Raw genomic sequence first — 72,089 nt, forward strand, 5'->3', positions numbered from 1 at the left:
GGATTCAGGTTGGGACATGGACAGAAGGAAAGACTGAAAAGAGGACACAATAAAGCAGGTTTTTCAGACACACCACACACACACTCTAGATGTGTTGTCCTACTATGCAATAATTAAAAAATACAATGTAAAACAATATAAATCAAATTAATTCTGAAGTATGGACAGTAAGTACAGATAATAAATATATTTTGCAGAGCTTTACTTGATATCAGCAACTCTGATACACATCTAAAAAACACTTGTGAGAGGCTATACAACAGCAAGGCTGTCTGGCTTGAAATAGGAGCCAAGTTAAGAGCATCCATTTGAACATTTTGGCACACTCCTTAACTTTGTTTAGAAACCCTCTTGTCAGAGCATCTGAAGACGCACTCTGCATGGTAGAGGAGGATAGAAGGAGCACAGTCTGTTTTTCCCCCATGTACATTTATTTATGTGCAGGAAAATTAATTACAAAATATTCTGGAGGGACATTCAAGGCTTTCTGCTTCGGGCAAAAGTTGTGCCCTGAAAAGAAAACAAATTGAATTATTAAATGTGTTTCAAGAAGTTGTTTACTGAAAAACACATGTGGCGCTAATTAGATGAAACGATGCGGGAACTTCTATTTTTAGTCACCGTCCTCTCGGGTCATCCCAATATTTGAAATGCCCCTTTGGTCTTTGCAGAATGATTTAATGATTATTTTTCTTCTTCTCTCCAAACCCCTTTTCAACACTCTGTCGTCTAAGTTAACATTTTGATCGCCATTGTTCTGGACTTTTTTTAAATTAACTAAAGAAAAAAATGAACTGTGGCATTTAGAAAAACTATCTGAAACAGCATGTACAGGATGTTTCATTACCTGCCACTGCAGAGTAGCCATCTTGCGAAGGAATAATGAGGTATGATTTTCTGAATTACACTGGCCATTACCATGGTAACCACCAGCTGCACACCAATCACACCCTGTGGAAAAAGGATGGGGGTTTAAAAATCACATAGAAATAATAATTATACATGCCATAAAGCAGTTAGACATATGAAGTACTTGTTTAATTAGACTTAGAGGCTGAAGCATATTTTCCAATAGTACCATAGAAGTGTCTCAAATGCCATTTGAAGTCATACACATAATACACACATACATACATACATACATACATACATACATACATACATACATACATACATACGCAATATCACTGCCTCTAGTATTTCTGAGCCCGATTTGTTGGCAGTACAATGAGTGAATTTCATCTTCATTTGGCATTTGATTGTCCCCGGAAAAGAATATAGTAATATTTGTAGTAACCATGACACTTGACCTTTCCTATAGCTCGACCATCAGATCAAAACAACTTTTTGGACTATGCATGCGTTTAGCACATTTCATGTCAATGCACAAAGATGATACAAGCTTTTTATTGGCATCACTGCATGGCTCTTTCCGCTATGTTTGGTGCTTGATTAACAATGCAGTCAATAACAAAGACTACACTAGATTGTTCTACATGAAAGACCACAGTACGTTTCTTTAAAAATACTGTAGGAGGGAAAGTTGTTGAAAGATTAGGCTCCACAACCTTGATAAAAAGCCAGAGCTCAAACACAGAACGACCTTTAACACCTAGATAGAGTGCATTCTGTAGTAGCTAGGAGTTACACACTTTAATGTTGTTCAGTCAAACCAAACACATGAATTAAGCTTTGTTCCTCATATCACTTCTTTTCATATTTTACTTGAAACAGTTGTGTGTATTACATGGTCATTTCTAACTTAACCAAGAGTTATAGAAACAAAATGCTGACACTGTGGCAATCTTAAAGCCAATTCATACTTTCTATGAGTCTTCAAAGATTTGCTTTGGTCCACGGCGTGCCTTATGCTGCGTTCACAGCAAAAGAGTTGTGAATTATTCGCGCGAGTAGATTACATGTAAAATCAATGCACAGACGCAAATGGTTGCGAAAAAGCGAATCTCCTGTTGGGCGGCGTGAATGAGGCGAAAAAGCGTTCAACTGGGGCGAAAAATTCGCCTGACGCTGAATTGCGAAACTCACTGCCATCTTGCCGTTGCTGATTCAAACTGCTGCTGGTCCGCCTGAAGTAGCGCTGGAAACGGCACTCATTCAGACACAGGTCAGAGCTGTGTGTGCCTACGGACAATATTATGAACCAAGACACGATGGCGTTTGATGTTCCTACGTTGGTGGGACTTCCACAACAAGTATAAAGCAGAACTAGTGCTTATTTCAAATGGTGGATGGTGGCAATGGTAACTGTTTTCACAGAGTAAAGCCACGGAGTAAAGACACGGAAAAGCCGCGCCCCAGTTCCTCCGCTGAAAAGTGAATTAACCACAAACTCGAGCAAGTAAACTCAGGCGAAAAAGCGTTGCGAAAAAGCGTTTTGGGTGTGAACGAAGCATTAGGCTTGAAATCAACATTAACAAAGTACATACAAAGAATATGAAGACAGCCAAATGACATTGAACTCCTGGCAAACAACGTTATGGTGCATTATTGCTTCCAATGTGTATTTGGAAATAGAAATGCGTCGTAGGCCAGACAGACTCTTAATTGTAGTATGAAGGGAAACACGCATGTGCAATCTGTAAAGTTCCAAGTTTCCATTGATGCAGAAAGTATGTCGAGGCTTTATAGGCTTCCAATGTACACCAAGTGCCTTAACATGACAACAGTTTTCCTTATAACTCATGTAACATCATGGTAAATAAATCCCCACCACTTTGAAAAACTTTGCATGATTAGTCAAACAGGTTTGAGATGATGATTGAGATTTGGCAATTGGAAAACATTTTATACACCGTTTCTTCCAAAGTAGTTCTGCCTTCTATCGTTGTATTCGGACATTATGGACAATGATGCAAGTCAATGAGTAAGACCGTTTCCTAGCACTACTGGATTTACAGTATTTTAGCAGGTATTTGATTAAGGCTACTATATTAGCCGAAAAAATACCTTCACATTTGGTTATTTTATTTATGAACTCTTCCACTAAATATCATGATAGGTATAATTTATCCAATTTTACTTTGAGAGAGAGATTGCACTTTAATATCTCCCACCCCAACTATAACCACAAAACTACAGTATACATATAAATATTTTTGCCACATATTGGGTAAAAAAATGTAATATAAAAATTTAAAAAACACACCAGTTTTTCTAATTTTCATTATAAGGGATTTAATCGTTAACTAACCATCTATTGTAATTTGAGTAAATGTAGTGGTGTAAATACAATGTTAACTAAATTCCACTCTGTCTGCAACATCTGTCCCAATGTCTCAATGTGCCCAGGAGAATGAACAGCCAGCACTCCTGTGGTAGGTACCCAACGATTTAGCAACATGAGGAGCTCAATATCAACCAAGCACACTTAGATCAATATTCACTTAAGCTTAAAAGGCCAGAATCATTTCTATCATGCAGCGCTTATATCCTTTCGCTGTAGGTAAGGTCTGCGAGTTGGTTTATCTTTTAAGAAATCATTGATATCTGTGCCTGCACACACTTGAGCAAAGAGAACCAATTAGCCAACTAATCCCCAATTAAATATTTTCCTTTTTTTCCAATAACAGTCTTAAGTCTGTATCTGCGAGCACATGGGCAAGTACAAGTGAATCTACTCTTGCAAACTCATCACCTACATACAAAAATAAAAAATCCTGCACCCTTTGTTTTCTCAACATGATGTTTCCACATAAATATATGTTAGGCTAAACAAAACCCCATGCCCCGAGTCTACTCAATAGAGCCTATTCACCCTAAAAGGGTCATTTAAAATGCAAATTTCACTTGGCAATTTGAGAATAGTTTAAACGTTTTTAATATAATGAGAAACTAAGTCAGGACTCAAAATTTCAAAAATACAGACTCTAAAAATGTGCCCTCTGGGTCAGACCCTCATCTAGCAGGTGCTTGGCCTTTCATGGGAAGCATTAAGGCTACCTTTTGCCTTTTAGTTCATGGTAATGTTTATAGTGTCTGAGTCTCACTTTTTTTCCCCCTCACTGAGCCAAACAATATTCTCTCCTTCCAGCAATTAACACCGATTAAAATAATGCCCCAGCTCACCATTCTCTGGTTTGGCTAAACTTCAAATTGATTTGTGCACCATCAAGTCCCCTTTTTTGTTACTAAAGCATTCAGCATCTTTACTTAAGCTTCCGGTTCATTCTTATATCAAATCTTCTTAAAAAAAAAAAGGACCAAACAAGTCCAAAGTTCTACAATAGCAATCCATTATTTAAATATTTCAAAAATAAATTTGGTTTGGGGCTTAACTGCAATTAACATGCTAACCTAATCTAACAAACATCCTGCTTTTAGCATACTGCAAACTTTCATCATAGTTAAGAACTCTGCGCATAATACTAGTGAATATATTTCTGAGAGATGGTTAAACCTATGTCAGACTTCTTTAGGTAGAGGAGGAAGTGAATGACACCTAGACAGGCCAGATGATGAGGGCAGACCTGTACACTAGACCTAGATTTTAGATTGGTCATGGGAGCCCCAGTGTCACCCTGCATGGGGTTAGCTCCAAAAGCTTAAATCCATACCTCTGCTGGTGTCCGAGGGGAGAGTGGGCAACATTAACTTGGCAATTATACTTGGTAAGATGTGATGCGTGACCAAACACAACCTCTGACTCAAGACATTCACCATGTGAGCAATGGTCATGATATATAGGCCAAACGCAAACCGTCTTAGTTTGGTGGATGTTGACCATTCTCTGTGGGAGGCCTGCAAGGATCTCAGGCCTGGGGGAAATTGTGTCAGCATGGACTCTCTTATCTTCCCCAGTCCGTTTGACCCCCTCCACACAACAACCAAATGAAATCTGTAGGGGGTAGAGAGTCGGCACTGGAGTGATAAACACCGTATTTAAGAGCTCAAACACCTCACTACTACTTTGCCCATGAAAGTAACTTTGAAGCAGTGAAACCCCTCATTGACCAATGCTTCCCCAGTGTCATACATCTTGACTTCTCTTGGTTGTATTTAATCCTATGAGACTGTTCAACTATGTATTGCTATTGCCTGGTGGAAATATAAGACAACACTTTCTAATAGAAATATTGCTGCTGTGGTTAGATATGGGACATAGTGTATATCAGAATGGCTCAGGGAACAACAGTAAGGGTTGTCATTGGCAAACATTTTGAGAAATTGGCAACCAATTCTTGGCCTTTGGTTGCCATCAGTGCAACCATTTTTTAACATGTGAAAAATAGGGACAGCAAACAGCAACATATGCACCCAAGTCTCTTCAGCTGCATATGGAAGGAGACAAGCTAATGTTGGTGTCATTTGAGGGACCCACAATCCCAGACTTAAATGCTGAAGGGCTAATGGATCTGTGGGGGAAATCAGCACTAAGGTCCAAAAACACAAAAAGGAGAGAATGGGTGAACAAGCAACCTGTGACTTGCTGGATTCCTCTTTGAGGGAGCTGTGAAGAACATGACAACAGCTGCACTACTGGTTTTTTGTATACCAGGAATGGACATTAACACTAAAGATAGAAAAGTATGTAAACAATCAGAAAAAACACAATTTGCTAAACATTTTGTTTGGCCACTGAAATTAAGTTTGTATTCCTTTGTGTATCTTTACATTATTAATCTGGTGTATAACTGCATAGTATCTTAACTATTCAAACAAAAGCAAAAAAAAAACACAGTTTCAGTTTCGGCAACCAAAAGCTGAGGCCTTGTATTGTCAGAGACTAGATGAAATCCTGGATGTTTGTCATATCTGCGATAAAGTGTAACTTAAGGTTGTTGTTATTTTGTCCCTTCCCCTAGTATTGTATACACAGGTGGTGCTACAATAAACTGGAAACGTCCACAACGTATTGGATTGTTAACTGCTAGTGTTAAAGATTACTTGCCTGACAACTATTGTGCTGTCCAAGCTGCTGTAACAGAAGATACAATACAGCAGAATGTGGACATTCTGATTGCATGAGAGGAAGAATAATACACATCAACTCCCATAGTAAATACTCATAACAGAATTCCAAACAAAAAAATAAATGGACCTCCCCAAATTGTTAACTTGCATCCCATCTTACTGTTGATATTGTCAGATTTAGCACGGGTTGTGTTGAGATTCAAGACACCAACTGTGTTTAAGGAAATTTAAAGATTATTGGGTGCTATAACAAATGCACACTGTCATGGATGCATACAATCATAACTGCCAATTATTTGACCAGCCTAAACGGTAAGGAGACAGACACAGTGTTGCAGTTAACAACTATCAATTGCCCTCAGTAAGTTCAAAATGCCAACATTTTCTAGACAGGTTTTATAAATCCCTTGAAATGAAGGTCAGCACACCTTGACTTCTCCCAAAGGTGTCCTGCTGCCAGCTAAATAGCTACGTTAAGCTAACTACTGGTTTGTACGATTCATACAGCTACATTGAACTCATCTTCAACCTCTAAAGTTACCCTGAAACACTAGCAAATGTGAGTAACGTTACTCCAAAACACTGTATGTGAATGAACACAGTGAGCACATATAAAACAGTAACATCACTAGACTGCAGTCTACGATGCCGTTTAACCAACACTAGCCAAAGAGCTAGCGTTACACTGGTTAGCCGGCTACATATACCTGCTCTGGCTAGCAAGCTAAGCTAGCGTCACACTGCAATCGCTATAACAAATTGGCTGAAACATCAATTGGTAAGCAACGTTGCAGTAATTTCGGCATGTAAACGGTTGTTATTGACTAATAGGAGAGCTTCAGCGTTGCATTCAGGTGCTCGCTGTCATACTCACCATGTTGATGCAGTGCAGCTGAAACGGACTTTACCCCAACAACACTGAGCACCCCGAGTCGGAAATCAAGCGGCGAGGAGCACATAAGCCCTTCTTGCGACGGTTATGCACAAAATGAAGGGGTTTCTTATTCAAAGTGTCACCGTTTTCATGCGGAGATGGGTTACATCGTCAAAAATCAATGGATTCAACCTCCGGTCCCAAGTATTTTCAACAGCAGTAGAGGTCACGCTAAAACTCCGGGTAAGAAGGTGTCTTCAGATATGCCTGTAAATAAATAGTAAAATATGAGGATTTAATGATTTTAATTCAAACAAGTTAAAATAAAAGTATGGTTATACATACATTAAATGTACGTGTGTGTGCTGTAATTCTTAATTTAACTTAACAATTACACTGATGTTGTAATTATGTACAGGATTAGACAAGACCACTATAAGAGACCGGGACCGCCGCAATAGGAAGAGAGAGAAGATACACCGCTACACATCACAGATCTGTACCTGCATCCGATGACTGGCAGTGGACAGTTGTCACTCTGACGAGTACGCAAATCACACAGTCTCCCCTCTTCTGCTTTTGTTGTTCTGCCTCTCTGGATGTGATTATTGACACCATACACGTTGCGGCTGTATCAGCTGGTTAATGAATCAAGCTGTGGGCTGTTTCTGTGACGGGAGGCTTGACCCTCTTTGCTACTCAAGTTGTTAAGTACTATACAGGCAATAACTTAACTGTAAGGCAAATAATTACAAAAAGGGCTACAGCAACGTAGTCCTAACTAAACAAATGAAACCTGTCAGAAGGACTCAAATGCATCTCATGTATCTTAAGACCAGTGGCCACAGAAAACCATTAGAAAAAACAACAAAGATGTTGCTTATAGTGATTGTATTTCGACAAGCACTACACCAATGCATGGCAGTTATTGTATGAGTTTCTGATGATAAAGAGATTTTTATTTTACTGACATTTAACATGAAATCCTCATAATGAACTAAAGTTACACTGTTCTAATAAACAATTACTGTTTCATGTATTGATAAAGAGCCCAAATAACATATCTTTTTTTTTTGATTGGGAGGTGAAAACTCAGTATACATTAGAATAAGCAGCTCCTAGGCACCTAAGCACCAAGTATAATTTCATGGTCTTCCTGCATCCGGTACAGACCATGACATTGTGTGATACAATTTGGTTTGTCATCACTATATCTGCAATTTATATTCTATTTTGGACTCCAATAGGAGTAACTAGATTGGTTTTACAAAAGTCTAATGCATTTGCATGAAAAGTGAAAGATAATAAGTTAAGTTGTAGGTAAAATTAGACATAGTGATAGCTGCATCACTTACAGCATTAAAACAACACTTACACAATTAATTAATTAAATTCCATTATAAATCAATAACATGTTGTACTTTTGATACTTCATTACATTGTAGGCCATTGTTCATACTTTATAAGCATATCATTGAGCTGTATTTAACATTCAGAGCATTAATATAGCTGCAAACAACTACTAGCTATGTAAAGATACAGTATAGGAATGTCAATCTGAGCAGAGAATGAAGCCAGCCGTCCTCTGTGTGTGTCCTCTGAGCTTCTCTTTGTTGACATAGCTGGGCCGGTCACACATGGTTTTTGTGCATGTTAGTGTATAAGAGTGTGTCCCACTGGTTACATCATGGCCACTGCTCTGCACTGCTTTCATACAGCTGATGACAGGTCCCCCACCACACACACACCAAAGAGTAAACACTGTTAAATCTATCAGCACTTTCGCCTTAGTTAGCACTGTTACTTAGCACCCAATAGCAATGAGCCGCCGGATCGATATCAACATTTTGAGAGACATTTAGAGGCAATCAAAATGCTCCTGATCTCGGATCTTGCACCTTTAATTTAAACTTGTTTCATCCAGTAGGCCATACTGCATACTGAGTACTTTCCATTAAGTCAACACTATGAGTATTTTTTCCACCACTTCAAATTAGATTTTGTTCGTTTCATCTTTTCATAATGCACTGAAGTCGTGAATGAGTGATGAACCCAATACAACAATATGTTTGTGAGGAATTATCTGTAAAGTTCGCAAACAATTAGGCAAGTGTCAAAATGTAATCAATACTATTCTGAATTCTGTTTACAGCATGGTTCAGATCCAAACAAATGCTAAACACATGCATTTGTTTTTGCAACTGCCGACACAGAGTGGTTACATTAACATGTGGGTATAAAAGGGCCAGGCTGTATTTGCACATGCGCATATGTTGGCTAAGCCCTCCTCTCTTATTGCAGGGAGACCTACCCCACCCCGTGATGCATCATATCAGCCCCTCATTGCATGCACACACACACACCCCACAGGAGTGTTTCCACGCTGTCTCAATCTACTCTCTCACACATTTCCCATGTCTGAATACATAAATTCTGCCCGTAAGCCTAGGAGGTATCTTTCTAAAGATTGCTGTTGACTAATGATGATGCAATTAAGTTAGAGGAATGCAAGAATTCACACTATTTTTTATTTTTTTTAACATCAAGACACATGCAATCTTAAAGATTTTCAAAAAAGGATGTTGTTTCACAAAAGTGGCTCCAGAGAGACACTGACAATGTTTTATTTCAGTATCTGGGTTATTCCATACGTTTCACACTGATTTCCTTTTCATTTATAATTGAAGGGAGTCTTGTACTGTACATTCTCTTCATTGTATTCTTTATCACACTCGGCACTATCACTGCTGCTGTTTGAACCGTAGTCTCGATGGAGCATGTGTTTTTTCTTTTCTTATTTCAGTGTTGTCTGTTCTTTTTAGTCAGGCTTGTTATTTTTAGATGAAACATAATAGCCAGGATCTTCAGTGTACTGTGAGAGTTTCACACCCTTTCCTTGTGTTTAATCCATATGACATCTCTTCCATGCCTACTGGTTCCTTTGAGGTTCAACTCTCAAGCCTTACAATAGAAATCAAGATGATGAGAATATTACAGTAAAAAATCTCTGCCAAGTCAATCAAATATACTCATTGTTCAATGTCACGATTCATTTTTAATAGCAGCGCTTTTTGTGTGTGAGTGCTGGTGAGCATTATACATCATTTCCTTCTTTTATTAATCAAACAACAGTTTGAAATGTGTGTCACTGATCTCAGCAGTATACCTCGAAGCAGAGGAGGAAAGTGGAACAAAAATGTATGTCAACTCGTCACCAGTAAGACTGAAAATGGTTCAGAATGTAATTCTCTTTGGTGCAGCGCCTCCTTCTCCATTCTCTGTAATCTACAAGAATGCAAATCACAATGCAAATGCAAATACTACTGAATAATTTATGTGCAGCATAGAGTTCCTTTACAGAAAACGGGAGCTTTTTGCTTAAATAGAGTAATGTGGCATTCAGAGCACACATTTGATTAACCGCAAAGATATACCTTAGAAATCCACTTTTCAGATGATTTCAGTTCAACAATTTAGTGACGGTTTTGAAGGTATCAGAATTAAATATCTAGTGTGCACAATCTTCATTTCAGAATGATATTTTCTCAAATGCAGTACTCTACTATGCTCTTTATTTAATGCTGGACTAAGTCAAGCTCTGCACACATCCAACAACAGACGTGTCTTTGTCTTACCTGTTAAACATATCATTTGATTTTACATTCTGTATTGCTGTTTGGTGTTGATGTGTAATTTGGCCCATGTAACGGCAGCTAGAAACTCAATTCTACTTGGTGATTGTAGGTTATGTCTAACAGTAATTTATTTTTCATTTATTTCCCATGTTTAGTGCAGCTGATAGCTGCTACTTCCAACGTACTGTATGTACATCTCAATCGAAACCACTGTTGACATTAGATCCCATTTTCAGATACCACAGCACCTTTGCATCCAACACAGTAGCAGGGCCTTTGATTGTTCTCGTTCAATAAATCAATCCAATTTCTGTAAATCAAATTGAAGCGCATGCAGATTGTCTTTGGATTTAGTTTGGAGGCTGGGAAAAGAATCACACATATTACAATTAATGACATCCATATACACTTGAACACATACATTTTGTCTTTTTTGAGGAAAAGAAAACTCTTCCGTCTTTATCCTAACCTGTGGCAATGTTAAGGCTTCTCCCTTGGTGGTTTTTCCATCAGGGATTGTAATTAAGAAACAACATTCATGAGTGGGCATGCTCATTTAGCCTGCGTCTGGGTTTAGACAGCTTTAGAGGGATGAAAGAACAAATCCTTGTGGAACATGGCAATGTATGCTACAGCTAAAGGGAAAATGTTGCAGACAGAATAACAATTAATCCAAAATGTATATGCATGTTTTGTTCAGTAACATTCCGCAATATTTTCTTTTATCATAGCAAGTGTGATGCCTGACATTGTCATACTACATATACTTACATAGGGATGAATATATTTGTGTAAACATGTTTTTAAAAAGCCCTATATTCTGAATTATTCTTATATTTTTGTTGAAGTATAAACAGAGTAGAAAAGCACCAATATCATTGTATTTCACAATTGTCTTTTATATGCCTAAAAGCTGGGGGCGGGGGGAAATGTAAATTTGGGTGCATTGTAGTTGGAGAGGTGGAACAATTGCTTTGGAGTAAATCAACGTAATAACAAAAATAATAATAATGACCACAATAAACAACATTGCTGAGCAATATTAAATCAGTTTTAAAAATACTGATCATAATAATATGTTACACTACAATTTTACATAATGATGTTGTCTTCTCATTTGAATACAAAATAGTCAGGAAAATGTAATTGATTAAGTGATGCTGGTTCTCAGTATAAAATCATATTATATATTGGGGCGTTCTCTTTGACTGAATAAGTATATCTCTTTTTAGGCCTCTCCTTAACTGTTCAAGGATTTTGATATTTCATATTCATAGTAACTGAAGCTACTAGGCCTTGTTAATATACAATAATGAATGAATTTGTAAATTCTACTTTTGTTAAGTGTGACATTGACAATTGTATGCTCTTTATTCTTACAAGTTCTCAACTTTACACCAACAGAAGTTATGATTTGAAGATGTTCCAAAATTTGCAATTTATCTTTTTATTTATTTATTGGATTAGGTTCTGTGGTTATCACAGAATAAACATTGTACACCAGAGTTCTGTTTTCATCTTCTATGTCTCACACATAGAAAGTCAACAAACTTACAATGCAAAATAAGGCACAGTGGCGTGCTTGACATCACATTAGCTTACCGGCAGTTGCCACCTCTCTGAAAATCCACAAAAATAAATGAATTGTAAAAGTGTTTGATCACCATGGCTCGTTTTACAGTATTTCGTTTTTTTTTTACTGTATATTTCCTGCTATAAACTCTGTTGTCTGTTAAAGTCGCAGGAAAACACTGCAGAGGGTTAGCAGATAATATGAATGCAGATTTTTTTCCCCCCCTATTCAATTGAAGACTGATTTATATCAGAATTAGGCTAGTGTGTTAATGTGTGTGTGTGTGTGTGTGCGCGCATCCAGCAACAGACACACAGAGGAATAAAGGCAGGAGGGAGAGAGAGGGAGAGAGAGAGAGAAGCTCATTATAATCAGACAATTATGCTGGCAGAATTAGAAGCGTCCTTATTTTCTCTTGTGGCAGCCTGAGTGTGGAGTCGTTTTTTAAAATGACTGCAGACTAATCCATGGATATGACTGTTCGGTGCTAATATGGAGCATCTGTACTCGGTGTATGACAACATGATTTGCAGGTAAAAAGCCTGTGATTTGGGCTTTTTTGGAAAACCGGTGACTCAAGCAAGGCTTCCCAGATTCTGGGCTCTAATTTGCATTGATGAGGATTTTTTTTTTTCTTTCTCTCCTACTCCTGAGGTTTTGGCTCAGCGGTAGTGAGAGACGAGGGCAGTTATACACGCCTACAACGCAGGACCATGGCTGTACACAATCAGTGCTTTCCAAGCAGTGGTATATAATTATATTGCATGTTTCTTTGAGACACGTTATTCAATTGCATGTGGTATAGTATGTGCGTTGCTACTGTTGTTGATGTTGTTAGTGTCAGTGACACAGTGTGTGTGTGGTGTGTGTGTGTGTGAGAGTGTGTGTGTGTGTGTGTGTGTGTGTGTGAGACAGATAGAGAGAGAGAGAGAGAAAGAGAGAGAGAGAGAGAGAGAGATGTGTGAGGGTGTTTGTGTGTGCATCATGTATGCTTGTTATAAATTCGAATGTTTTGAGAATCCAAAAATATTTTTGGAATAAATGGGCTATCAAAATATTATTGGGTTGAGACATATTGTAAATAATATTGTGATATGATTGTTGATAAAAAGTATAAAAAATACAATAAAAGTATGTTTGTGAAAACTCTTAAATCCAAATAAATTAACTGTTGTCATTATTAAGTCAAGATTTGACAAATATTTGATTGTGCACCAACGGCATGTTTAAGCTAAAGACTTTGACCTTAGGTCAAGGGTTTTTGACCAGCATTTGTCTTTTGACCTCTACTACATGTCTTATCAACTAGCCCGTTAATGTGTATTGATCCTGGCTCCCTTGAGACAGAAACGCTGAAATATATTTTTGTCAGTCTTTTTGGGATAGTATTTTTTTCTCAGTTCAAACAGGCACTTGTAAAGAAATTGAAATAAGATTTTCCTCCATTCCTTTATCATTAAAAAAGTCTTGACATCGCAACAAAACAAACAATGTCAGTTTGTTGCAACATTTTGCTTGAAATGACAACATATTACAGATATAAAGACATCATAAATGTCTGTATTAAGATCACAGACCAAACACCCCATTCTCATCCATTTTCCACTTTGAAAATGTTTTGAATTGTGCATGGAATTTGGAGATGGGGATTGTCTGCCTGTGTGTTGGGAGGGTGTGGGGGGTTAAGATGAAGTGGAATGACGACTCCCTGAAAGTTCTCAGGGAAGTGCTTGTGTCTGGCCATGGAGCAGGCAGCTGATTTGGGATAGTGTGTTAGCATAACAAAGGGCCTGAGCCTGTGAACTTGGGGCACCTTTCGACCCTGGCGCTGTGGGAATGAATAGTCACTGGGCCTCCCCATAGAGCACCCCCATGGCTAGCCTGATCGTGGCTAAATTGTTAATCAGGGTAATTTAATATAGTTTTCAATATGCCTCATCTCTCATCGGGAAAGCATTCACCGCCTTCTCGCCTTCCCGCCTTTCCACCCAAAAAAAGCCCTCCCTATTCAACCAGACGAGACAGGCAGCTGCAGGTCCTACGGCCTTCTCAATTGAAATGTTCAAACATCAAAAACTGAAAGGCCTCAGCCTTGTGTTTGTATGTGTGTCTATGTGTTTGTACGTGTCTGTATGTGTTTGTACGTGTGTGCATGTGTTTGTACGTGTGTATGTGTTTTTGTATGTGTGTGTGTATGTGTTTGTATGTGTGTATGTGTTTGTACATGTGTGTATGTGTACGTGTGTGTATGTGTTTGTATGTGTTTGTACGTGTCTGTATGTGTTTGTATGTGTGTGCATGTGTTTGTACATGTGTGTACGTGTACGTGTGTGTATGTGTTTGGATGTGTGTCTATGTGTTTGTACCTGTCGGTATGTGTTTGTACGTGTGTGTATGTGTTTGTACGTGTGTGTATGTGTTTGTATGTGTGTGTGTATGTGTTTGTACATGTGTATGTGTTTATACGTGTGTGTATATGTTTGTATGTGTGTATGTGTTTGTACGTGTGTATGTGTTTGTACGTGTGCATGTGTTTGTACGTGTGTATGTGTTTGTACGTGTGCGTATGTGTTTGTATGTGTGTATGTGTTTGTACATGTGCGTATGTGTTTGTACGTGTGTATGTGTTTGTACGTGTGTGTATGTGTTTGTACGTGTGTATGTGTTTTTGTATGTGTGTGTGTGTATGTGTTTGTATGTGTGTATGTGTTTGTACGTGTGTGTATGTGTTTGTACGTGTGTATGTGTTTGTACGTGTGCGTATGTGTTTGTAGGTGTGTGTATTTGTTGCTATGTGTGTGTAAGTACACTGTTCTGGTTTTTCCAAGAACCTTCCTCTTATGTTAGGGTCGGCACCGACCCGTTTTAGTTCTATTAGTCAAGTTCTATTGCTGAAAAAATTACTTTTTAGCCTTTTTCTTGAAGTAAATATATATGGGTTGAAATTGACTCGTGACACCATAGATGTTACTATAGTTAATAATATTAAAATGAAAAAATAAATAAAACAAATGTATTTAAGAGATGTGTTCTAATAGCTAACACAGCAACCTTTTATTCATTTATATGATTCTCTTGAGGTTCATTTGACCATTTCTTACATTGAAATCAAGGGGTATAATGACAAAGAAAAGGCAGAGGCCCACACCAAAACTATTAAAACATACAACAATATGTTCATGTATAAGGAAGCCTAACAAAGTAACCAAGAGATGAGAAACAAATTGGATGATGTATGTGTTTAGTGTATTTTACAGCTGATTTAAGATATGGGTCAAAACCGACCCGTTAACATAAGAGATGGTAACAGAAAGCTAACACAAGAGGAAGGTTAAGCATCACAGACAATTATTGCATGTGTAAATCTGGGCATACACATACAGAAATACACAGAGTTGGTGAATGACAGTGTAGGTGACGGAAAAGAAAAAGCCTTAAAAAACTCTTACTCTTTGACCTGTGCTCAGAAAATTAGGAAATGAGGCAGTGTCGTTAAGCTCCTAGATGACAGACAATCTCTGGCACTTTTTTTCTTTAACCTGAGAGAGAATGAGGTCACTGCGAGCAGTAACTCTCTGTCTCAGGACAGATGATGTCAGCTCTCCTGGTAGAAGCGTCCAGTATCTGAGGTGAGTCATCGGACTCTTGGCCCTAGTTTTAGGCGGTGCGAGTTCTAAAAACCCATCCACCCACACACACCCCCACACACACACACAGACACACACACTTAAACATGCACGCACACAGGGCCTGCTGGGTCCTGACTCTACCATCTAAATACATACTGTAATTGAGAATGACTCAGACACTTCATGGGTCTCCGTGGGGAGGCAGAAGATTGAGTTTGGAGGACAAGGAGTCTGTAGGAACAATGGAAGAAAGCTAGTGTGACCCTGTGTTAGTGTTATCTTTGTGTACACTTTAGCTCCAGGGCAAGCTCAGCAACGGCATGGTGGCAGTAAAATAGTGGACAAGGAACAAGAAGTAGGGTTTTGAAATACGGGATTACGCTTGTGATACTTATTGATGAAGAATGAAACTTCACTCGGGCTGAGGTGACTCGTCGAAGTAATCAATGTCATTGATTAAAGAAATACATTACTTTGCAGATTTTCAGTCAGTACGTTGCAAGAATGGCTGTACTTTTCATTATTTTAGGTGCATTTTACTCCAGAGATAAAGCAATCCATTTCATAATAATTAAAAATGTAAAAGTAAAGCACTTTGCAAAAAATACAGATGTTCCAATTCAGGGAAAGAGTTATGACATGCAGATAATAAATTAATATGTGTGTCACACCAATACTTTTGAATTTGAGGTCCAGTATTTTTCTGATCAAGCATCTGACAAAAAGGTTCTATTGTCTTGTTACATTTGTTTGATTTTGAGAGAACATAATTAGATAAATATATTAAAATATTGATCAGATAAGTTTTGTGATATTTATTTTGGGTAAAGTAATAAATAAATTGGTGCAGCCCTAAACATCACCCACACAGATATGAAATAAAATGTGTTTTTCTTTTAAAAGCACCCTAAAAATGTTGCATATGAAGCAAGTTAGTTTTGCCCATTTATTGCATTTATGCCGGCTTTGTGGTTAGAAACTGCTATATTATGCTTCTATGCCTTATTACATATTCAGCCTACTATTACGAGTGTCCTCGCCAATATGATATGGTTATTAACTACAGACGATTTTGAATGATGACATGCTGTGGCTGATGTATTTATGCACTGTAGACACCAAAATGTTTCCCCCTTTTGTTTTAAATGCTCTCAACTGTTTGGTTACTGAAACAAGTTTTTGTTCACATCATTGTCTTTGAAAAGTCTTTGTTCCTGTCCAGATAATAGGTGTTGGCATGTAGTTAATATAGCAACGTATAGATGCACACATGTAGTGCAAGCAACTAATTAGCATAGCACCTCGCCATGAGCAGACACTCCGAGGAGTCTCAGGCCAGCAGACCGTGTTCCCTTGTGGGCCATTGAATAGAAGTGGCCTGCTCTTGTGTACTCTAAGCCTGTATGTTAATTTACGCTGTGTGACTAGATGATAATTCATGCTTAAATCACCAGACTACACCCCACAAAACCCCAAAATCCAGACATGCGTCTATGGGAACCAAGGACCCGAAGTCAACAAAACACCAAACGTATTCGCATCACCCACATTCATACAAATTACTGAATTAAAACAAACTGATCAATTTAACTAAAGATTGCTTCATTCTTTATCACCACTTTTTTTTTTTTTTTTTACAAATGTCTCCAAACTGTTTGGACACTAAATATGCAGCATTTACTATGTGGTTTATTTATGTGTGTTAATAAGTAGTATAATTCTCAAAATATTGCCATCGTATAAAACACCGCCTCCAATTGTGTTTCTACTCCGAAAGTCACTTAGTCACTTACTGCTACGTACATGTCTGTAGTCCAAGTTTCAAAGTTTGGAAGTTACAGTTTCTGTTGTGCGGCTAGTACGACAGGAAATATAATTCATCAACATGGAAACAAAGGTATTACAGGCCCCTGGGGGCACAGGATCTAACTGAGGTCAGGACTATGGGGCCTTGTCTAGACTGCTTGCTTTTGTGGTTGCAGGGTTATAGCCTCTATCTCACCCTTTCAATAGGAGAACTTGACCCGTGTCTAGCTGCCGTGGGACCCAGCGACGAGGAGACAGGGAGAGATGGACTGATGAGACAGTGGGAAATCAGTGAAAGAAGTGTTGGCCAATTAAGTAGCAAGACTGACTTTTAAAACATTTTAGTGGGATCAAATTAGGAAATATATTTTGACTTTTGAACTTTCAAGTTACTTTGTTTCACAGACTGGGATTCACCCCAAAATGTTCCTGGCTGACTTCAGGTCTTCCTTCAAGGCTGAACTACTACATGTGTTCCTTGTATAAGTGTGCCACTCCAAACTAAACCGTAATACAGAAAATATCTTTTCATAAACGAGTTAGAACTAACGGCAATACCAATACGCAAAACTCCAATGCAAGACTCCCATTAACGCCAAATTCAAATCAATCCCTCCTATTCTCTTAGCTCCTGTCTTGGTGTGTGTGGAGGGTGCAGGGTGATGCTGCGGGGCATGGTATAATTGAAAGGCAGAAGAAGAATACTGCTTGTTTAAACCAACCAGCAGGCAGTGAGGGCATGATGGGAAAACAAAGGCAGAGCCCCAGGAGCACGTGACACGGCATCGCTAATGGCACAGCAGAGAGGAGCACTGCCTCTGTTTAGCTACCCGTAGTCCTTGTGACAAGCAGGTTGAAGATACTACACAATGTTCACAAAGTCAAATCTGTAATTTGCACAGTTATATTGAGTTGGTTCACAAGGATCTGATAGAGCTCTCATGCGTGCTGGTTCCAACGTTTTTTTCATTTTGTTTAGAAAATAAATTGTCAATCATCAGCGTAATTTAAAGAAATGAATATGGATTTTAAGTGTATGTGTTGATATGAATCAATCTTCATATTTTCACCTTTGATATAGTTTTCAGGCTGCCACAAATACATGATGTAGGGCAGAAGGAGCACTTATCTGAGCACATATTACTCCCTTCCATATACAGTACCTATACATTTTAAATACGCATAGCTGTGGACAGTAAGTGATAGGTGAGTGAACAAATTGTAGAGAGAGCAAAAAAGCTATTCTATTTAAACAATATGGGAAATCTGCAATGAGACCCTTCCATTCCACATTGCTGTTGTTGTTTTTTTCTTCCAATGGATGAGAGTTTGACATGTGCTGTATCTCAGCAGTATAAGCTACAGCAGCTGTGAATTCCCTCAAAACAAATCACCAGGCATGTCTGTCTCTTATTGACCCACATCAGGAATCCCCACCCACCACCTGCAAGACGGCGGCTCATTTTAGCCAGCAATAAATATCAATATTACATATCAATAAACCCATCTGAGAGGTGGGGAGAAATAGCAGGGAGGAAAAGGGGTTAGATTGAAAGGAGGGAGAATGGATGTTGGGAATGAGAGAGGGCAGAGGAGAACGGGGCGAGAGAGAAAAAAGTAAGAAGAAAGAGAGAAGAAGAAAGTGATGGCTGCTCGTATGTTTCGGCCCTGTGGTCTCGTGCCTCTTGGGATAGTCGAACACTCTGTCAAGATTCTACACTTCAAAATCAATCACTCTCGTCTGAGCACAAAGAGAAAGACACACACATGTCCACACACATGTCCACACACATGTCCACACTCACACACGCAAACACATGTTCATTCGCACAACATGTTACAGGCAATGTTTTCTGTTCAGCTTCAATTAGGCAGCTCGGCATGTCATTGCAGTGTGTGATAAAGAAAAAGTCAGATCACCGACTTTCTCTTGCAGAAATCATCTATGTGATTCCCAATCAGGGGTACGGGTACCTCAGGGGGGTATTTTTGCAGTTACTAGGCGGTGCGGGGAAAGATTGTGCTCTCAACGAATTAGAAGAAAATAATAACTACAACAAGGTTCACATATTGAGTCGGGTGTCACATTTGAACACTGTTACAATTGAGGGTGTGTGAAAACAATATCGATAACGATCAGAGAAGTCTAAACGTTTGGCTAAAAGTAATGAAAATAGTTGACATTTGTGTTATTATACATCCACTTTTATATAGTTATACAGTAACATTCAGTTTTAAATCAATTCACATGGCCACTCTTGGAACATGACGGATGGGGTTGATGAAGGGGTTCTTGAGTTCCTCTGCACATTAGTGCACATTAGTACATTAGTAAAATACATTGATAAGTTGAAGTCACTTTGTACAGCAGTTGCTGTACCGAGTGTTACAGCATTGGCAGCTCTGCTGCTAACTGACTAGCTCTGTTTACACTATCACTACACTAGCCGAGCACCATCAGTCTCACCTAAGGCCCTCGGCAGAGGCCTCCTCTTTTCCGATGGATCCGCTGGAATCAACCTGCTGCTCGGTCTGTCCCAGTAACGTTACTCTCCCTCTTCATTTGATGCCTGCATACTTCTACTGCAGCTAGCATGTTTTAGCGTGGCACTGACATTAACGACGGTAATGGCCTTATTTTTTAATAAGCAATTGGTTATCTTTAAATATTTTTGCATCTTCAGCCTCAAGTTATTCTATTTTTTTCTCTCTGACCATTTACGCTCCACCTGTTTCGGTCTTTTATTATCCAGTAAATGTGTCTTTTCATTTAACTCCACTCTTTCTGTCTTCATTTCATTTAATATTTCCCATGTGACTGACCTTTGTTTTCTACTGCCACTTACTGGACTGTAGTGTGGGGCGTGGGTCAGTGGATTGGCATACAAATTAATTAAATAAATATAATAAAATAATGTTGCTCATAAGAAATTAATCAGACGATTGTGTACTTTCCTTAATGTTATTAACCTCTGACATCACATGGATGGATCTACTTGGAGGAGTGAGGGGAGGTGACGATTGTGGGTACCACCTGACTTACAGTAGCTCATAGGTAGCTGGTTGACAAGCTTGTTACTGTACAACCCCTAATCATATGGGTACTATTCTTACATCTAGTGGGAGAAGGCAGGTCCATTTCTTCACATGTTGCAGGTGGTGGCCGAGCTGGCCAGCAGGCGCCTAGCTGTGGAAGTACATCAGACAGAAAAGATTGGAAACAGCTAATTGGCAGAATAAAATATTTAGGTTGATGCATCTGATATGTCATATACTGAAAAGTCAGTGAAACACAGTTCATTTTTGACAATGTTTTTATTTGAAAATGTCTGTTTTTTCAATAAAGCCCCTTTAACCCCCAACGACCTTAAATAATCCAATTTCCAAGACCAGATTTCAGTTGTGATCTGAAAAATCTGCACACATCCCTGTAATACATTTTATAGCGCTATTACTGGCTGATCACCAATAATCACAGCTGCTGGACTAGTGAAGAGAGCGCTGCGCTCCCCTCTCCTAGACAGACTGTGCCTGACCTATTGCCACTCGACCGGTTCCCCACTAGCTCAGTGGTCTCGCTGAAGCTTACTGGAGGAAACCGAGGAACACAGCTGCTGGACTAGTGAAGAGGACAGGACAGTAAGAGTGTCACAGCAGTGCCTCCGAACTCTATCCCCGTGGAGGGAGAGAGCATACCTGTCAGGAGGCGTTCCCATGGGCGTGATCCCATCCCGTCGGGAGGTCATCACGACAGATGCCTGCCTCTCAGGTTAGGGTGCAGTGTGGCAGAGCAGGACTGCTCGGGGGCAGCCCAAGACCGCAGGGAACACATCAATGTCCTGGAGCTACAGGCTGTGCACCTAGCGCTCAGACATTTCCTTCCACATTTAAGAGGAAAACATGTACTTGTTTGGTCGGACAATACTTTGACCGTGTTCCACATAAACCATCAGTTTAGGATTGCTACGGGTTTCCCGTGCCCTTCTGACCTGGGCAGCCCCTCGCCTGACCAGCCTTCGGGCAATGTATTTACCAGGAGAGCGGAACCAGATTGCAGATTCCCTCTCCCGTCACAAGCCTCCACCGGGGAGTGGCGGCTTCACCCAGAGGTCGTGCACAGCATCTGGGGCCTCTTCGGCAGAGCAGAGGTGGATGTCTTTGCCTCAGCGAGATCGACCCACTGTCCCCGCTGGTTCTCCCTGGTAGAGAGGACCAGTCCTCTGGGTCAAGATGCCCTGGCTCATACGTGGCCGGAGGGCTTTCTTTATGCTTTCCCCCCAATTGCCCTGATCCTGCCAACGCTCCTCAGGGTTCTTCAGCAGGGCCACAGGCTGGTGCTGGTGGCCCCCTTATGGCTCGCCAGGACTTGGTTCCCTCTGCTGCACAGACTCTGTCGCGGGACACCATGGCGCCTCCCCAACAGGAAGGATCTCCTATCGCAGCTAGGAGGTTGGATCTGGCATACCGACCCCAGGCGCCTTCACCTATGGGCCTGGCTGTTGCAGGGCCCGACCAGCTGCTGAGCAGCTGCACAGAACCAGTCAGGACGACGATTCTAAATGCCAGAGCGCCATCTACCCATACAGTAGGAGTGTAGATGGAGGCTGTTTTCCGACTGGTGCGGGGTTCACAACGAAGACCCAGTATAGTGCCCTGTGCCTACTGTACTTGAGTTTCTGCAGTCCCTCCTAGATAGGGGCCGGTCTCCCTCTACCCTGAGGGTATACGTAGCTGCTATCTCAGGGCAGCATGCTAGGATCGACAACGGCACTGTGGGGAGCCACAAGCTGGTGTCCCTCTTCTTGAGGGGGGCTCAGCGACTGCGACCTCCGAGCACCCCGAGGGCCCCTCCATGGGACCTGTCCGTGGTACTGGACGCCCTATGCTCACCTCCCTTTGAACCCACAACAGAGGCAGAGCTGCGATGGCTGTCAGCAAAGACCGTCTTTCTCCTTGCCATCACGTCGGCAAAGCGAGTAGGCGAGTTACACGCCCTGTCGGTGAGTGAATCCTGTTTGAGGTGGAACTCAGATGGCTCGGGTGTTACACTACGGCCTAATGCAGAATTTCTTCCGAAGGTGCTGACACGCTCGCACCTCAACCAACCTATCCAGCTCGCACAGTTTAACCCTCCATTGGGAGAGGAGAGGTCAGGGCTACTGTGCCCAGTGCGGGTCCTCAGAGCCTATGTCGAGGCCACCGCAGGTATACGGCGGTCGGAGCAGCCTTTTGTCTGCTATGGGGGACCTAGGAAGGGCTGTGCCCTGTCAAAACAGCGCCTGTCCCACTGGATAGTGGAAGCCATTGCCTGTGCATACAGGGCGAACGGCCGGGCGCTGCCACCCGGAGTAAGGGGCCATTCTACCAGGAGTGTCTCCACGTCATGGGCAACCCTGAGAGGTGTGTCCATGGAGGATTTATGTGCGGCGGCCCATGGGCATCACCGAGCACATTTACCAGATACTACTGAATGAACGTTGCCACCCCTCACCCATTGGGTGCGGTTCTTCGTCCACTTTCCTCTGCCTGAGTCAGACGAGGTAGGTTCCTGTACATTCCTCGTGACTTTGTTGGTATAAGTCATCCAGTGTGAAAACACTGCCTCTGGCGGTCAGTAAGGATGAAATAGAATGAAAGTTACGAAGGTAACTACGGTTCTATGAATCCTGGATGACCGCCAGAGTTCTTGGTCACTCGGAATCTCTTGGTTTCGCGAGAAGATTCCGCAGGACATGATCTCAGGACGAGGCCGGAAGTTATACCCGGCTGGGGACTCATCCGAGGTCACACGTGACATTTTTGGTATACGTACCCGAACTGCGCAAGCGCGAGACGGAAGATATCCAGTGTGAAAACACTGCCTCTGGCGGTCAGTAAGGATTCATAGACCCGTAGTTACCTTCGTAACTTTCGATTTAAACACACACCAAAGGTAGTTTCAGTAAGACCTCATTTTTCTCACTGTGAAGTTTCCAGACTTGGAGTTCTGTATCTTGTCGTCTGTTGGGATCGTGGGAAGGATAGTACATGTGAATTTTCTCCCAAACAAAATAAGATAACACAAATTCCTGCTATCTGTAGATAAAAGTGAAATACTGTGCCAGCTAGTGAAAAAAAAAGAAAATAAAATAAAAGAGCTGGGAGACCAAGAAAGGAACAAAAAAGTTATATCACATAATGGAGTTTAGAAGTTGTATTCTTGACTTTCCTTTGCCAGCAGCTTCCAAGGTCATGTTCCCGGGACAAAAAAACCCTTAATGTAAAAACAAGCATTTTATATTTTTTACTGCCTTCAGGAGATCAATGCTGAGTAAGTGTCATCTGAGATCGCTGTGGTTCCTAAATGCTCTTGGCTCATCTTACTCAAAGATGTAGACAGCTGCATTGTGATTCAAGGAATACCTAGTTAAACTATAGGTCCACGTCTTCACGTTTGAATCTGTCTCTATTGGATTTCACTACACATTCATCAACCAGCTAGTGCGATGCAATATGATATGTGATGAACACAGTGGCAGGCCGTAGATTTTCTAACTGGGCCTTCAGTGGAGCAGCTGTTCGCGCCACAAATCCTGTTGTGTGTATGTAGTATATGTGAAACTCCGAATGGCTTTGCATGTTTTCCAGCCATCTAAATGAGAAACATATTCCCATGCTGGAACCCGGAATCATTAACGTATTAGTATGCTTGCCTTGTCAGTAGAAAACAGAACCAGGCTTTCAACTTATTTTGGGCTCTTGGCTCTAAGAGTTAAACAAACCATAATATTTTACAATTTCTAGCTGCTTAGGGAATCCTAAGTAGTTGAATTAAAGTAATTCTATTAAGTAATCATAATTTTAGTCTAAAACTTTACTAACAGTTAATAATGTGTGGATTCGTTTAAACTGACAAATCCCGCAGTAAACAGGCCTTTTACTTATACTGTGTCCTAATTTAAACTACAGTCGTTGTGCTACCCAATACATTTTCTCCATGGAAATATCTTTAATCCACTATTTCTATGGATACAGTAAAAGAAGCATTTCAGTATTTGTGAGAAAAAAGATGTATTCACAGCAGGACTCACAGTGCAGCTTTGTTATGGCGTCGATCACATTTAGAGCAGGAACATACAGACAGCTGTATTTGGTTTTCAATTTTAAAAATGAAATACTTCCTAAATTAAACATTATCTGCACACATAGTGGTCAGAATTTACTTTTGACATTTTACCTTTTTTAGGCCTTCAAACCCACTTAGTGACACAGCACACAGTATGTACTGTATACACAACATTAATTCAATGGGCAATTGTTTCTCCATAAGCATCTGTGTGCATTCACACAACCAAGTACACTTGTTTTGACTACTCTAATCTTTGCTTCTTTATTTGTAAATAGATCCAAAAATGATCAAAATGATCACTCTTTAGTTTAACTGCTCACAACTCACACACAGACAACCTGTATCAAGTATCAACTGTTGGTAAAACTTCTACTACATTACATTAAGGCCAGACCTGCAAATTATGGTACACAACTAATGTAAAGGAACTGTTTAAAATGCTTTCAGGACTTTCAAGGGCAAACACTTGCCGTTTCATAGATGTTTCTTGACTGTCCAAAATGATATGATTATGATACCATTGAAGACAAAGAAATGACAAAATGCTCATAAAACTTAAATTTGGATTCGTTTGGATTTTGAGTTTTAAGGAAGAGTGGATCAAGATTGTGCAGTTGTATAATACCTATGCTTGTTGGTAGGAGTGCAGTTTGATGCTGAACTCTGAGTGCCTCTGTTTCATTGCCACCTTTAGTTATCTGTATTGAGGTAGCCATTGGAGAACACAAATACAGTAGAAACCAGAAACTCATGGCAGTTTATTTCATTATATGGCTAATTGTCTTAGTATTTTTGAAGCATTTTCAGCTGCAGGGAAAGACTGCATATCTTGCAGAAGATTTCGTGCTGCATCCTTCAAGTTGATGCTAAGACATGATGGAGCTATTTTAGCACTCCTGAGACACTTTTTGTTGAGGTTTTCCTTTTCCTTTTGCTAGTTACCTGTAGATGTGACACTGCTGGCTCCAGGGCATCCTTTGTCTCATCACAAAAGCCACTAGCAGTTGATACAAACATCAGTGGACACTCTTGGAATACACACCATCTCACCTGTCACACTGTAACAATCACATCGACAACTTGGTGCAAACACGGTGTGTAAAAATGTACACAGACTCAGCCATCGGTTTGGATTCCTGTCCCAATACGACCACTGATGTGTGTGTGTGTGTGTGTGTGCGTGTGTGTGTGTGTGTGTGTGTGTGTGTGAGTCTACAGTGTGTGTGTGTGTGTGTGTGTGTGTGTGTGTGTGTGTGTGTGTGTGTGTGTGTGTGTGTGTGTGTGTGTGTCTGTTGGGGGATAGGTGGAGGCCATCTTTCATCTCTTGCTGTGATCAGATATTCTAGATGATATGATATGATATGATGATACAGGCCCAATTAAGGGATGGGGTTGTGTGAAAAATGTGATGACAGGGCAAGCGGAAGACTAGACTGTGATCTGACATCTGAGAGGGAGAGAAAGACAAGGGAGAAATAGAGAGAGAGAGAGAAAGCTAGTGAGACAATGGGTGAGGGTGGGGGGAAATGAGGAGGGGCAGACGGGACTGAAAGACAGTTGGAGGAAAGAAGGGAAGAGTGATGCAGGTAAAGGAAATGAAGATGGGGTAAGCGTGAGAAAAATAGTGAGAATGCATGTTAAGTAGGCAGGGACATAGAATTAATGTGATTAAAAGGGAGAAGGTAAAATGGAGAGGCACACAAGGATGGAGAGTAATGAAAGATAGAAAAGGGAGACAAATAAGGCTTCTTTCCCAAAGGAAACAATTTATCAAAGACGTTATGGATCCTACTTTTGATCCGTATTGTTGTAGTTTGAACATAACTTTAGGGAAACTTTTGACAGGAATACAAAAGTCAGGATTGTTTTTTCTTTCAAAAACATAAACCTGACATGCAGCATGGCGAGGTAAAGTTAACAAAAGTAGATGGAAAGAAGAATAGAATCATTCTAGTTTTTAATTACATTTTATTTGGCAGACATACAGTAGTACACCAAAATCAGCACACGATGTGAAATGGAGCTGATTTTGAACAGGGAGGCTTCTTGGTACTGTCTGAACCTGTTTCCCCACGTTTCGTTAGTCTGTCAGAATAAACTACAACCGTGTCAGGTGTATGATTTTGATCGGGACGCATGGTGCTTTGATCACCCTTCCAGTTTTTATCAGCGTGCATGCTCTTTTCATAGCCAAATAGGACCCAATTATGTCAAGCACATTGTTCTTTACCGGGAGTGACAAAGCACTACACAGAAAAGAGAAAATAACTCACACTAAAACATCACTTAAAAGAAGAAAAAAAGCCTTTATTAAGTTGTCAAAAAATATACTTGTTAGACTCAATCAATTACATGAAATGAATAAAAGTTTCAATGTGAAAAATATTTTCATCCTTTTTAAGTATAATGCAAATATACGTATATAAATAAATCCTTATATTAGTGCAAGGTCACAGTATTTATCTGTTTGACCGGTAGTACAGTATTATATAACCAGTTGACAGAGATACAGAATTGGAGAGTAAAGTGCAGGTTCAAGTGTTGTTGAGTAATGTGAAGCTCAGAGAGCTGAAGGGAGTCATGAATGGACATCTTGATGCTCCTATCTTGATGAAATTTCGGCTCCTCTTTAGTTGATCAGTATGACTCATTTACCTAAAAAGAGAGAATAGGAAAATAATTAAAACACCTTCAAGCCATTCTATGAATCTTTGTAGATAATTTACTTTCTATTACATCAAAGCATATCATCAGTAACACAACACTTTCTACAGTAACATTTTTGGAGAAACCAAATAATTATTCCCAGCCAGAAGTGATCTTACAGCAAACTGTTAGTTGCAGTTTTTCCGCAACAAACGCATAACCTGTGTGTGTACAATATGCCTTTACTGAGGGACTGCACTTGTTGTAGTGTTTCATCACATCCCAAAGCAAGATCCTTGAATAAAAGGAGTTCAGTGAGCTGTGAGTTCCCAGTGTACTTGACAGTGACAAAGGCCTCAACAATAGCCGCTGACATTAGTCTCCCTCATATCACGCTGCACTTTCCTCCCATTGTTTCCACTGCACTTCTCACATGTATTGTCTTACGTGATATCCTTAGAACTTGATAAGACGCCAGGCGAAAGTTTTTGTAGCTACGGACACAAGCCTGGGAGTGTCTCAGGGTTACAGCTGCTTATTATTCTCTCAAAGAGACTGGGAGAATATAGGGTCTGGGGAACGCCTTATCGGATCCCCTTTACACCCGGCCTAACCTGGGTTACCTGCACCTCCAGCCCTTTCTCCATTACTCTTGCCATACCTGACACTCCTTCCTCCAGAAAGACATTATGGTATTACATTTCTCTGAAACTATAAAGCTCGTTGACAAGCATGAAAGGTATTCTGGGCTCCAACATGAATGTATAGGCTGCACAGAACATCTGGGGTCATTTGAGACAGCAAGGATGTCCGACTGGCTCTGTTAAATCTTTAGTGTATGGTGTCATTGTCTGCATAAGACAACCCAAAAAAAACAACACGTCATTTGAGGATCCCCTGACAGATGTGTTCCTATAGGTTTACTCTAAATTTGCTGATTTATCTTGTCAGACACTTGAAATCTTTGGAAAGTTGCAACAAGTCAGTAACTCCGAAGGATTTCAAAAAATACTAAAGTACTAGTTTGGCCACGTTGTCTCCTTCAACAAATTTCTCTGAAGTTTGGGTGACAGTGTAGAACAGTTCAGGGTCGGCAGGGGGTCCCTGGGACATCAACACCCAAACTAAACCCAAGTGCAAAAGATGAAGGGAGGTGGATTCAGACAAGCCACGCAAACCACCCTGCCTGCACATAGCACCTCAAGGGCACACACTGCCTTCCTGGCCTGCCTGTCTATCTGTGGCAGCTGATTTTCGTCAAAGCTACATGTGCCTCTCTCTGCATCCTCCTCATCTTCTCTGCTGACACTGCAGTTGTGCAATGTGTGGAGCTGTGTGTCAATTGTGTGTGTGTGTGTGTGTGTGTGTGTGTGTGTGTGTGTGTGTGTGTGTGTGTGTGTGTGTGTGTGTGTGTGTGTGTGTGTCCAGGGCTTTGCTGATGGTGCTCAGTGCCTCTAATATTTCGGTTATATCAAACAAAGCATTTGCATTCACGAGCTGAACAAGTGGATTTGAGCTTGTGTATGAGGTGAATAAATAATGGCAACAATACATAAAAGTCAGTGGAAAATGTAGGTACCTTTACAAAATTATCTATATTATAGAATAATAATTTTGCTCTTAGATTCTTTACATGTTTTCTCCACTCAAACAAAATGTCTGAAATGTTACATACACATGTTACATTTCTGTCTCACATACAGCATTTAAGGAAGTTACAAATGCCTGTTAGTAGAAACTAGATACCTGACGTCTTCTCAAAACAGGATAATGGGTGTGAAAGTAAAGTCAACTCTTACAAACTGGGGCATATGAGTCAGCGTCAGTTGGGATTTAAGCTAATTGACTAAATCAACTGTAGAGTTTTGACATTTTGAGACAGCTCTAGATGGAGCTTTACAGCAGACCCACAGAGCATTGCAACATGTTTTTTTTTATATTTATTTATTTTTGATTGTCAGATTGACCCAGTTTGACTGATTTAAACTGGTCATTATTATTGGTGGTTAAAATGTTATGATCATCAATTGTTGCATTGCTCCACACAATCTGTGTTTGGTAATGTCATTGTCCTTGGCACCCTTGCAATTAAACTGGTGAAGAGTATTGCCAATGTATTAGCCAAGACTGGAACAAAAGCCAAAAAAGAATATTGCTTAAAGTGTAATCATTTTCAACAAATGTTATTCACTAAGTAATCTATCTAGGATTATAAAAAAATAATAACTATACATTTATTTTGTCATTCTAATCTTGTGCATTTTTCAATGCCAGTCGACCCAGATTTTCCCAGACCAGATCCACAAACCTGGATAGTTGTCATGCTCTCCATCACAATGCGCATTTATGTGGAAAAATACAGGATTTTTTGGGAGTGATCTCCCCTCATCTACAAAAAAGGATTTCAAGTCAAAGTGTCCCTTGGGAAATCGACAAAGGCAAAAAGTAGTGCCCTGTGTTGCCCAAGTCTGATAACAGGGTGGAGGAGTTGTATGCCTTGCTCTCCTTCTGCTAACTACTCCCAGTAGACTGCAGTCAGATGCCTCCACTCTCTGAGGAGGCAACTGATGCTGCTGCTGATCTGCATAGAATAAGACTCAACTGAAGATATCAGGGCTGGAATAGACTGCTTATACAGACTCAGTGCAGGAGAAACCTGATGAATACACATGCATGCACACACACAGTTACAACCATGTGGAAGACTACTTCATTTACATCATATCATCTAGGACATGGGTAACTTTGGACACATAGAGATGCCAACAAACAGACGACTGAGGGCAATAAATAGACACACACATGTACACAAATATACAGACATTTACACCAAACATGCACCACATGCAGCTGTGACTGACACACACACAAACACATCTCTTCACCAGCATATTCTATCCCTTTCCCACTTTATCTGTATATCTCTGTCCGTGCTTCTGAACCTTAGGGAGACATATTGTTTTTCATCTGTCAGTATGGATGGAAACAGACATGTTCAAAACACACAACAATGGCCTCGCCAGCACAGAGGAGACTCTATGTTTTGTATGCTTGAAACACTGCATTACCTCCTAAGTGTCTAGAAACCCCAGTATAGTAAATAATGGATGCTACTCTTCCTTCAGAAAAAAAACCCTCTTTCACATCAGGGACCAGTCATGGTTTACCTGTATAAATGCCCTTTCTGTGTCTTTGGAGAATGTGGGTGTGATATGGGTCAGGCGATTTCATTAGCACAGCATTTCTCTCTGTGTCTCCTTCAATCAGCCGTTTGACAGAAGCAATGTCACTCAAAATGCAGACACGTTCATATAGAATTCACTGAGAAAAAGGATGCAGAGACTACTGATCCATAGCAGGGAATTCGTAAAATATAGCCCATATAACAAGATGGCAGATATTGTGATGCTTGAAAGGAGAGAGCGCAGTCACCTCTGAGATCAGCTGAATATCCTTGACGTCTTTAGCCTGAAGACTCCACACATTATGCCATTCGTTTCTGAGTCATGATCTACGAGGTCTCCATCCAACCTAGAAAGACAGGATAGGCGTAATGTTTAGTGATTTAGACGTACAGATACACTGAAACAAGTGCACATACATGCAAGGTATCATATCATTGTACAGACCCTGCTAAAAATCCGACTTCATTAGACGATAAGAGTCCAAGAGGACTTATTGCTTTTGCTCTTTGTCCTACGTGTTTCTCTTTACTTTTTGTGCAGTTAACTTTAAAACACTAAGCGGGAATGAACAGGACTACTTTGTTCCACCGCGTAACTCTCTTTGGTCTCCCTCCCCCATTCATTCCGAGGTTACATCGAAAGAGTTTCAGCGATTGTGAATTATTTACTTGATTCACATTCGGCCCTTTAACCCCTCAGAAAAAAATGCACAGGCAGTTGGGGTTAAAAATACACTCCCACAGGATCTGAGTTTGAGTCTACATGCATGTGTATGTGAGCATGTGTGTGGGCAGGGATGTGGGTTGAAAAAAACACACACTATATAACCTGTGACACATAAAGCAGCTTACATTCTCTCTTGTACAGACACACAGACACACAGGAACTCATCAGAGAATCATTATGTGGTTACTTTCTGAGTGAGAATCCAGGCCGTCCCTGATGGGATTATTATAACACAGCTTGATCCGTGCAAGAGCTACGAGTGTGATTTTGTAAGTCACTGTGTGTGTGACAGAGTGTGTGTCAGTGTGTGTGCATGTTTGTTAGCGAGTCAGTGAGTCCTGACCTGTGCTCCCTGACCTGAGTGAATGTGAGGACGCATCGCTCTGTGACTGTGAAAGTATAGATAATACAAGAATAAAACCAAATTCTGAGCAAGAAGGCGCTTTTCTTGACAACTGTGCCATAGCCAGTATGTATACAGTCAACATATTCATGTTGAGCCTCTCAGTCAAAGGCTGAAATAAAGGTCTGTGATACATGCCTGTCTAACAGCAAACTGATTGAGGCTGCAGCAGCTTCCCTGTCTGACTGAGTGAATATTAATGTCACCAAGATGTGGGCCTTATTAATGGACACACACACACACACACACACACACACACACACACACACACACACACACACACACACACACACACACACACACACACACATCGGCACCAACTCTACTAGGCCATGTTGCCGTGGTATGTCCCTGGAATGCAGCAGTGTTGTCATGGATACCCCCAGACACATCCGCCATCCCATAAGCGGGGGGATGCTGAGCACTTCAGAGGGGCTGGCGCCGAGGTTGCCCCCCTCGTCCCCCAAACCATTCTCTATCCCCTTCCCCCCCAAAAGAATCCTTATCCCTTATTCTCCCCGAATACTGGCTCAGCCTCAAGAACGTCTCTCTGCTTGTCAGCTGGTCTGGGAGAACACAGCTGCTAACTGGTCCCAGTGTTGGGGCCTCCATTGCTCTTAACTGGAGTGGGTTGTAATGTAACTGGAACATGGAAGGAACAATGAGATACAGACAGATCACCTTGTATGGCTTGTACCAGTTTCAATCTTCTCTGAGAAAACTTAAAATAGATGTTGAACAGGGGAAATGAATGGTGTTTTGTGTGTGCATGGATGTGTGTGTTAGCCCTTAGGGCCATGGTTAAGCCTGTAGTTTATCCTGATCCTTTTCATTAGCCATTATCAATAATTCAACATTGCACTTGCTTTAATGGTTTAATGTGGGCAAACCCTCAATTCGCACACATCCACACTGACACGTATGGACACTCTACTTAATAGCACTCACTCTCTTGGCCTGCGCCCAATGCCACTGAGCTGAATATAGATGTATAAACGTGCACCTAAAGCTTTCCAAAGTAAATACCTATCAATCAGAATTACTTTTTTTGCCCGACAAGGCAGTCATAGGAACACTATTATTTCCCTACACAAGTCTGTTTTTCTGTATATCAACTAAAGGCACATCAATCTTCTACTCTGAGTTGAGAAAATGAAATGGTTAATCATTTATGATGCGTCCCCTCCCAACTGTGCTTCTGTTGCCCTCCCTTTCATATTCCCCAGTATTGCAGCGCTCAACGTCTGCACATATGTTGGAGAAAAGGATCCTCTTTGATTGGAAGACTAATTTGAAGTGTCAATTATTCTTATGCAAATGAAGGTACAGTTTCTCACATCTGAAATGGGTTTGGGGCCACAGATGGGTAAGTGTGTGTTTGTGTGTGTATGCTTGCACAAATCTCCCTCCAAAAACATACAGCGCCATTCCATCCCCCCCTCCAACTCTTCATCTATACCTCTTAGGGAAGAAAGCTGACGTACAAAGACAGCCGGCATAATGGGACAAGGATATTTGCATGCACATTGTCCACTATGAACGCCAAACAGATCATAAATTGAGAATACAATGGGTCACAACGGTAACAAAAGCGTAGGAGTGCAAGTGAGCACCCAAAACAGTATACGACAGTTCTATATTGTAATGTAAATAATGGGATGGTGTTGGGTAAACATGAACGCCACAAGGGCTTGGATGTATTACAGGGAGTGCTTTATTTACTACTTTTGTCATTTAAACTCTTTTTAGTAACATTCTCTTTTGCTGTTGCCATACCAGAGGTGCAAGACATAACTACTATCCCACTAGCTGTGCAGAGAGAGAGGTACACGAAGATCCTTAAATAAAAAGTGAGAGAGAAGGAGGGAGAAATAGAGAGCGACAGAGTGTGTCTAAAAGCATATGTCCGTGTGTAAGTACAGTATGTGAATGAGGGCACGCTCCTCTTTATGGTAATTAAAGCTTCGGACTCAAATCTAAATCTGGATGAGAGATTTAGGCTGACAAAGAGGGACAAAGTGCAAAAGAAAAAGGAGAAAGACAGAAAAAAGAAGCAGCCAGACAGAGGACTCTACAAATAGAGTCTGTTGTCTGAACCTCTCAGCTGATGTGGTGGTAAAAAAAAAGAGGAGAAAAAAAGGCTTTTCAGGACGAAAACCGGATCAAACAACCTGCTGTGGAGTCCGGTTACACCATAACAATGGCTTACATTCAGTCTCAGCCTCAACACACAGGCTTTTACCTCAAAGGGTGTAGAGGGAGAGAGTAAGTCTGGTTTGGAGGGTCGGTGCATACGGATATGGAGTGGGGTATAGCGTTATCTTAGACGATAATGATGTTTAACAGATTAGATGGATAACAGCCTAACATGTTTGTTTTCAACTGTCGGCTTCTGCAGCTCCACTGAGATCTATGGTCAACCCCGCAGGCACTCGCAATCTCAACTTTTAAGTATTGCCGGAGAAAGTGAAGTACTTTAATAGATAGCGTTCAAAACTCTGAGATGAAGACAACTGGTAAAGAGAGAGCCCTTGACAAGAGATCCTTGCCGTTCAAGTAAAATACAGAGACGTCTTTGTTAGACATCAGTTATTGTCCGACTGATCGCATTGAACATTTTATTGAGTTTTAATTGACTGGTGAATGAATGGGTGTTTTTTTGTACACTTCCCTTCATTAGTTCATATTTTAAACTCAAGCAAACTGACGGATTCCTAAAGATATCATATAGCCAACTACAACAGTCGTCCCTATAAGCTTCTCTGTCCACAGCAGACAATCTTATTAATTACAGACACACAATAGACAGCTACTTTCTGCTCACCTCTTAAGACCCTGCCTCTCAAGCAATGAAGAGGAGCTCTGGCAATTTGTATTTATTTTATATTGGTTCAGTAGTTCTGGAGAAATTAGTATGCAGTCAGGGATGGAAGAGCTTGTCAAGATCAGGGGGAAATCTCTACCCACCCAGCGGGTGCACCTACATTCATGAACAAGGTTGACAAGAAAGCTGACTAGTGTAAAGACAAGGAGCAAATAAAATGGAAGACACCATGAATATTCTTTTTTTATAGGAGTGCACATAGAACACCTTCGTAGACAGGCCCTTTCTCTGTCTGTCTGTTTCGTTTGTCAGTTCATCTGTCAAGACACTCACTCTCTCTTTCTCTTTACACCCTCTAGCCCCTCTTCTCTTTTCCCAAACTATGTGTCATGCACGTCAAAATGCTAAGGCCAGTCCTTTTTGAGGGTGTTCTGCTGGACCATAGAGTGAATAAACATCCATGTCAGGAGAAAGCGATCTGGGGCCCTTCTCTCACTGAGCCTGAGCTCTCCTGGGAAACACACCGCTCATACAATGGATAGAGGAGGCCTTTTGTTGAGTCTCTGGGAGCTGTAGGGCTAGCTCTGGATCAAACAGGGCTGTGTGTACATTTCTGCATTTTTCACACACACACACACACACACACACACACACACACACACACACACACACACACACACACACACACACACACACACACACACACACACACACACAGATTCACAGACTTTCCTCTTCTCCCGAGACTCAGTGTGACTAAGTTAACTTCTTCACCCTTTTGCATTAGAAGATGAATTTGAAATAGCCAGCAGGAAGGGGGAAGAGACAAAGAGAAGAACGTTGACTTAAATCAGCATTGGACTGATTTAGACTGGTTTAGTGTCAGTCCAAAAGGGCTTTCTGTTGCACTATATACAAATCACAGTTCAAAGCCTGTGACTGGGGTCCCTCCTGCGGTCCAAGGCAGGGAAATCCTGCGGTGAGGTATCCAATTCTTGTGGGAAGCCGATGTGTGTGTGGCATAGTTTTGTATTACATATGTTAGAAAAATTGTTAAGATATATGATCTAATATTCACATAATATATTGTGGGTGGGGCTGCAAAGAACAGCAACACAAGAGGAGAAAATGCAATTGTGTAAAAGTCTCAAAAAAATAAAAAATAAAAATAAATAAATTGTAAAACACTTTTGGGCCGTAGTAAAGTGAGTGCACACTAATTGCAGTAAAATTCTGTATGTAGCACTATCAGCAACTTATGTTGTGTTTATCATGGTTGAAAGGTGTGAACAAATGTGGTGGCAATACACACACTTGAATACAAAACGTCCACAGTTCATCCCCAGAAGGTATTTTAATACATTTCCATTCGAGCTTCTGCCTTGCTCCTGGTCGTCTGCCCCTCGTGTAGCATCTGTGGGAATTCTCCTCACTGAAATGAACTCACACCGTCTGACCCTATTCATCCCCAAGACTGCACTTTCTCTGGTACTCCCCCTTTTCCAGTCCCCAGGTTTCCCACAGACCCCCTCTTTCCTCTCTATCTCTCTCTTTGCATCCTCCCCTTCTGTCTCCCTTTCCTCCCCCCCAAGTCTCTGCCTTGCTTTCAACTCCAATTTTGGGCACAATGAAGTTGTTCTGGCTGACAGTTTGGCCAGTAGAATAAGTGTTGTTTGAGCCTGCTGTGTGGCCCTGTAGTGGGCCCATTCTCCCCCTCGCCGGCTCAGTTACTGAGAGCCTTGTTGGTGGGACACGGAAGCCCTCCGTCCCCACGCTCCCACCCTGACCTAAACAATTAGCTTCAAACCGCACTCAGGCTCACCTGCGCCTCCTCTTTACATACTTTACATTCACTATTTAATCCTCCACTTCTCAGCAAATTAATAGCACTTTTGCAACATGATATTTTAAAGTGCATAAAGGTCTTCAAACTTCTTTTGTTCACACTCTGGTTTATGTTATGGAGTTCTTGATGATACCATGTGGTTCTCTTCCATATTGCATTGGTCATTGTGCAGTCTCTGCTACACCACAGCCAGGTTGGCCTGATTTACTCAGTTACTCCATGTCTTGTAGGACGTGTCAGAAAGGATTCTGTATTGGGGTCAGCTGGAAAGACAATGCCTGCAGCCCTCTCTCCTCTGTCGCTTTCAGTGAGCATCAACCAGACCCCCCTTCCCCTATTTGCCCCCTCCACTCCCTGTGTTTCTATGCCAGTTCCCTGTTTCTCTGTTCCAATGAGTTATCAAACAAGCGTAAAAATTCACACTATAAATATTCTTCTTGTGTGTATCCCCTCTGACACATACACAGCCAGAAGTACACACACTCACACACAGAAGCCAGGACATGAGAAAGTGGCTGAGAGAGGCCCCGAAGGGGGGGGACCATATGTCCAGGCGTTGTATATCAGTCGGCTCGCCCTCAGCGCTCTGCCAGACCACCATAACTTAGTTTGTCTTCAGCATAAAGTTGGGTCCAAGCTTGGCTGGGTTCATTAGGAACCTATTCTCTGGAGCCAATGAAGCTCAACAGACCTCCAACAAAGGAGCTAATCACACCCACTGCTGCTCTCTCTCTCTCTCTCTCTCTCTCTCTCTCTCTCTCTCTCTCTCTCTCTCTCTCTCTCTCTCTCCCTCACCTTCGCTCCGTCTTTAAAAACTCTATCGCCACCATTGACACAAATTCTCACCCCTTTACTAAAGAGAAACCAAATATGAATAATCTGGAGGTCAAATAATGGTAACTGTCAACCAAAATTCAGACAATACAACACAATATGTAGACTTCAAAGCATGAAGAATAAACAATCACACCAGAATAGCAAAATTATGACAGAAAATAGCAATTGTTCAATCGTCATACCTGTCATTCTCCTGTGTCTAGACAATCTATGGCACAGAAACAAAACTGGATAATTGTGTCTCTATTGAAGAGTCACACCTGTGACTGTGAGTGCATGTGAGTGGACTTACAAAGTGTTATGTTCTCACCTGACAGACACTTTGCTGTCTCGGATGCGAGTGTTAGTGAGATGTGATGTGTAGAATGTACGCCTACCAACAACAATGTGTTTGCGCATGTGTGTGTGCAAAAGGAGGTGATGCACTGACAAAGGACAGCCCCAGGCTGCTGAATTCTTGAAATGACCTTGAACCTCAGCATTCTCCATTCCCATGGCTGCAGGGACGGTGAGCATGTCTGTATGTTTGTGCATCTGTGTGAGTGTGTGTGTGTGTTTGTGTGTGTGTGTAAGTGTGTGTGTAAGTGTGTGTGTGTGTGTGTGTGTGTGTGTGTTTGAGAAGAACAATAATGAGGCTTTGCACTTTGTGAGTGCACAAAATAGCTCTTACAAAGATTCTGCATCAGTGTCAGGATAAAAATATTTCCCAGGAATCTATAGTATATAATGTAGGTGAGATTGTTTGGTCAATGCAAAGTTAGTGTTTCTTTCCACAAAAGTGGACATTTTAGACATCTTCTGACAACAGAGACATTATAGGACATGTTTTCAAGTTATTGCCCTCATTAGGATAGTAGTGTGTTACTATCTTATCACATGAGAGTGAGCTATCCAACACCACCTCCCTGCCCGCAGTGACTGCATTTGCTCCCCCTGCATCCAGCAGAGAGAGAGGCTTGCCCCATACTGTGCACACAGGCTACAGGAAAGCATGCATGTAGCTGATCTGGACATGACTTAAACACACAAACACTGTACACACAGGATTTTCCCAAAGTACACAATTACAAACACAAACAGACACAAATGTTGTGCACACGGGGATGAAGGGGACTTGGTGGGTTAAGAATGGCAGTAGGGGGTAAGGATGGCGAAGGGAGACCCAGCGAGGGGCGGTAAAGGCCATGTCACCCAGCCCTGCTTGGACACAAATGTCAGCAGCATGACTACCTGTACATGGAGACCCAGCGGTGAGGGAGCACAGGAGATAATCAAGAAGAAACAGGTAAAGAGGAAAAAAAAGACATTATTGACCAGGACAAACACAATGTAGAGAGAAAAGCGTGACAATGTAAAGAACACATTGTGAGCCCAGGTTTTAAGAACATTGTTAAACCCAAAATGATTCATTTAGTAAACTGAACTGAAATATGTAACACAGTGCAGAACACATGATGTACCTTTTTATCTTTCATGTTTTGTGTGGTTTCTAAATGATTCAGAAAGGGGGAAGTAGCTGCCAAAACATGACAAAGGCAAACTCTTTGCAACCGGTATGAAACAATGCAACCGGTATGAAACAATGTTATTGTTAATTTATTTGTACACTAGCGGGAAATTAATTGATCTGACTTTACTAATTAAACAGCAACACCTATGGTATTTTTCACAAACCTCCCCTATACAGTCAGATCCCTCCTTCATGCCCTACCATCCTTGCTCACCATTCATTCGATGTTGAACATTTCAACTTTTAAAGTGGAGCGAGAACACAATGCCCTCTGCAGCCTAAAAACACTGAATACATTATAAGCATTTTTGCACTTGCACTTGAATATTCCAACAGGTACAAACAAACACGCACGTATACAGTATACACTGAGGACAATGCAATGTTATTTTCTCTCTTTTAAAGGTCAAAACAGAACTCTGCACCATTCTGTATCACTTTGAAGACCAACAAAACACTGCAATGCATGCATTCAATGTTAAAATAGATACAATCCACTTTACAGCTCCTCGGTCAAGAATAGAAAGTATGTGAAGATGCATTTATATATCCATGCATGAGTGAAGAAGCTCTTATATGAAGTGCAAGTGGACTGTAAGCAGGAGCCTTGTATTTCATGTACAATGTAATCAACGTGTGTCTTTTTTTTATAGGTATAAACAGCACGAATGTAGTGGGATTTAACTTGAAAACTGAAAGAACAAACACACATGTAAACACAAAGACACACAATTGTGTACACAGACAAACAGACAAAATGGTAGTGATTCAAACGTAGAACCCAAAGGACAATAAAGGGGTGAAATCAGACATCATAATACAGATGTGCTCAATGTGGTGTTGATTTAGCTCTAGATTGTGACATAACATTTTTTTTACCTCCACATATGGCATCCACAAGCTACCCACTGAACCACATTGCTGTCAAGGTTAACATAAACACATGTAGAAAACCCCCTCATCACTTTTCTGTTTACCTAAAACCACACAACCAAATATCACTTGAACTCTAGACACAAACATCGTCGGGTCTTTGTTCATTTTGCTCCCACTTAGCATTTGATCATGAGACTGGCTGAGTTGTCTGACGTTTATGCTTTGAGAAGGAAGCTGCTCATAGAAATACACATGTATGTGTTAAATGTGATGGTTGTTCAAGTTTAATTGAAACATAGGGTTAAGGTAAGGACACTGAGGTCAAAGAGTCATGTGCCTGTCTAAGTAGTACTGAAATAAATGTCAATAGCTGTTTTAGCATTATTTAAGACAAATATCAATAATTTTTCATGTTGGAAAAAAGCATAATTAGCTGTATTTCAAGACTACGATGTTGTCAGATCAAACACACTATCTCTAGATGGCCAAAGAGTTTAATGCACTCGCTTTGGAAAAAGAAAGTCCTACATCCTGACTCTTAATAATATGTTTCTCTTTTCCTTCATTTACGTTTGTTTCTTTCTTTTCCAACCTCTACTTGGAATCACAGCAAAGTTACTCAGTGAAAGCAGTGGGTTCTACTCATCACCAACACTTTTACAGATCCTCATGCCAGACAGTGGTGATTTGTGCCTGTGTTAAGGCAGAACTACTCCTTGCCTCTTTCACAATATAGATTGCTGCCATTATCCGGAGCTATTCCTCTACCTGACAAAAAAAGAAGAAGAAAACATGGGGGAAAGGATGGAGGGATTTCAGCCAAAACGCTATATGAATTGCTGATGAGATTGATAGACAATTTGGTATGCAATTGTCAATGTCAGTCACAGAGACATTGTCATGTCTGACTCCCATCTTGTGGAGCCAGGTTTTAGTGGCTAGAGTGTGTTGTCAGAGGACAGTTTTCCATTGAGGAATTTGGGTAATATATATATATATATATATATATATATATATATATATATATATATATATATATATATATATATATATATATATATATATATATATATATATATATGCTATTAAGTATGTACACATTCAAACTCACACACACATTCTACATCGAGACCGGACCTTTGACTGTAGCGAAACCCCTTTCACATTGAGGAAGGAAACCAAATCTTTTGTGGCCCTGGGCATTGAGGGTGGGAAAAAATGGCGAGGTGAGGGAGTTCCATGGGCCACTTGTTTGGCCTGTGAATGAGCCAGTACCCAAGCAGGAAAGATGGTGTGCCAGTGATGTGCTCTCTGCTAATTGATTGCCTCAACTAACAAGAGCATAATGTATTCTATTGTGATCATCCTTTGCCCGTGTTCATTAAGCCAGGAAGCAGCGTGATCTTTTCTTTTTGTCTCGCTCCTGCGCCTTTTCTCTTCTCTGCTCCTCTCATCCCCCCCTCCCAGTCCTCTTTTTCTGCCTTGCTCCTCTTCTCTCTGCCCCTCTCTCTCTCTTTCTCTCTCTCTCTCTCTCTCTCTCTCTCTCTCTCTCTCTCTCTCTCTCCCGCACCAGATGGGAGAGGTGATGCAAAGGTGGTATGACAGGGATGCATCCCTCGCCATCCCAAATGCAAAAACGAAGAGGAACAAAGGACAGATGGAAGGAATAGAGTAGGTGGCTGGTAGGATAATGCAGGAAGGAAGTATGGATAATAGGATGAGGGGGGAAAACAAGTACGAGGTCTGATGTCTAAGAAGATAGAAGGGTATGGAAACAAGAGGAAAATGGTGTGAATGCAAGTGTGAAAGCAGCTCTTGCCATCTCCCTCCATCCCTCTCTTTTTCTCCACTTCTCCCTCCCTATCCTCTGTTCCTGTCAGGTTCCCAATCGCTCCTGCTCTCACCCACACTTCTTCCTTTTTACCCACCTTCTCCCCACTTGCCCCTTTTACACCCACCTCCCTTTCCCACTTCCGCACCTCACCCTGTCTCTGGTTCGCCTCTTAATAAGAGCTGGCAGGACAATAGTATCATTGTTGCCTGTGTTTGGGAACCCCGGACTGAAACAATCGCTGTTTACCCAAGCAGTGGCAGAGCCTGGACCCTCTCGTTCGTTACAGCTGGGCCAAGTCTGATTAAGTCTGTTACGCAAGTGCTACAATAAGCCACTTAGCCAGCCACTACGACTCATCCACTCTCCTCTGCCTTCTCGCTCTATCTATATCTCTTTCTCCAACACGTCTTCCCATCTTTCTTCTACAGTCACAACTTTATTTGGATTTTCTCACTCTGTATATCCCTGCTTCCACTTTCTAGCATTGTCGCCCCCTGATTTACATAGTGTTCAATGCCAGTGACAAGGAGAACCACATGTAGTGTAGGAGAAGTGAAATAAACGCAAAGAGAAAAAAATTTGGAGCAAAAAAACTTTGAATCTGAGCTATTTTCAAAATGACCTTCATAATCTAGGACAAAGCTAATTTCTTTATTAAAAATTCCCACTAGGTTTGAACATGCTGCAGGCAGTGGCAAAATGACTGACTGCAAGAAATAGTAGAAAACTCTCTTTCCATAATGGTCTTAGATCATAAAAAAAATAAATTGTCATGGAGGTAGTGTTATCAAGCTGATGCTCATGGCGGAGACACAGCATCAGTGGATTGAAAGCCTTTTCACTCAACCACATCCCTCAGCTCTGTGGTTTGTAACAGAAGTATGCTACCAGCACTATGCAAAACAGCATCATGAATATGCGTAATTAGGTGGGACTGGTGTAATTTTTCTGGGTTATGGGATGTGACATTTGTGGGGCAGGAACATACATCAGCATAAGCACGACTGACAAATGCATAATCCCTTTCTCTTCAATAAGGCATTTTACACTATGCAATACAAAATATATATCTTGCCATCATACACTTAACCGCTGCCTGCAAAAAATGCAAAAGGTAATTCAGATAAACACATAGGCATGCATACATACAGTCACTCATGAATAGACATGCAAAAAGAAACTGGAAAAAGCTGCGTGCATACGGGCACTAAAATAAATCAGTTTGAACACAAATATAAACTCAAGATCACAGTCTATTTTTTAAAAGGACAAGTAATACAACAACAGAGAGACAGATAGCCAGCCAGAGAACATGTATGTTTACTATACTAGAAGGAGAAAATAAAAGTTGCAATGTGTCTACAATCAGGAAACACAAGGATATCAGAGGGACACAATTACTCAATGACGATGGAGGAAACCTGGAGGAAATACAAAATAAAACATAATATGGACTAGCTTTGAAAGGCAAGACACAAAGATTGCTATTGCCAAGCAACAGCAGGTTAAAGCAGCAGGTTAAACAGCAGGTTAAACATCCATGCTACGCATGGATGTTTAACATAATGTTCCACTAGATTAATGAGCTTTAGACATTGCTTTTTACCAGGAAATGCAGCTGATGAGAGAGTCCAAGCTAATTTCTATCCACACTTTTGTACCCACATTGTTGTTGAGAAATACCTGGATTATAAGATTTTCTGCTTTTTTTACAATGACATTGTTATTACTAAGCATCTATAATAAAGTGTGTTTTTTTCTCTTTTTTTCTGCATTAGTATTGAATTTAGATGAACCTTCAAAATAACTGAATATGTGAATACACAAATAAGGACAGGCACATAGGTACACTGACAAAAGCATCTGTTAATAATTGGATCATATTCTTAAACAACCAGACACACTCGAACACACACACACACACACACACACACGCACACACACGCAAACACATGCACACTTTCAACACACCTCTCTGGCTCTTCAGAGAGAGCCAATTTATAGATACTGTACTGAAACCCCCTCACCACCTCTCATCTCCCTCTTTGCCTTGCCATGCCCCTTTCCCTTTCCCCATTCACCCATACAGAGACAGACACACACACACACACACACACACACGAACACACACACACACACACACACACACACACACACACACACACACATACACACACACTGCCACAATCTACCGCCCTGCCACACATACCGGAGGGGAGGACACATCCCTCGTAGCACCCAGGAAATTAACTTGACATTTGATGCAGACAGAAAAAATATATTTCGGTGGGGGGGAGGGAAAAAAACAAAGTGTACTAAAGCAGAGATAGCATAAACCCATCCCTTGTTCACCCTTCCCCACCCTATCCCCCCTTAAGCCCAGGGATGCATTCGAAGGGGATTTCAGCGATCTGCAATGCAGACGCCACTGGGTGCCCACGGAAAAATGAGCTTCATCTTTTGCCTGTCCTTCTCTGTGTATGCTGTCTGTCCCTCTTTGTTTCCATCTTTTATGATGCCGGCTCTCCATTTTCATATCCACGTCCCCTGCCTTTGAGTTTGTGTCTTTCTATTTAGGATGAAGTTGAAAGAAAATGTATAACAGTATTGGAGGATTACTTGACGGTGCCTGCATTTATAAATTAAAGCACAGCACTCCTTGTGAATACAAATATTAATTAAGTTAATATGAGTATTTCTTTTTTTTTAATCGCTGATGTCATGCCATTTCTTTCAATTTAGCATTCATCTTCTAAAATCCTGCCCTTGATTTACACAAAGATCCCTTTGTTGTTATATTTAAACGTCTTTGGAAATCCAGTGTAATCCCTCCGAAATTAACATCATTTGAGAAAATAAACACTTGCCCATTGGTTTTGGACCAAGCAATAACAACAGTCAGTCCTATTACTTACACATATACATATATTACAGTGCACCTACAATTTCATGCAAGCGGACTAGAATATAAAGTGCAGCGTGATCTTGCATATATTTGATAAGATTAACGATCGCATCAAAGGCTGCATAACCTCGGCAAGAAGCCCAAACACCAAAAGCTAGAGCAGACCACAATTAATACATCATTATGCTGCTACAGTTTATACCCGTGAACACACACAGCAAGACCGCCGACCAGCTAATGTCTGTCTCAATATCCCTTGCATTAGACATGCAGGAATGTTAACATCATTATGCACGATTGTGAATGTCTGTCTGTGCCCTCCCCCTTTTACTCCCCTACCATATTGTGTCTGCCGCTTAGTCTCTCTCTCTCTGTGTGTGTGTGTGTGTGTGTGTGTGTGTGTGTGTGTGTGTGTGTGTGTGTGTGTGTGTGTGTGTGTGTGTGTGTGTGTGTGTGTGTGGTGTCTGACAGAGGGCAGCAATATTTAAATATGTTTATGCAAGTTGAAACTAACTACTGATTGTTGTATGGCTATGAAGACCTCTAAATGCAATATTGTCAAACCATGTCAATATTAATATCAACATTTTGTTGAGGGAAGTGATGTTGCAGGAAATTATTTAATGATAAAATACATGCTTTTCTAAACTATTTAATATGTGTATTTCATTGCTTACTTTGGGATTTATAAATTAGGCTTGAAAAACAATCTGTAATAAAGTGTGATAAAACACACTGGTATATGTAACATCACACACACACACATATTTGTTTTGTATTCTGAATCCTAAAACAATGATGATGTACAATTTATGAATTAAGCAAATATAAACATTTAAGTACACATTGAATGTGTTTGCACTTTATGGGCTGATGCATCAGTGATTTGGTCCTGAAGCAGTATACAGGTAACCCTAGTGTTTTAAATATTCATGGTGAGAACCAAATCAAATATCCAGGAAAATAAATACGAGGATATTTTTCTTTTCGTGGCTGAAGCAAAATGAAGACTGACCCATTTCATCATTACCTAATCCCCCAGTTACTGAACACATTCATAAAAATGTCCCATGTTTGACAGAGTTGAAGTTTTTCCTGAGAGGGTGAGGAGGCAAGGAGGAGGTTGTTCATTAGCACTGGTGTTACTAATACCTGCTCTGCGTTTCTCTGAAGTGGTACCGTCCAAATATTTCATCATCCCAATGCACACGTACTGCAATGCTGTTTGCAGCCATTGTATTTCCATTCAAGGTGTTTTATAACAGCCTCTTTGAGTGAACACTGTTCATTCTGTTGCATCATGAAAAATAAAGAACAATTTCCAGCAGAAAGGAAACAATACAAAGCTACAGAACATATTGTTTTGGCATTGGGAGCAAAACAGATCTAGTATTTATAAGCAGAGGAAACTTTACAAAGTCTTGCTTAATAGTGCAAAATACATTTTGAATAATTTTGAAACCAATATATTTGAAGATTGTCCGGCAAGGGTTGTATACAAAGTGCTTGGCATCCCTCTGCTTATACAAACTCCCCTCCTGCCACCTCGTTATTCCTTGCTGCCGGCGATTTGCATTCATCTGCATGATTTTACAATGTGCATATCCTTTGTTCTGACTGTATGATGATGCAGAATAACCCCCCTCCCTTGCAGCGCTATTACACAGCCCGCTGAACGCTACTTGGATATTAGTATATATATTTTTGTTTCAATTATAAATTGATATGGCAAGATTTCCACAAATACCAGACTCGCCCCGTGGTACACCAATGAAGATGAAGAATGAGAAAAAAGGACTATGTTTTAGTTTTGTGGAATTTTTGGACAACTAAGGAAAGGACATATTGTGCTATCGCTAATAGGCATGAGCATCTGCAGTATATAACACAGAGAAGGGATTGCACCCAGGCATGAAATATGGAATTACCTGACACGTAGGGAACAAAATAAAAATTATAGATTGAGAGTAAATCATTAAAATAGGAACAAAATACCTTTTACATATTTTACAATATTTTCAAAAAGAATGGACTATTTCCTCTGTTGCCTCCCCGGCTTTAGTTATATTTGTATCATTAGTTGCTTCTGTATTTTGTCATCATAAAAGATTAAGCCTTTACATATAGCATGCTATCTTCCCTGTTCGAAATTGTTCATTTTGATGTTTGTGAATAGACCTTTTGCAAAGCTTTCCTGTCGTATTAAGTCTTTTCTTCTCTGTTGTTGTTTTATCTGAGACAACATGCACACACACGCTGATGCTTTAGCTCTCCTTAATCATGCAGACAAATACAGACGACTTCATTAATCGCGCGAGGCTTCCACTGATGATACAGAAGCCGGCCTACAACTAGAAGGTTTATATCCACGAATGCGGGCGCCACATTATAAATACTTACCCCTGCTGGCACCCTAATAGTAACCAGCTGTACTCTCGTAATATTAATGTTGGATATATAATTATGAGTATAGTATAGCAAATGAGACGGTGCAATGTAAACAAACTATAATGTATAGAATACTAAACATTCAATGTTTTCATGCTTATCGTTTATTTGTACTGTCGGAGCAGTGAGGAAAGACCAATCATCCCCTTAAAATCTTTAAAATAGATTCCTTGTCCTTATTTCAGGTGGTAACAGTTTTTGATATTGTCAAAGTACATCTGTATCTGCAAAGATAAAAAGCTGTTCTGGTTTCCTGTTGCAGCTTTAAACCCATAATCCTGCTATATTCTGCACACAGGTAATGGCTGATGGGGGGAAACATCTACCACTCTAACTAAATAATGCAAAATTAGATATATGTGTCTAATGACCCTGACACACTTTAAGACAGGCTCTTAGCAGAGGGGATGAGGTCTACCTAAAGATGATAGTTTTGCAAATGTTTGCAAAGATGTTGCGTTTACTGTAGCTTTCTGGATCATCTAGTGAAACCCATTGAAGCAGAATTAAAAACGTGGCTTTTGGATGCTATTTAGCAAGGTGTTGGATATATAAAGCTATTGACCCACCTCTATTGTGCAGTGAAACAATTCTTGAGCCCTCAGGTAACCACTTCCTCTTTCACAGAGGGCTAAGGGTTTTCACAGGGCCCTTAAACACCTGACTAACACAATCAACAATGATCCTGGTTCCAATCGCTATGATCATGAAAAAGCAGCATTCCTAAATGCTAAACTGAATAAAAATATGTGTACAGTAGATACAGAAAGAAATCAATGTTGAAGTTATAAGATAATCCATTTGAAGCAGTGCTATAGTGGCAAAAGCGTTAATTTTATACAAAAAGGTAATTTGTGGAAACGTACTGCAGAGTTCGCTATAGGGCTCCATCTCTCTGTAGTATATTCTAGATGGGTACAGACTTGAGCACTGACTTTTCCTACCCAGTGACTTGCCCTGCCCTTCTAATTGGCCCTTCTGAGCAGTCCACCAAATGTGTATGAGAGTATTGGGAGTAATTAGGACAAGTAACACCACCGCACACACTGAGGCCCATGGGCGCTGACATACCACCTCTTTCGTCAGCCACTTATTTTTTTTTCTAGCGTCACCAAGAAATAAACTTGTGAACTCTGAGAACTCTCAACAGAGAACGTGTAGAATCACCAGGGTATTTTCGTTTGGTTTCATATTTTTTACACCAAGGGTGTCACTGTGTGGTATTGTCTTATCATCGAGGGCATACACATGGCAAAACAAGTGCTCCTGTATATGTTCTGCTGACAGTGTCAGTCAATCATTACAGCTAATTGTGCGCAGTGTGTATCCGACACTTTCCACCACCTCAGCCTTGGTAGAGGTCACCTAGTTGTCATACAAATTAGGTCAAAGTTGAAATTAAGACAGCATGGATAAGCTGCTATAGTAATATGATAAATATTTCCTTGCCATGAGAGCGAGCTTAGCTCATTAAAATGTTTGTTTCTCTTCAATAACATAAAACATCACATTTAATAATGGCTGGGGGTCTAATTGATAGAGCAAGATGTCCTGCACGCAACACAAATAATGCCAGGATGAGGGCAATTAGCATGTGGATTGGAATGGAAAAATCACTTCCTGGTTGATGCTACTGTTAGTTTTTTTTTGTGTGTGTGTGTTTGTGTGTGTGTGTTTTGTTGTTGCGATGATGAACAGTGAACAATAACCTCAGTTTCCCCTGTGCTTTTTGTCTTTGGTATGGATCACAGGGCAAAGAATGGGTCATGGGATTTGATATTGCCCACATTGCCTGAGCTCCCTGTTATTCTGTTTATTGTGTCCTCTGGACCACAACTAACATCTATGCCTTCATCCAACACACACATGGGCTAACTTTGCTGCAGGCAAACAGACACACGTGAACACAGACTCACACAAAAGCAAAGACAGGCACAGGGGGAGGAACCAAACCCTTGCCAACAAAGGAATTTGACTGTTTTTGACATTTTCAATATTGTAATTAAATTAGTCAGATAATTATCAAAATAATTTGTCTAGTAAATAATTCAGAGCTAAGTGACTTGTGAATTTCAAAAAGCAACAATGATTATGTTGCCATGTTTGCAACCCATTCTTAAAGTATGATTCATTGGAGAGAAAAAAAGGTACAAACAAAACACTTAATGTTGAGTTGACACATTTAGACGATATAGGCTAATACTACACAAACATATGTTGGTGTATTAACTCAAGCTCACCTCATGTGGGTCCAATGGACAGAAAAATCCCAGAGATCTCTTGTTGACCTGTACTTCCTGCTGCCTGCAGTTCTCCACCGCTCTCCTTCTCCATCACTGCAGCAATAAAAACACACACAGGCAGGGAGTGAATACATTTACTTATACTTAACCTTTACATGTTGAAAAATTCTTCTTGAGCAAATCACAATTAACATGTTTACACTAAAAAGAAAGGAGAGGAAAGCAAGCGCACAGTTATCGAAGAAGGAAACAGATAGCATTTACCATTGCTAGGTTGACTTGCAGGAATTCAAATTGGCAATAACTTTGTGCAAATGTCTTCTCAACCTTTACACCTTGCCACAAATACCAAGTCAAACTGAGTACCTTTTTATGGCACAGGAGCATCTGGTTTGCAGATCAGAAGGTCATTGGAGTTATGTTTTTTCATACTTTAAAATATGAATGTGAAACTTTGCTGAGGTGTTAAAATAGAGGTCTAAAGTTGTATAATTGATGCATTGTCATAGATAGTCTACTTAATTATGTCATATTAAAACTGAGATAATTTCAGTATAACTCTTTCAGGCTCATTCTGGTGTATGCTGTTCACTTCTGATCGGCCTCCACTCACTAGCCGTTTTTCCATCTGCATTTTGAGGTATCGCATTAGCAACGATGCATGCAAACGGGAAATCCCATAAAACCTCCTCAATTGCGAAAAAATACATTTCTTCGTTTACTTGATGTCTTTTTTTGCATTTGAAGCAAAAAGTGGGTACGCTTAATCGATTACAGAATACCTACGCTGAATACATTATGACATGTGTAACATTTAACTCACAAGACTGATCAGCTGTTTTCCATTAAGTGTGAATGTTGTAATCATCAAACGATTAAAACTTTTCCAATTGAAAGAGTCAAATAAAGACCTCCATCTATTTTTCTATTGTATTTTTCATATATGGTTTGATGGCTGATGTAACTTGTTTTCGTTTCTGGTTCAAAATATCTATTTCTTCTACCATTTACTGATGGATTACAGCCATGCATAGGCTATAGCCAACTTCTGAACAATCTATGTGTTAGCTTTATGTATTGGCTCCAAACCAGTTGATGGAAATGCGCTTTTTTTGCCTTTTTTCTTCTTCTCACATTTCAAAAGTTCATAAAATTTGCTTGAAAGTTGAATGTATTCTTTGATTTGCACATGGTGGTTATTATGACTGATGATATACATACATACATACATACACAGACACACACAGACACACACACACACTGTGCGTAGTTTTTCTTCTTCTTTCATTCCTGCTGTGTTTCTAAATAATTGTGAGGCTCTTCTGGCATGTCAATATCGAACTGACAGATGCCACCTTTTATTAGAGCTCCAAATCAAAGCGCACACACTCACACACACATACATAACCAAACACTTGCACACGCTCACTGTCACGATGTTGCATGTCAATATAAATAATACAACCACACAAGAGTGTTATGATTACAGTATTTTTCCCGTTTTATTTATGATTTTGATCCATAAAATAGCCTTCAATCTCAAAAAATGCATTAAATCAAGGATCCTAAAAAAATAACAGGAACAACAGACAATCATAATCATTCAATTCAATTTACACTTCAGAAGTAATAGGAAGAACCAATAAAAACTATTAGGATATCTTTATGCTGGGTATATTCTCATAATCCCATTGCAATGATCTGTGCTGTTCAGAGTATGTTTTGCGGTTGTGTGGCAAACCAATGTGTGTGTGTGTGTGTGTGTGTGTGTGTGTGTGTGTGTGTGTGTGTGTGTGTGTGTGTGTGTGTGTGTGTGTGTGTATTTCTAGCCCTAAGGCAGGGTTTAGGGTAACTATACAGCTCTCCCCCCCTGCACCTTCACCCCGTTCCCTTTGCGGCTTGTGTGGCTTGTCTCATCCCATCTCCCTCCTGCTCCTCTATCTCCCTCCTCCGCTCGGCTCCCCCTCTCCTCATCACTACTCTGCTTCTAGCCTACATGTGTGTGTAGGGTGGGTGGATGGGTGGGCTATGCTGGCGACGACAGTGCCAAGAATCACCCCCTGCTTTCTCTAAAGCAGCGGTGCAGAGGTTTCTAAATCTGATGTAAGTATGTTTATATATCACACACACAATCATACGCAGGAATCATAACATAACGTGAGGAGGAACATACAGATCATAGACCTACAATGACTGAAATAAAAAATGTATATGCTGAGTGAAATGCACTGATTTGAAACACAGTGGAAGAAATGGGAAATGGGAAAACTACATACATCTTGACTATAGTGATGCAGAACTGACTGTGCCTTTCTTACACTGTGTGACTCTTCACCAATTGCACCTACATATATGACAAAAAGAAGTAGTCAAAGAACAAAAGCACTTCCTTCACGAGAGGTGTGTCTACTCTCCACCTCGGTGGCTTTCAGTGTTTCATTATCCAAAGTCGGGGTCTGCTTTGCCACCCAGCTCCCATATGCTGCCTGTCTCATTTCCTCCCGGTAACAATCCATTAGGCAACGCCAGGCTCAAACACGCAGTCGCTTAATTATTCTCACTTCTTTGGCAGCACGACGGGGCGTACCACTCATCAGAGGAAACAGGGGAACAGCTGATATTTGATATATACTTTATGCATGTAAAAAGGGGCAACAGGCTTACTATGACACACAACTCAAATATACACAATACCCACGTACATACTTCTAATATGCGGACATGATCACTTCCAGATAAATACACACACACACACACACACACACACACACACACACACACACACACACACACACACAGCATGTGTCTCCAGAAATAAATCTAAACATCAATGAACCATTCTAATCAAAACTGTAATTGTAGTCAAATACCTTCCATAACATATTCCTGGTGAGTCGCATGTGTGTGTGTTTGTGTGTCAATGCCCGAAAAAGATGTGGCATAATTCATCTTGGATAATTTCCTGCACATTCTTCCTCATGCTATGCATCAGGAGCACTTCAAGATGAAAGAGAATGCTAATGCTGGGTCTGTATCTCATTGAACAATGTGTGTTTGTGGGCTGTACATACGTGTGTGTGTGTGTGTGTGTGTGTGTGTGTGTGTGTGTGTGTGTGTGTGTGTGTGTGTGTGTTGATTGTGTATGTTGCCTGACTAAGCACAGTTATGATAATTAACAGATAGGAGAGGTCAGCTACAGTGTATGTAACAGTGATAGTGAGTAAGACAGAAAAATGACAGGTGGAACATATAGCGCTGATTTTCATAAATTGGCAATATTGCCACTGACTTCTTTTTCTGCTCTAAATCATTTGTATAGTATATTTTAGGTGCAACAGAAGTACTACTCTCACAAAGACGGACATACATTTGTGATATATGCAATATGTTGACTTGTATTCATATGGTGAGTGACACTTTAAAGTGGCACGCTCTGGTTGAAGATTATGGCAATCAAATAATTTTATGAACCGCTTAATACCTTAAATAAACATAATAATCTGTAACTTGAAATATTTTCAATATTTGAATATTTAATTTTCCATAAATGACCTGTGTGTCGCAATGATTTGTCAAACTGACCTCAATAAAAGACAACCTACCAATTGTTTCTTGTGCAGAAAATACAGAGCAATGGTTAACTGATATTCTTAAAAATGACCAAAGACCGGTTTAGTTTGCATGGTACTCGTATTAGCATGCCGTGCATTAGAAGGCTAAACGCTGGCTGATCTCGTAGGTGACAGTAATCGAGGGAATTAATACATGCAAATGAAACGCTCAGCATGCAGAGCTGCCGATGACAGTAATTGAATAATCGACTTTCAGAGCGTTGCGTTCCTCTCCATATACCACACAGAAATTTGTATGCGTTAATGTGTATGCGTGCGTGTGTCTATGCCAGCGGACATTTTAGGTCTACCCTCCTCACACTCTCACTCCTGCCAAACGCCTTAAGATGGTGGCACCTTGAGGCAGAGAGAGACACTCATAGAGAAGCCAACCTCCTCCTCCCTTTCCCCCATCCTCCACCTCGGGTCCTCACGACAACACAGGACAGGCCCCCCCTTCCTAACCCTTAGCACCGCCTAATAAATATTTAATTCACCCCTCTCTAATAAGGATATTAGGCGAGTACACCCCAGCCCTGGCGTATATGCATGAGTCCGTTCTCATCAAATTTACATAAAAGGGCCAGATGCTAATGCGAGCATAGCAACGACTGCTCACAATTCTATATGCACTGGTATGGCTCCCTAGTTCGAGAGCCCATATAATTTAATTGCCGAACAGCATATATTTTTCAAATGGTTCCCCATATTTAAATTGCATCTGGGCCTCAATACCATATGCTTTACAGAGAGCGCGAAGACGGGCATATTTTAATTATAGCGGCAGCACTACTACAGTACTTATGCTTATTTAATGTTTTCTGAAGCCCCTCCTCTTCTATGAAAGAAAAATACTGACGTGGTTATGCATGATATGAAAAGAAAAATCTGGATTTTCCAACGATGAACACAGGTACGTTGGGTTTTACGGTCAGGGCTTATTCAAACATGAATTGTCATTTCAACAATTAAAGCCAATTATGGTCTTGAAGCTAGGAGTTTACTAATGGGAAATTACACAAATACAGTGAGAGACAATTAGCATGATCATTTAGAGAAAGGTACCTTGATACATAAGGTGCACTGTATGTAGAAAAAACAACATGCAGACTACTTACAAAGTATAACATATTTCATGGTGAGATTGAGCACCCTGATGTTTGTAATTAATAGAGGATGAATAATGCAATGACGCGAAATATATTATTTACACCCTTTTATCTTCGAGGAAGATTCAAAGCATATTTCAGATGCAATTATACTAATTTATTTATAGTGCATAGTATTTGAATAATCAAAAGCCAACGGAGCACAGATATCCTAGAAGACAGGCTGATAGCCGGCGTTAGTGCAAAAATAGCATTTATACACACAGCCTTATTGTGCATGACTGCTGCCGCAGTATTGCTATCTAATAGGGAAGCAACATGGCTGAAAGTATAATGTTGTTAGCATTATTTTCTTTGGCAATATAGGTACAAAGTGTAAAACATGGCATTTGCATCATATTTTATATAAAGTCAGATGACATTTGCAGTTAGATTTTGTGTTACAATAAAAACATATAGGTGTATGTTGAAAGTTGACATAATATGACTATAGTATAATTTAAGCAACAATGCCGAAATATATCTTTGGATACATTTATATTTTGTAATGTGTTTACACTTAAAAGAAACACGAAGACAAGATAACCACTTATGTTATCTTAATAATGTCTATAGATTATTAGAAATATATGTTTCAAAGAATAAAAAGGACAGTTATTCTCGTAAAAATAAAATCAGTTACAGAACTCTAGGATGGTTGGACTCATCTCAAAATCTCTTTTTCTGTTTTTTTTTTTTTTTATTAAGATGTTAGTAGTATCCATTTTCTTGAAACTTCACTTGCAATTAAAGGAATACACCAAAGTTAACCATTTTAAATAGGCTGGCCATATTTCTAGTAATCACAGTTATCATCATCATCGTTTCAGAGCATCCGTGTCATGAAAGTTGTTTCACTGACACATTTTCTGGGACACATTTTCAATAGTAAAACTGTAGAAGTCTGTTTTAGTTAGCATGTTATTCTGTGTGTCATAACTACCAAAAAAATTATTTTAATACCACAAGAGCTGAACCATCTAATCATACGAGACAACAGCAAAGCCCCACCATACCGGCAACACAACTCTATCACTTTCAAACACAATCCCAATGTGTTATGTGTGGAATAGATCTTTGATGGTCTACTAGCATGTCGGCCATGCATATTGTCGCAGTTAGCTGATGGGGAGGGCCATACAGCGTGGCAGAGCACAGCATGCCTGCTGCTCCCCACAAGACGCTCAAGTGGCCATGCATGATGTCATTAAAAAGGGCCCAACCATGACATTCCTCTGTGGCTTATTGGCAAGTTATGGCTGGCTGGTCTGTTATGCAGTGAGGTCAATCAGATCCCTGTTAATCTGCAATGACACCATTAATGAAGCTGATGACGCCTTTTGACTGTTTATGTATGTCAGTATGTGTGTAAAAAGCCAATGTACAATCTCAGACTACATTTTGCCATATATGTTATATATTAATTTATTATGAAGTATACATTTTACGGAGAAAACTAGAGAAACTTAAACCAATGAATGTGCAGTTACCTGACAGGTAACACATTAACACCATAATGTGTCTATATTGAGCCACGGATAGAGGGAGTTGGTGGTATGATGGTTTCTTGCATAGAGCATGTCTACACACAAAAATACACACACACACACACACACACACACACACACATAAACACACAAACACACACATGCAGAGAAAAAACAGGAATCTGTCCTGCACTGGCAGGGGCTGATGCTGCCATGCGCACGGTGATCTCACCTACCGTTGCCGTGGCGACACCAACCAGAGGGAAAAGCCTTATTGTGTGTGCGCATGCGTGTGTCTGTGTGTCTCTGTGTGTGTGTGTGTGTGTGTGTGTGTGTGTGTGTGTGTGTGTGTGTGTGTGTGTGTGTGTGTGTGTGTGTGTGTGTGCGTGTGTGTGTGTGTGTGTGTGTGTGTGTATGCGCTTGTGATTGTGACAGAAGCTTGAGCTGGAGGAAGAGAGGGAGGAGGAGGAAGAGAAGGAGGATGAGGAGGAGGAGGAGGAGGAGGAGGAGGGCCTGCAGGAATTCACATTGTGCCTGGCTTGTTTAAGGTTTATGCCTCATTCACTTACTACACTTTATCAGGGGGAATACTGAACCGGCCCTTTCAATTATCAAGGCCATAAATTCAGCATGGCTGTGTCATTAAAATAGCCGGCCAGTGCTTTAATAGGGAAAGGCCAGTATATGGGAAGGGAAAGGGTGCATGCCAATTAATTTGCATAAGCTATATTGTGAGACAAAGATAAACAGGAAAAGAAGCATGCAAGGCTTCATGAATACATGATTAAACACTGACAAGCATACAGATGTATGCAGGCATGCATGCATACTGCACATGTGTGTACACTTCACCACTGCTGGCACATCACTACTCCTATTTCTCTACAAACAGACACAAAAACCTCCCCTATACCAGCTGGTATTGTTGAATTATATTAGTGATGAAGAGCTAACTCAGACTAGGGGTCATCTGCTCATCAATGGGTGGCGGTGGCCTGGCTTGCACCACAGCCATGAATGCACTGAATTCATTACCCCTGGTGCACAGATGGTGTCTGGCTGCCTGTCTCAAGTTCAAGTTCATGTCCAGAACACACACACACACACACACACACACACACACACACACACACACACACACACACAGAAATAGAGAGACATGGCCCAAGCCAGACAAACAGACGTTGTTGACTGAGACACAGCTATTGTTCCCTTTCATCAACAAGATGTAGTGGCTTCACTAGCTATCCGAGACGCCTGGGTCAGTTAATCGCAGTAAAACACACACACACACACATGCAAACACAGACATGCATATTATGTAGATGCACATGCAACGTCTCACCCACCACAAGCCTCAACCGCATGAATACAGCCCTGCATTTCTGCTCAGTTAACCTGGATAACAATGTTTTGTATGGAGCTAATATTGCAGAATATGACAACTTTTCCTTAAAAAAAAAGAACCATATATCTAATCATTTTGTTATTGCAAAACAATCTGGGCGTATACCGCAATGAGTAACAAAAAATAGAGCCATGCAACACATGTATTAACAAATGGCATCCGTACAACGACTATATTTACATCCTTTGTCTGGCACAGAAATTACCCTGGGCTGATGCATATTATGAACCTGCTACTACACCTGCCATACAGAGGCAAAGAGGAAGCACATAAAAACCCCGGGAACGCTCATATAAAATATGCTGATTGCCCATCCAATGAATATAAAAACACCTTCCATGGTCGCCATGGTTTTGTCACTCAACAAATCACGTGACAACAATGGCTGCGGCGCACTGTATGTGTGAGCGTTGAAGGAGGGCACAGCCAAGCGCATGGCACCCATTTACTGAGGAGAAGGAAAGCGGACTGTCACCACCTATTTCTACATGCATAGTCAAATCACACGGCTATATATATATATGGAAATGGGGCTCTTTGAAATGAATGGCGGGGCCTTTCTTTCGCACCAACATGCAGGAAGACTTCTATAAATAATATAAAAGCCTACTTTTGGCCACCTCACACAGAAGACACAATTCAGACTAATGTATATAGACACACAGGGAAGAGTGTAAATGAACTTTACAGTATTAGGTACATTTTAAATTTAGAAATGGAGTCCACGGCATCATCACCAATAGAGAATACAGTTTATTGTTTTCAATGACTTACAGCAACAATGGTTGTCAGTGTTCATAAAAAAACACTAATGTGAACCATTTTAATGATATTTACTCAATTTCTAGAGACAGGCAGTAAAGAACATGCAAACTGCTGCCAACGAGTGCTGCATCTCCCCTCCAAGCAGCACAGGAGTACTGAAAGAAGCTAAGAAAGGAGATGCATGCAAGTGTGATTTGCAGTCGTTTAAACATGGCATGCTGCTCTCTTCTGGCAGTACATTTTAGCATTGCATTTCCTGATGTGGACTAAGGTCCTTTTTAAATAGATGCCTTGATCACGGACCTACAGATTTGTTAAGTGAAAAATAAAGCCATAGATTTTGTCTATCTTGTGTATACTGACCTCAAAACTATCAACATCTAAACAATATACTGCACCTTATAGGCTTGAATATAAATACACAAGAGCAGTTGTCTCAATTTCTTGCTTGACTGAATAACTCACAAAATGTGCAATTGTTCCTAAAAGAATAGGTAGAAACAACTGTACAGGTTTTATGGAAGAAGAATAGTGTGATTTCTGGAAAATACGAAGTAAATGACATGAAGTGGAGGCTTAGTTACAGATCCTACATTTTTTTTCCTAGTCTGGGTTGTCATTTGTGGCCCCCCAGACTTGAAAACAGTGTTCTCTTTCATACAGCTAGACGACTATTGCAATCGAATTAACCGAGGACAATAAAGCTTGTTTTATTCAGCGCTTCTCAACCCAAATTGTGTTCTCAAATTTTCTTTGGGGTACACAACCTGGTATTGTATGCCGTCTTTGACAGGGGTCGGGAACAAGAGACACTAGTTTTGTCTGACAGTGTGAGAATATCGGCAAGAGACCTTTTCAGATAAGGCAGTGTTGAATTCAGCCACTGTGGCTCTGTTTAACACTGCACTGAATAATCCTCTGTTGCAAAAAAAGCCAGTGTCACAGATTTCTGAACATATGCTAAACTTGAACTATGACTTAATCAGATATTTTGAAACCTGAAAATGGAAAATGATATACACCTTCAATGAGGCTACAATCAATGTGGATAAATATAAATGATTGTCAGAACATGTCATTAAAACGACCAGGCATGTTATAAAGATTTGGTAAATGCTGGAAGCAGCTATCATCTGTGGATGTAACAGCCACCTCCAGTTGTGTGTGGTTGGGGAAAAAAAACACTTATTCATGATAAAATAATTGCAACTAAGCCATAAGTGCAGATTCAAACTTCAAACTGTTAATTAAAGAACACATCAATTGTATCACTGTATATGTTTTCCCCCTACAATTGTATCTTTCTAGAAATGACATATATGCTTCTGACAATGTTTTTTTTCCATAACACTTTAAACGCAAATCCATCCACGGTCAAGTTCAAATAAACAATGCACATTCACGTCACCTATTGAAACGCCCCAGACGTCTTTGTGAAACATTATCTGCGCTACTCCTAATTCTTAGGAGGAGTACAACTGGATTCGCGCGCTGAAATGGGGCCATGCAGGATTCCATACTTGCAGCACATCCCTTTCAAATTCATACACCCGGATAGTTTTAAGATAATGACCCAAAGCCCTCATTATCAGTACAATTGGCGAGACATTACGCATTCAAGACCGTTACTACTCCAACTTTAGGAGCGCCGTGTCAGCTGGGGCTGGGAAACGTCGCCTCTTTCTTTGGGGATGCAGATGAGTCTGGTGCACTTGACGTCTTTTCATGACCCCTGTCGGCCCCCATCCCCCCTCCCAGCCCCTCCAGGCCCTCACGGCGCTGTCTGTCATATTGGGCCTGGGCATGGCATTGCCACTTGCCCCACCGAGCGTGGGAATGGGATCGTCCAGTCGTTCACATCTCCTGCACTGCGGTTAACGGAATCAATTAAGCAGGCCCGAACCCCCCCCCCCCCCCACACACACACACACATTTCCCCAATCCCCTCACTCCTTCCCCCTCTTCTCCCTCCTCTTCTGCCACCTCCCTCCTTCTCCTAACCCCAGTCCCCCCACATCTCTCCCTCTCCATTTTTGTCAGTTCAGTATACGTCCTAATTATTACTGTTTGGGATGCCAGCGCCGTTTCCTGGCCGGACTTGATCATGCTGAAATAAGAAGCACACGTGGGTTGCAACAGAAGCCATACAAGTCACTCTTTCACTCCCACGAAATGCTCAAGATGAGCCTATAAATTACAATGCCATTCAAATGAAAGAACATTTAAAATCATACCTTATGTTAAAGGATCGCATATATTTACCATGCAATGTCGGGCTGAAGGGAAGTTTAGTGTGTGTGTGTGTGTGTGTGTGTGTGTGTGTGTGTGTGTGTGTGTGTGTGTGTGTGAGAGAGAGAGAGAGAGAGCTTGTGTGTGTGTGTGTGTGTGTGTGTGTGTGTGTGTGTGTGTGTGTGTGTGTGTGTGTGTGTGTGTGTGTGTGTGTATGTTTAAATTTGGATAGGAGAGCGCACAGCAAGCATACATTATGCTCCTGAAAAAAAGTGAATCATCAAATTAAAGAAAATGCAAAAACAAAGCTGTCCCTTACTGGTTAAAATATCAAATAAATAAACATACATTGTGGAGAAAAAGGCAAAGACAAAATCAAGATTAATGTCATATGAATAGCATCTGGTCCATGGGATAATTTAATAATCATGAGTCCTCCAAGTCCTCGACGAGTCTGGAAGTAGTTTTTACTTTCGGTTATCTAGCTTTATGACGAGCAGAACACTCATACAGCTAGATAACCAAAGATAACAACCCACTTCCTAATCTTCAGCAATAATCCACATGTACATTTCCTCTTCTGGTATCCAAGTTTCCAGCTCTCCGAACTCAAATATGTAAAGCAAAAGTAATCAGTGTCCTTTTCAAGTCACATTGTGTATTATATTCCTTATATTCCCTTCTTGCCATTGAGGGCCACTATTGCACAGCCCGAAGTGTTACACACCCGTCGTAAAAAGAGAGCAATTCTTCGAAAAAATTATATATAATCCCAATGTTAATGTCATATTCGCTTGACATTACCCAATATTATTGAGTTGAAGAAGGCCTTGAAAATCGCGGGTAAGGTGCAGTCATCCTTGCACATGGGCCCTAATTTGCAATGCAAATAACTCCAATCCCACAAAAGGCTCTTTCGCCTGTATTAAGTCGTTGGCAGTAGAAATAGATATCCTGTGAGGCCGGCGGAGAAGAAACACGGTAGAGAAAGGGGGAAATCCGGTTTTCCTGTGGAAAGAGCAATAACGGCACAGGGAATTACGACGCAAATGTTTCGAATTATGAAGACAGGAGGTTGTTTTTTGGTTAAAGAATGAAGTTGTCCGTTCACATCCAGCGTTTACTTCAGGAGGGATACAGCCGATGACTCTGAGCCAAAGGGTCCGTTCTGCGGGCTGCATGGTCGGTCGGTCTGAACAGAGTGGGGGAATAAGGGCCATCCCCAAACGATAGGGGGGCTGGGGGTGGTCAAAATATGGACCAACCCCAGTGAGGTCAAAGGCCTCGGACCACGACAATGTAACTGCGGTGATGTCATGAAGAAGAAAAAATCGCAATTGCACCTTGCTATCCATGCACAATTTCCATTACAGTGAGCGCGCTGGAATAAGTCCGCCTTGCACCGAGCAGTCTGCGCGCACTCTCGCACTCACACAGGGATGCAAATGGATAGCAAGGAAAACATATGTGTTTTACACAGAGAGAAAGCAATTCAACTGCTGTTAATGGAAGATGCGATCAGATTTGGTATCGACTAGACAATAAAAATGAAACAACTCTACGAGAGCATCTCGGAGCTGCCTGAGCGCCAGCATCTTCTGTCTCCTGCGCAGGCTGCCTTTTCTATTCGCAATAACACGCTACCCGCTCGCCTGTTCCTTCTCCAATAAGAGGTACCGCTGTGTGACTTAAATTGCTCTCACATGCTCGGTTTTGCGTCGAATTCCTTACTAACCCCGTGTGTTTTGTGTCATCTCGCATCCGAAGGGTCGACTACAATGCCATTCAGGTAGCCGGGCGATGTCGCCTCACGCAAAATAGAGCCCAAGCGCTTCACCCTGTACCAGTGTGAGTGAACTCGCTCACTTTTCCACAGACATGGAAGCAGTTAACCGATAGCTTAGCGCAAATGGGTTAATATATAGGATATTTGAAAGTGGGTCAACAATAACAAGCAGTGGAACATGTGATGGATCATGCGCAGGAGATGCAACTGCAGGATAGCGAGTCCGTTTGTGCACAACTTTGATTCTGTTTGGACCATAAAACACTCCCAATTCAGGAAAAAAAGTGAGCCTCTGACATTAATCGACTCAATTAGTGTGTACCTGCGTGTGTGAGAGAGCTCGTGTGTGTCTGTGCGTGTGGATGTGTGTGTTTGCGTGCGTGTGACTGGAGAATTGAACTATCAGGTGATGATAAATTAACACCGTATTATTTGTCAATGGCATCATCAGCTTCTTTTTTTCTCTGCAGGAGTCCCATTCACTTGCTACAGTTTTAGATATGGCTCTCAAGTTTACTCGTCGGTGGGAGGGGCAAATCAGAGGTGTTTTAATGAGTCACAAGGCCTATGCATTTCAAAAAGGGATCTCTTAACAGAACTTTGTCCCTCACATGTTCAGCAGTTATTCCATTTATATGTCTTTGTCTCACTCCTCCCTTTCTAAATAATATATTCCACCTGCAGCATATGACACACTCATGTGTCCAAATGTCACTTGCACTATGGAAAATATTGCAAATTCACAAATTTACTGTTTAGCTCTTTTTTTTCTTGCGTGCCGATTTCGACACACCCACAATCAGTCTGTTCCCCTGATGTGGAGCTGGTGAATACAACTTTAAGGCCAACTTGCTATAATTAAGATCAACAGTATAGAGCACACCTCATTAGGGTAAATGAGGCTTCAGAATAGGCCTCCCACACATAGGCCATGGTTTAATCACTGAACATCATTTTTTTAAAGTACAACCTGCTGATTCTCTAGACATTACAATAAGCTGTATGACCATGTGGATTAATGTTACAGTGCTGAGAAGCCCAAAAATACCATAAGGGCACGATATCCGTATTATTAGCTGTTTGAGCAAACTATCGTGCGTAATAACACACGGATGAACATTAAAATGAACGTTTTGTATATGCAATACATTGTGTGGAGATTTTGGTGACCTTACTCATTCAATGTGTACCAAACTTTCTACTTTTGTTTCAGCACATTTCATCTCGTTTCCGGGAGAAAAAAATGCTGACGTGTTTCTGCACGTAAATTAATCTGTCCATTTGTATCATTTCTAATCTCAAACACATTGCTCACGAAAATACATGAATGTAAAATGAAAAAAACAGATGTTCATATAAATATATTATATAGGTATACAAATATATACCTGAGCCTTAGGCAGACTTTGATAAGTTACCAATCAGAATACAGTTGCTTTTAAACGGTGTCAAAAAGTCTAATCAGTGCCTCCTCATTCCAAAGTGTGAAGAAGCACTCACAGTCACAAACTTCACATTTCCTTCTAAATAGGTGGAATATCGTCATGAACCGTCAGTACAAATCAACTTTTGATACAACAAATACATTTATCAATAGCCTTATATTCAACTTTTGCGCACATGGGAAACCTTTACGCACACGATTGCCTTTACGCACCCTATTAAAACAGACACAAAAGTTGCACTTACTTCCTCGAGGCGAGTCAAATCACTGCAATCGACCAGAAAGCGTCCCAAGCAGGGGAAGAACAGCGGCGTTCAGTTGGCTCCGAGTGTATACCGTGATGTGGTATGTTCCCCTCACATATCCCAGCCGTAATATTTGGTGGGGGTGGGGGTTGGGGGGGGGCATCACTTTAAAATTGCCGTTAACACTCAGTTGCTTGCATTAGTCGTGCTTCGGCTGCTCTGTGCAAAGCATGAGCATATCCCAAGCACATGATAGACGAATAGAAGGAGGGGGAGGGAGGGATGGGGAGAGGGAGAGAGATGCAGGGAGGGAGACAACTTTCCCATAACGTCTACACGCACCAAATAGAAAAGTGCATGCACAGTTGAGCTCTCCGAGTGTGCAAGTTTTTTTCCCCCTGTTGGTGGCGGGGTGGGAAGAGGAGGGAGGAGGTGATAATGATGATGAGGAGGAGGGGGGGGGGGGGGGGGGGGGGGGGAGAGAGGTGGGGGGGGTAAAGTCCATCCTTCTGTGTGAGGAGAGGACGTGCCCTGAAATTCAAACAAGTTCCCTCGGTTCTTTTGTTGCACGCACGAACTGAGGCAGCATTGTTCGCGGTCTGGCGTGGACCTCTCCCTCCTTTTCCCTGACCAGGTTACGAAGTGAGCCTCGCAGTTGGGTGGTAATGAATTTGCTGCAGGCGCTTCGCTAACACGCTCTGACAAACGGAACGCATTTACCGGTTTTCAGACAGAGGGGAAATGATTTGCTACATGCAATTCCCAAACTAAGTATAGAATGAGGTATATAATAAAAAGAAAAGGGAAAACACCGGGCTTTAAACTTCATTCAAAATATTTTGATTGGATCTGTGTGTACAGTATAAGTTATGAATGTAACCTTGCACCCAGTTGCCTAATAAGAAGTAATCTCATAAGACTCAAGACACAAGCGAGCGTGTCCCAACGTGGACACACACACACACACACACACACACACACGCACAGCCTTGGGAGAGAAGGGAAAAGAAAGATAAGAGAAATATTTCACCAAAAAAAAGTTTAATGAGGTGACCTGTCATAGCCGACCAGCATATGTCTTCCGCTAATGATGACATACTTTTATTTGTTTTGTGAATATCTTATAATTCTATACTTTTTTGTTGTTGCAAAACGTGTAGGAGCGCTCTGCTCTGCAAGAATACGACTTCTCTCTGTTGTTGGTGCCAAAGCCTTGTGCTACACATAATATCATACTTCCTCCCATTTTTTCATTATTAGCATTTTTCTGTTATTTTTCTGAATGTAAGAAAAACAATGTCAGATAACATGTGATTGGAAGGACAGCAAACAGCAAAGCATCTTCTCACATATTACCCCCTCCCCCCTTTGCCTAATTGCAGGCGTAACCATTAGATTCAGCCGCATTCACGTTTTAGTTTAACAGCGAGGGCACGTTCAATGACGTATACAAGCATATCAGCTACGTGCAGCCATATTTAAATACATCAAGGCAATTAGCGCATCAAAATATGCAAATCCCGCTTACTACATAGTCCGCCTGGCTGCAGACGGAGTAATTTCCCCTCAGCCAGTTCTCGGGGTTTTGTTTGCTGTTTTTAAAGCCAACATAGCCTTGTTTGTTTTTCCAAGAGGCTTCGTTACCGTGAACGGGACAGACGGAGACGAAGAGAAGGGAAACCGTGGCTCCTGCGTGGGAAACCGCCCATGCGTAATGAGACGACCCGCTCCGCCATTCTCAATACTCCGACGCCGTTGGCTCTGGTATTATTTTTAATATTGATGATTATTCAGTTGGTAGATTTGCCTTACACACTTATTGTGCAGTGATTATTTCACATGCTTTTGACTATAGATCGTTGTCAAGCCATTGTTTATCCTTTTAAAGCGATGACATTTACAACCTAAAATATTAGACTTCATATTCAAATGGTAGGCTAATTAGACGTGCTGCAGTGACACAATGTCAGCGGCATTGTGGGTTTTAGTTGTAAAGTTATTATTTAATTTGAATGATGTAATCGACGAAAGGCTTTGAATACTCATATACAGCATGCATGCATGAACAAAGAGCTCTCTGCATGGGCAAACAATAGGAGATTCAGAGGTAATACCGAGGAGGTGATACTTTAAGATGGAGACGGCTGGCTCATAATAAGAGAATGACACGGCCTGGGCGAAAACTAATAACCAAAAGTCTCCTGCCCAGTTTGTAAGAAATCCAGTGACGCAGCGCTGACATTTAGGCGACAATTGCTCAGGCTGTCTCCTCTGTGTCCGTGCACGCGCACAGTGGCAGGAACGAGCGTGCGCATGCAAGTGCACTGAGCTTAGATACATATCTCTACTATTATATATACGACATAATATACAAATAGAAGACATGTATTTCCATTCAAGTTGATCTATTTATTTGTATGGTTTCTCTATTTGAGTCTTGTTTGTTCTCCACAGACAAAGCTGGTCCTAAATCAAATGTTACTTAATGCAACTTACCTCCAATTAACACAATCCAACGTCCCTGCTGCTGTAACTCGGGTTACTTGCGACGTTTCATTCAAGTTGGTGGGACGTTTTGCGAACTTAATGGCATCAGCCAAAGCAGATGCAGTCCCTGTAGTCTACTCTCCTTGTCATTGAACCTTGCTCTTAAACGGCTCGTGGCTCCACAGTGGTCGGGCTGGCTCACGTAAAGATATCCAAAGCCACAGGAGTCCATTACAACCTATTGAGCGTCTTTCTCTACAAAGTCATATTCACTCATTGCTTGTTGTGAAATAATAGAATACTACTTTAATCATAGGTTGCTCGATGGGAGCTTGAATAGCCATCCTCTGTCGTTTTTATCACCACCTCAGAAAGGACACACACACACACACCTGCGTTTACCTTCAAAATGAACAAAAAAAAAGAAGTTTCACACTTTAGGATCAATTTAAAGTATATTTTATCCAATAAGATACAGCTACATTTATTTGAATGAGTTTAGCAACGGATCGGAAAAGGGGTATGAGGTGGTTGTTAATTTAACTAACCTATGCCAACCTCTATTCTTTCGATTGATGGGTGTCATCTTCTCATTACAAAAATAATCAGTTCGTTAACATCATTCACTTCTTTCTGGGAAAGGTGGACCTACAACATTAGCAGGGCCAATCTCACGAGGTCTTTACACCTTTATTTTTTAATACCACTATATTTCTCTTGACCACAGACAGGTCCAGAGTCTGTAATGGGAGTTAGAGAGCAGAGCGCTGCGCTGTTCAGTGGTCCTCATTTGAATCATGAATAGGAGAGACACAATTTATGGACACCGGGTATTCTCCGTGTTCCTGCAGTGGATTAAACGAATTGCATTTATTAGCCCATAACGGCGTTTTGTGGCAGTGCAGCCACCAGGCCGCGTGCCAAAAATAAGTTGAAGTGATTTAAAACAGGGGACAAACACATGAGACAGATTTTCGTATTTACATTTCTATATTACAAAGCTCTCATATGGAGATGTAATGTGAGCCGATCATTTGGAAAATATTTAATTGAAAAAGAGGCAAGCAAAAGTGTGGGAGCTCATTTCTCTCCAGAAATCGCCAGTGAGACAAAAACAATCATATATTAAAATAAATGTTTTGTCAGTGGCCACACATCAGCGTTATGATGCGTTATAATGCAGTTTGTAACAGAAACATGTGAGCCTGGCGTGTTTTGAAACTGGCGTACGAAATACCTCCAAATAAAAAAAAAAGCTTTTCAATAGCTTACGTTTTCGCTTTTATAGGGGGCACACAGACGTCCATAGCTCATATGTGTACTATATGTATCTGTATCTGTATATTGTTATTATTATCATTTACTCTCATTCATTGTTATTTATTATTATTTCAATTGTGTTCATCTACTTTTAAAAATCAACTTGAGCAATAACGTGTAGATTTAAATTGTCAGGGAAGAATATATATCTTACACTTACCCTCACCAGAAACACATGTTCGTGAAGCAGTTCGTGAACATGTCTGTTGGATCTACAAGGAGACTGAGGATGAGGAGGCTGAGGGTTAGAGGGGAGGTCGACAAGACGACTAAATGGTGACACCTAGCGGTGATTCTGGAGAATGTTGCTGATGAAAATGTGTCCAGCCTCGACGGACTCTGACGTAGGTATGCATCATGCACACCTGCTGGCGCCGCCACCCCGCCCAAATGAATGCATGTGTAATTACATACACAGTGCATGCACGTGCACATTCTTTAAATACAGTTGCCTTTTTGTTGAAAGCTTAAATCGCCGCAGCCCAGTCAGATAATATGTCACACCTCACGTTACAGATCCTATAAACTGCGCCACTAAACTGGACTTATTCATGCTGTCACCGTTTTGGTTTCTGCAGTGTTCAAATATTATTCAGTCGTACTTATTTATATGTTTACTGGCTATTAGTTAATATAATAATGCTGTCCAGATTTTTTTAATGATGTTTAGATTGTAACTAAAATGTGCTTATTCCTTTCATATTTTCAGACCTTATTCTTGTTTTTTATTCCCCTTGCATCTGTAGCGTTAGCAAGAGATTGAACAGATTTAAGCAAACAGGTTCAAACGGTGACGAGTTTTTCATCAGCCTGACCTTTAGAGAAACTGTGAGAACTGTTGTCACAATCGATTATATCTGACAGATAATAAATTATATTGTGCCTCCACTGACTTGATCAACTTTCTTCACCTCAGGCTACTGGATGTAACCCTTCAAATGCTCGAGATGCTTAATGTAATAAAGCAGGAGGGACTTCATGGATGCGGCCTAATTCAAACCCGCGAATAACTCGCCAGACATTTTAGGATTCATATGCAGGAGCGTTGTTGTATGTGTGCATATATTGCAGTAACACAGCAAGTAAAATATACCGTTACACACGGTTATTATAAACTACCAATTGAGTAGCGTAAATCATAGTATGATTTTTAAGAAAATAATTTCTCGTTTGCAGCCTGCAGGACATTGAAAGGATTTCACTGGCGTCATAATTTCGTTATCTTCGATTTAGTGCACACTTGTACTGAATAAGGAATTTGTACTTATGTATGTTTGTATTACATTACATGGGACATTTAAGAAATAAAAAAAAAGATCCAAATAATGTTTCATCTGCTTCTTTGAGGCAGGGTTGTAACACACCACATTCAATTATTATTATGTTTTTAAATGTTCATTCGCTTTTTAATATATATATATATATATATATATATATATATATATATATATATATATATATATATATATATATATATATATATATATAGACGAAGCATATAGTCAGATGGAAAATCTAACTCAAATTAAATATGTCATGAGAATAGAAGCAAACACAACAAACATCTGGAGCTGGATGTTTTTAGAAACAGTGATAGGGTTTACATTTACTTCATCGTAGGCCAGGTCTACCTTCAGTAAACGTATACAACCAAACGTTCCTATTAAAATTATTGGAATTAATTGATGGGACTGATTAATTTAAAGAGGAATGTGTCCAAACCTCAAATTATTTAAAAGATGAACTATCCGTCACTTTAAGATCGGTTTGTATTCCAAAGAGTCAGCCTGACAATATTAATATTTGATACAAGCTGCACTTTATAATGGCGTGAGTCTGGTCTTTAAACAGTATTATCCAAGACTCTAACGAAAAACAAAACAATAACTCCATACAAAGCATAGTTAGTATATATAAAATTATTTGCAACAGGGATAAAGGCTACTTCGGGAAAACAGAAAAAAGTTCGAATAGCTGACTAACGAATTTGATTGCAAAATGTAATATGAAAACATATACTCTTGTTTTGCTTTATTGTTTTAATCTTAACTCGCTACAAATTATCAAGAAAAATAAACACTTGATAGGTAAATATAAATATCCATGGTGTAAGCAGATAATAAAAAACTGAGACGCTTCAGACCCCCAGCTCAAATGTGTCTAATTACTATAATCAGTGTTTGTGTCTTGACACCGCTGTTTAATCACACATCATCTCCTAATATATCTGTTCTTACTTAGTATTGTATTTCCAGAAGCCAAAAATGATTCATCCACTGTCATTATTATTTAATAAGCAGTTCTCAACTGCTCCACTGCAATGTAAGTCAGACAGTCCCACACGACTGTTACAGGGGGACACGAAACAAATAAAAGGAAATTATGGATTCAACTGAACTTCTTCGTCTTATTCTTCTATTTCCCCTTCTTTCCCTTCTTCTGTTAGATATCATTTGAATGTTAGGGATATTTTTCATCATCTCTTTGATAAAGCAGATCACTATTTGTATTGATTATGAACATGTTTTTTTTCTTGCAATGTAAGGTCCATTTGTATTAGAGCATAATGTATTACTGAGAGATGATGATGCAACTGTAATAATGTTAAGTGAGATAAACCTTGGCTTTAAATGTCAAATACATATTCAGTATAAATACATATTAAGAAAGCCATATTTTTAAAATGGACATAGACAGAAGCAAATGAGGCCGTTGTCAATAATTCAATGTCATTCAATGTCTGGACTTAAGGGAAGCTGCTACAGGGCACCATGCCCAGATTTCCATTCATGGAGTATTTTCATGTTGAGGTTTTTTTTCCTGCACAGTATGAAAGTATTACCACCGTTTGGAGATGCATGCAGAAAAAAGTCAAACACAATGAAATCACACCAAGTCACATCAGGAAAACTAAGAAAGCCAGTAACTTTACTGAAATCTCTGCAAAATACAAATAGCCTTCCCCTCCAGCAGAGGAGACTTTTATTTCATCCCCATACCTTTTCACTACATAAAGCTGAATCAAGTGCCTTGAGTTACAAAGATGTGGATTTAATTTAATACCATCTTATTCTCAAGTGGCGACAAAGGCCAGCTTATGCCGCTGAAAGTCGCTCTTGCGTTCCAGAAAACATTAGTTCCAAACCTCCACCATTTTCAGGTTTATACAAGCTACATTTGGTACTACAGACTGACTTTTTAAGCATTTTAACATATTACTCTTTAGAATTTGTTTTCCTTTTCAGCTTTTGAATACAACTTAAATAAACCACAAACATGGTGGAGCAACAACGAATCCCATGTGAATGCAGGGACCGTAAGCATTGGTATTACATGGTTATTACACATGGCTGTACAGGTGTATGGTCTCCTCTTTTCACTTCAAGTGACTTCTCAAAACATCAGCTGAGGTACTGCTTGGGCAAATTTAGAGGTACCAACATTTTGTCTATTATAATAATGACAAAGATCAACTGGTCAAAAGGTGATGATAAAGAACGCCTTCAAATTTAACAAACACAAATATATATATAGACAAGTTTTCTTTGTTGTCTTTGGTTCAAATTATTGTCAAAACTACAGCACTGTAATCAACCCTCGGACATGTTGGCATTATTTCAATCAGTGAGCAAGTAGCATGATGATTGATTTGTGGTCGGCTTCGATCAAGTGGACCGCAAGCATGCGGTTCACATGATCATGCCTGAATGGTTAAGCTGATTCAGAGCAAATAACATATTGTAAATACAAAATACGTTTTCGAATAAAACCTTTTCAATGCACAGGGAGACAGATGATCAACACAGTAGGTAAATTGCGGTGATTGGTATTGACATCTAAAGCTACATTTGACTGACTGAAATTGAAATGTGAAACCAATTGTACATTTGAGCATATTCTTTTATTGTCTTGTTTCAATGCTTGCAAAAACCATAAATGAATGTGAAAATAAAGTTGAGTTTACAACACAGAAATGCCACTGGCTTTGGTTTCTCCACACTGTTGCTGCCTGAAACATCATGTTTATTTTTTCTCAACCTTTTTGTATTGAATAAAAAAAAAAGAGAAGAAACACCATTATAGAGGCTCTGCCCCTGTTTGACTACACAGACTGTATACAGTAACAACATAGTGAACCTGCATGAAATATGCACATAGAAATATTATAACACTTAAGTGACAGCAGATACGGGAGTGGGAGTCAGAGAGATATGTGGCTAGTTTCATTGTTTAAAAAAGAGTAAATCAAAACAGCTATTTATCTAAAATAAACAATTGTGCTTCTTTCATACCAGCATGATCAATTTGTCCTTGTGTATCTGACGCTGAACTGTCATGTGACATGTGGTAAATGACGTGGAACCCCGCTCTGAAGAGTGGAACATGAGGAGTCACAGGGCGACACCGAATCAAATTACCTTTGTAAATGATCGGGGGTAATTAATCACAATGCACTCACCAAATTACATTATATAAATATGATTCAAAAGAAAAATGTTATTGATTGGGTCAGAGCTTGTGCAATATTTGGAACACAAGATTGTGGTTAAGATTTGAAATTCAACTGAACATCGCTACAGTCAGCAACATGTTTTACGAGATTAACATTATGAAATTAAATAATTAAGGCTAAGAATTATATATCTGATGCATTCAAATACATCTAGCCATGGATTGAGGGTCAGCCATATTTCCTCATTAGTATGACGATCATGTACATCATGTGTCAACTTGCATTTCTGTGTCTTCCCTAGTTCCAGTCTCATGACATTTTCCACTAACAGGTTGTGTTTTTGCATTCAGGCCCGTCTTTCCTCCGCCACACAAACCCTGGCAATGCTTTCCAGCTGCTTCTGAAGGTTAGACTAAATACATGCCTGAACAGCACTGTTCAGGGATCAAATTAAACAAACCAGACAACATGTGCAACTGCACATAGAAACTCCACTAAGAAACCAACAAAAGTCATTAGTATATATATTTATATATTAGAAAGCTATACACAAGCATGTTAATTTCACAGATTTTTTTAAAAGAATCTTAATATTACCATTGTTATATATAATTAGAAATACACGTTTAAAAACAAACCTCTACAAAGATAAAACAGTTCAGCAAAGCATTGGATCTCAGTCTGTCTTTAATGGCTTAGGGCAGCGACGCCCTGTCAACTCCCTCCTGGGTGAACTATCCCTCTCTTATTAGCAAAGCTATCAAAAAACACATTCTGGCTTATAGAAACTACAAAAAGCCACAAAAATGCTTTGCATTGTATTCCTTTCATATGAAAATATAAGCAAGTGTATCGTACAATTGTTTT

The 72,089-nt window shown here is 40.4% G+C and overlaps 2 protein-coding genes and 1 long non-coding RNA gene across 8 annotated transcripts in view; all 3 read right to left on the reverse strand.

The window, feature by feature from the left end:
• Positions 1-6,835, reverse strand: part of tmem161b (transmembrane protein 161B) — a 14,932-nt gene extending 8,097 nt beyond the window's left edge. Inside the window, exons 1-2 of the mRNA XM_079222064.1 lie at positions 6,806-6,835; positions 848-951 (exon numbers count right to left, since the gene is read on the reverse strand). Of these exons, the coding sequence (XP_079078190.1) occupies positions 848-951; positions 6,806-6,808 (107 nt within the window). The 5' untranslated portion in view covers positions 6,809-6,835. The remainder of the gene's footprint in view (positions 1-847; positions 952-6,805) is intronic.
• Positions 6,836-27,039: 20,204 nt separating this feature from the next.
• Positions 27,040-48,928, reverse strand: LOC306740520. Its single transcript, XR_013771052.1, has 3 exons — positions 48,837-48,928; positions 30,635-30,733; positions 27,040-27,211 (listed from the first exon to the last, which is right to left on the reverse strand). It is a non-coding gene; the product is annotated as an uncharacterized lncRNA (long non-coding RNA).
• Positions 48,929-69,686: 20,758 nt separating this feature from the next.
• mef2cb (myocyte enhancer factor 2cb) overlaps positions 69,687-72,089 on the reverse strand; it is a 70,624-nt gene continuing 68,221 nt past the window's right edge. For all 6 annotated transcript variants that reach the window (XM_079221976.1, XM_079221975.1, XM_079221974.1 and 3 more), the window contains one exon: positions 69,687-72,089. This exon is cut by the window's right edge and continues 1,344 nt beyond it. The gene's annotated coding sequence lies outside the window, so the exon portion shown is untranslated.

Source organism: Taurulus bubalis (assembly GCF_910589615.1).
Source record: "Taurulus bubalis genome assembly, chromosome: 8".
In the NCBI taxonomy this organism is placed as follows: Eukaryota; Metazoa; Chordata; class Actinopteri; order Perciformes; family Cottidae; genus Taurulus; species Taurulus bubalis.